The sequence below is a fragment of the Galeopterus variegatus genome, unplaced genomic scaffold (genome assembly GCF_000696425.1).
Source record: "Galeopterus variegatus unplaced genomic scaffold, G_variegatus-3.0.2 Scaffold10197, whole genome shotgun sequence".
Lineage (NCBI taxonomy): Eukaryota > Metazoa > Chordata > Mammalia > Dermoptera > Cynocephalidae > Galeopterus > Galeopterus variegatus.
Genome location: NW_007736308.1, coordinates 1 through 55,909, shown reverse-complemented (window position 1 = coordinate 55,909; position 55,909 = coordinate 1). Strand labels below are relative to the sequence as shown.

At 45.4% G+C, this 55,909-nt stretch overlaps 1 protein-coding gene across 2 annotated transcripts; it reads left to right on the top strand.

Annotated features, from left to right (window-relative positions):
* The first annotated feature begins 10,599 nt into the window (after positions 1 to 10,599).
* Positions 10,600 to 43,319, top strand: PMP22 (peripheral myelin protein 22). Of its 2 annotated transcripts, none has more exons than XM_008594127.1 (5): positions 10,600 to 10,804; positions 15,098 to 15,204; positions 16,641 to 16,740; positions 34,072 to 34,212; positions 42,033 to 43,319. In XM_008594127.1, exons 2-5 carry the CDS (start codon positions 15,127 to 15,129, stop codon positions 42,194 to 42,196), a joined length of 483 nt encoding a protein of 160 aa, XP_008592349.1. In that variant the 5' UTR covers positions 10,600 to 10,804; positions 15,098 to 15,126; the 3' UTR covers positions 42,197 to 43,319. The 2 variants fall into 2 exon arrangements, with proteins under 2 accessions (XP_008592349.1, XP_008592348.1); XM_008594126.1 differs by lacking the exon at positions 10,600 to 10,804 and adding an exon at positions 13,277 to 13,418.
* The last annotated feature ends 12,590 nt before the right edge of the window (positions 43,320 to 55,909 follow it).

Here is a 55,909-nt window from a genome sequence, read left to right as displayed (position 1 = left end):
GGGGGGGGGGGGGACTATTTCTAAATTGCATCATTAGTGAGTGAAAAAGTGTGATTTTGTTGATTTTGGTGGAATGCATGTAGTGGTAATTGCAGTTTTTTATAAGCACTTGTGAGCTTTGTGACTTTGGGCATCTCATTGAACGGCTCCTAGCCTCAGTTAACCTGGGACGACAAGGCTACTGTGAGGAGTATAAAAATAGTGTGTTATGCACTTAGGGCCTGGCACAGTTTGGTGCTCACTAAACGTCCTTAGCACCTTCCTTCTGCACGCTCCTGGGACCTTTATTTGAGCACCAGCTGCCTCCTGCTCTCCCCTCATGAGCCAGAATGCCTGGCAGTAGCCTGCCCTGTTCCAGGCAATGCTCCTTCCAACCTGCTCCCTCCACGTCTTTCCTACCCAAATCCCTGTGGTTCTCTTCTACGGAGCTGCCCTCACCTGGAAACTTCCAATAAAACCGAAGCATGCCTGTTTTAACATTCCTAATTTAAAAGAGTGACTCTCTAGCAATGACAATAGAGAAATGTTAAACATTTAGATGCTCTGGTTGGGCATTTTGGGTGTAACAAATAGAGACAGAGGAAGAGAAAAAAGGTTTGTTGTAAAAACATGTGAACTTGAACTGGAATCAGGAGGTTGACCTGGGGACCCAAGGTCCCTCCATCTCACTCACTTCCAGTCCTCTATGTCCAGCTATGACAGAGGTCGCAGCCAGCCTGTGGTGCCTCCACCCCATCTTAGTAACAACTTCCTCCCTGTGAAGAACAGCCTGGCACAAGCTCCCGTGAACACAGTCCCTGTCATGTTGGGCGACAGGATTGTGATGTTTGCAGTCTCGTGGGATGAGAATACGTGCAACAGAACTTCGGTTAAGGACTCAAGCCTGTGATACCCTGCTCAGAACTATAAGGTTAAAATGTACTTCTATTATTTTACAACCATTTATGAAGCACCTGCTATGAGTCAGAAGTGGTGCTTTTGCCCAATTTAGAGACCTGTGCAGAAGACAGACAAGTAAAAAGACAGCTCAGATCCACTGGGCTGTGCTATTTGCGGGGATGCACGGGGTGCTGTAGGAACACAGGAGATGGATTTACTAACCAGTCCTTTCAGGGAGTTTGGAAACTTTCCAAAAAATAATGCACTGAGACCTGGAGGACAAATGAAGGTCAGGGAGGAAAAGAGCACATGGAAGCCACAAGAGAACTCCAGGCAGGTGGAAGAGCCAGGGAAGAGGTCTGAAGGGTAGAACACGTATATTAGAGAAGCCACAAGGAGTAACTCACCCGTTACCTAGAAAAGAAAATGTATCGGATAATAGCTCAAAGAACCATCATGCTACATTTTGGGTTACAGGAGGAAATAATTTTAATTGGCTAATAAACAAGTTTTTATTTTGTTCTGTTTTGTTGTTTTTTTATTGAATTTTTTTTTATTCTAGTCCTTCAAAATTCTTTTATACGTCAAGAAATCCCCCAATGGGCTTCTTTCTCCCGAAAAATATTTAGGGCTTTCCATGGAGCCCTCAGTGGGTGACGCTGTGCTGGTCAAAGCTCTCAGCCACAGCACAGAGGACAAGGTGGGGTGGGAGCCCAGCCATTGTTGGAGTGCTGTGCCTGTGGCTCCCGGAGCAGGACTCAACCAGCAGGACCTGCACCAGCTCTCAGGGAAGGACTGTACTCCAGGCAACATCGCCATCAAAACTGTGGCTCACAGATGCTTGTAGAACAGGGCTTCCTCCACCAATTGCTTTTTCTAGCCAATGAGGTTCAAAATATTGAAAATTATTACTATTCAGTGCCCTTCCTGAGTAAGGGTTCTGTTCTTTATGAAAATGTTCCTGTTATTTGATTTTTCCATAGGCCTTGCCCTGGGGATTGAAGAAATGCCATTTGGTTCAGTGCTCAAGGAAAAATGTCAGTAGTCAAGCTCATGCCATAGATGAGAGTTCATGGTTCTAGGCCTGGGGCTGTATCCTTGCAGCTCCCTTACAGCAAAGCTACACAAAGTATGATCCATGCAAGAGACCGGTGTCGGTTCACAAGCTGGTACAGGACTGCTGTGAGATAAGTACAGGCATCGAGAGTAACAGTTTAGAAATGTATTGCAATCTGATGTTGCCATGGCACCCAAGTGCATGACCAGTGGTCACGTCTGTCTCACATGTCCTCTGGATCATGTAACTGATTGTGATGAATTAGAAATAAAGAACAAACACAGTGCTTGATCACACTTAGTTTGAGAAGTCCTGCTCTACATTGCACCTCAGAGCACTTGCAAATCCATAGGACTCTTTATAGATGCATAGGATTCTCCACAAAACCACAGGACTCTCAGAAAATGCCAGAAAGTCTCCATAGAGTCAAATGATTCCCACAGAACCTCAGGAATCTTCTCAGTCTCCCTGGCCTTACCACTTTCCTCCTCCAGAGATGCAGCTGGATCAACTATTTAAGTCAAATTTCCAGATGCCAGAGAACCAGGAGTGAGTGGAAGTTGATGTGCTCCTGCAGGGGACCACCTCTACTCCACTGGCGACTCGAGGTTGTTAATGTATCAGTTAGCTTTTGCTGTGTAACAAACAACCCCAAAACATAGTGTCTTAAAACAACAGATTATTGGTTTCACAATTCTGGGAGGTGGCTGAGCTGTTTTGGCAGCCCTTCTGGTCTAGGCCAGGCTCGCTCTTCTCTCCTGGGGTGGCTCCCATGTCTAGGACCTTAGCTGCAATGGCTGGGCCAATTAGGATCTCTCAGTGTTGCCTGTCGATATGCAGCCTCCTGTCTGGACTTGTTCAGATGATGGTGGGGGGCTCCCAGGAGCAGGAGGGCAAGCTCCATGAGCAAGTACTTTCAAAGCCTCTGCTCCTTTCACCCTGTTCCTGTCACATAAGCAAAGCAGGTTAGATAACCAGGTCCAGATTCAAAGAGTAGAAGAATAGATCCCACCTCTTGATGCAACAGAAAAGCCACTCTGCAAGGTAGCATGCATATAGGGTTTGGAAACATTTGTGGCTGTTTTTGCAGTCTAATAAAGGTTGAAGAGATTGAGTGATGTTGTTTGCTCCTGGCCCGTAGCTGCCACTCAACAAATAGTTATGGAATGAACATCGTCTTAAGAGGCCTTCAGTTTTCCTTCTCTTCACACAGTTGAGGTTAAGATGTTCAAAATGCACTTCTCTCAGAGTTTGGTTCTGACTGCTGACAGCTTTGGATGCCAAAAACACTGAGTCATCTTCTGTTTACGCTCTCACCATGGAAGGAGTCAGCCAAGTCCAGTGTGTTAAACCGTTTCTGTTGCTTATAACAAAATACCTGGAACTGGGTGATTTATAAGAAAATGAAATTTATTGATTATCGTTTTGAAGGTTGGGAAGTCCAAAGTCCAGGGAACACAACTGGTGAAGGTCTTGGTGGTGGTGACAGTGATTCAGGGGTCTCACATGGCAGAAAATGGTGGCGCAGAGAGAGGCTAATCTCTCATGTCCTCTTTTCTGAAAGCCCGCAGAACCACGCCCCTGACCATCACTGTTAATCCATTCACTACTGCATGGTCCTGCAACCTAATCACCTCTTCAAGGATTTCTCACCCTCAACAGTTACAGTGGGGATTAAGCTTCTAATATATGAACTTTGGGGGACACAATTTAATCAATCCACAGCATCCAGTGATCTCAGGAAGAGGAACTATATGGCTTTTGTTTCCTTTATAGAAGAAACCACTGGGGCAGACAGGGAACTGATACTTCAGTGTGCAGTTGTCAAGATGAGACCAGGCAGTTTTGACTCTACCCAGGAAGTCACACATAACATTGTGAAGGAGGACTAAAGGTTGATAATCAGATGCTGAAATTGCTAGATGAAAAATGGCCTTCTCAATCCCCATGGTGTGCTGTCTGAGTGTAGGTTTTTGGGGGCTGCCGCCAGGCTATGCACAGATTACGTATCAGGCTTTTATTTGCCATAGTTCCATAGCTGAGTAGCCCAAGCAGGTCTTCTCCCTCAGCTTGATGGTGTGAAGGCTCTTTTTCAGAAGGCCTTCCAGCTGGGGGCCTATCACTGGCAATTCATGCCAGTCACTTTCACCCTGGGTTCTTTGGAGAAACTCTTCAGCTGGGTTGTTTGAGCAAGCTGGGATGGCCTGCATGACCAGTATGTTTCTGTTTCTCTGGGGGATTTCCTGCCCCTCTCTGCATGCATCAATCCTAGGGGCATCGCTGCATTTCTGTACCCCAGCTCTGGTATTCCTCTGTGTCCCACCTCTCTCTGTCCATGTGAGGAGGTTCACTCAAGGGACTTTGGAGGCTGATTAAGGAAAAAGATATGACAACAAGAGGCAGTAAAACACAGCAAGTTTTACTGGTGATGCTTGAGGGGTTGAGAGAGCTCTGAAGGGCCATAGTAGCTTGGGGTCTTATAACTCCAGGGCTCTATCTTATCCATGGCCAGAAGATGTGAGGTGAGGTTTCATGGGGTATGCAAAGCAGGGAGGATCTAAATGGTTAAAAATCTGCTTGTTTGAGCTATGTTTTAAATAACTAGATGTGCAATTTTGATTTTGATGCCAGTGAGCTTTTGAGCTAACAGGTCTTAGCCGGCAGTGATGAGATAAATGACCTAGGGGCCATCTTTGGCTCATTTCTATAACACCGTAACTGGGTTCTGAGGAGTTCTTCCAAAGACCATGATAAGGCCACCCCTTGACTTGAGACACCGCGTTTGTATGTATCATATAAACATACGACATTGGAGAGCCCTAGCAACTATTGGGAACAATGTGGCTCTATCTTGGAGCACCGATGACCTCAGACTATGTCCACCCAGTTCCCTACTTCACAGCAACACATCTCTTTGGGATTTCTCCTCAGTGTTGGCCTCTGTGATGTTTTCTGTTCCTTGTCTGGGGAAAGTTAGCTGGCCTGGAGTCCTTAGCCTATGCCTCCTGCCTCCAAATCTTTCTTTTCACTTCCCGAAATTACTATAGTCAGTTGGCCTTTACTGAGAGAGACTGGAATGTTAGAGCTGGAGAAGTTTCCTGTAGCCCATTGTTTCCAATGTTGAGGTCTATGGAATAAAAGTCTTAGAGATAATCTGGGAACAAAAGTTCCAGGATCCAATAAATTTAGCCAATGCTTTGCAGTCTAGTCCCCTCCTAGAAATCCACAAGACACAGTTGCATATTCCATGAGCCAAGATCCAAGGTTCTATAGGAGTGAAGAAGGGGACCATGTCATGTAAATGGTCCCCTGGGGAAGATTGGTGACAATACCTTGCGGGGATGGAACATTCGAAAAGTCCTGAGGTCTCACAATACTTAAGGAGCTCACAAAGTAAGGAATTCAGATATTAATGTAATTTTGATATTATTATGGTTACACACTATGAACCTGTGATGTGTGTGCACATGTGCATAAAAGAAAAAGAAAGCAAGGGGGAGAGAGAAATATATATTATGAGAAAGAAGACAATGTGGTAGGTGACAGACCATTGACAACCACGCAGGGCTTTTCCCCTTGGTCAAAATGACCATAATTTTCAGAACACTTTTACTCTCCTAAGTCACGTGTCCAACCACGCTTTTGCTCTAGGTTGTAGGAATTCTCGTATTCAAAGTCACAAACCTAAACCAGTGAACTGCTGGCTCATTCAGGGTCAAGATCAAGAAAGGTTCAGGACATTTCCTGTTTTTTTTTTTTTTTTTTTTCCAGTCTCCTGATGTAATTAAATAAGTACAAGGTAAGGTTAAAGGTTCAGGACATTTCCTTTTTTTTTTTTTTTCCAGTCTCCTGATGTAATTAAATAAGTACAAGGTAAGGTTATCACACTCATGGTCTATATAAATGCTTACATTTTACCACCCACATTGTAAGATGCAAACAACCTATTTCAACACTGTCATACTACCTCTGCGCATAGCTGTGATCCTCTATTTGGAGACCATGCAAAAGATGAAGCCAGATGTGGCCCAGTGTGCATTTCCACCGCTTCAGCCAGAAAGTCACAGATTAATCATGATGGAGGCATGAGGCTGAGCTGTGGGATTATTCATCACAATTAGCCCTGGTATGTGTTCAGATCCATGCAAAGTTATTTTTCTCGTTTTATGTTAGGACTTGGAAGCACAGTGTTAAAGAATTCTATTGCAGCTCATTCTCAAAGCTTTGCAGCCTTTCAGGCTTTTCTTTCCTTTTTGTCACAGTGGAACGCTAAGACTATGCATTTTCCGTTCTTGGCTTCAGATGGTCAAAGTTTACACTTTGGCTCCACCATTTGCCAGCTGGGCAGGTGCCTCATGGGTCACAGAAGATCTCCCCTTGTGGGATTGTTGTAGTATTAAATGAGAGGTTTGGAACATTAAGTAAGTGCTCAATAAATTATAGGTAGAGTATTTTGTTTACATCATGAATGTCTCTTCTCTTCATTAAATATTCTTCCTAGACATAATTTTTAATATTTACGCAATATTTCATTTATGGCTGTACCAAAATTTACCTAAGCATTCTTCTATTGTTTGCAATTTAGAATGCTCATATTTTTCTTCCTTATAAAAAGTGTCATGATAAATACCATTATAGCCAAATTTTTGTACATCTATGGCTACTTTAAGATAAATTTTGAGAGTTTTTAATTTCTGAGGCCAAATTTTAAAATAATTGGCACGTAAGTCCCAGACTTACCATTGAAGTCCTCTGGATCACATATTTCCTAGTATTTAGCAATGAAGAGTAAACATTCTTGAAGCTTTGCCCAGTTTTCCCTTGAACTTCTCAAAAGGATTTGACCTACATGAACTTCTCAAAAGGATTTGACCTTCATGAACTTCCCTGGTTTAGCTGAGGTTTCACACTTGATAAGCGGTTCAGGAACTCAGAGATGAAGAAAACATCTGCCTTCAAGTTCATTGTAAGTGCAATGGCTCTTCCTCAAGCTCAGAGGCACATGCAAAGTAACGTATCGTGGGGACAGTGATGTATTGTGGGGATCCAGGTTCCCATCCAGAACCGTCTGTGTTCACCTTGTTCTTGATGTAGATTAAGGCCCCATTTCTTGGCGTGAGCTCCTTCAACTGAATCAAGCACTTTCTTAAGTTACAGTGCCTTTCCTGTCCGCCTCCCTCCATGAGGACAACTTCTCCCATCAACCGTGCCCGTCTTTCTCAGCACTGCTGTGCCTGGTCTGCAGGAGCCTAGAACATCCATTCATTCCTCTCCTGTCCCATCCACTCCTATGTGGCAAGATCACTAGGCTTCCCCACCTCAGTGAGCCTATGCAGAAAAGCATGCCACTCAGGAGTGAGATTCTTAGAAAAGTTTCAGAGTTTGCAATCCCTAGTACAAACCCGTTTCTGACCCTCTCTTGCTTAAGTTGCTCTGAATCCTTTCTCTGCTAGCTCATGAGATGTCAGAGAAAAGACTGCTTTCTCCCCCTCCACTTGCATCTATGGAATCTGGCTTTCCTAAGCAACAACACATTTGGGAACAGAGCGTCCTTTGTACTTTGTATTGTCCCACTGCCACAATGTAATTATTCTGTGCTTTCTCTCTCCCACAGGTGAAGGAGCTAAGATGCAATTTATCCCAAGATAAATCTGTGAATTTTAAGGATATCATTTAGGGAACTGCCTTGTGCCAACTTGAATTTTTTGTGTGTTTTTAGGCTGCATTCTGCCTGTGTGTGTGTTGTTCATAGAGAAAATCTTCTAGGGACTTAAACATGACATAATTTCAAATTTGTCTATTTATAGTGGGGTCTGTCATGGAAGTCAACAGCCATCCTTCCTTCCTTCCTTTCTTCCCTCCCTCCCTTCTCTTCCCTTCTGCCTTCTTTCCCCTGTCTGCTTGCTCTTTTAGTAAGCTGCTCTCACCCAAGGTCAGAACAGTCTAGATGAGTCTAGATGAGGCAGTAACTGACTTTTGAGGACACTTCCCGACCAGCTGTGTCCAGGCCTGGCCAAGAACTCCCACACAGGCTGCTGGCTGCAATGAAACAGGAAAGGCTTCATGTGCAGTGTAAACACTGTCCAGAAACTGACTGAGCTCCTGCTGAGATAGACACTCCAACAGCAACTTCATCACCTGGACAAATGACGAATTCAGCCTCGCCCCTGGTCTTCTACTTGGGAAGTCTGCATAATGGAAAAATCACAGGTTTGGAAATCAGAGAAAATGGTTTCAAGTCCCAGCCCTGGAATTCACTGGCTGGTTCTTGGAAGAAACATTGTTAACTCTCTAAGTGCCTCAGTTTCCTCACATAGAAAGTGGTGATGATTCCCCATTGAATAAGATACTGTATGTAACAGGATTTTATTAGCTATAAAGTGCAGAAAGGGCTTCTTTCCTCTTCCAGAGTCTGCTTAGATTCTACTCCCCACGGGCAACAGCGGTGGCCTTATGAAAACAAGTTGTCGACTATGGGCAGGTTTCTGAATTTTCACTTTTCCTATCTATAAAAGAGGAGAAATAATAAATAATAATGAAAAATGCGACTTGGTGACTATTCTATGTGAGGTGTTCTCTGGCAGACATTGGTCAACACAGAGGCCTGGGAGAGGGGTCCCATCTGGCTGAGGAGAGGGCTAGGAGAAGGGGGAGAGAGAGGCCCAGGAAGCCATTTTCCTCAGTTGCTCTGCAGGGAGGCAGAAAGCCTGGCCCAGATGGGTGGAGACAAGTGCATTGGAACCTGGTGGATGGGGCTGGTGGAATGCAGCAGGGACCAGCCCTGGTGTCAGCAGCCAGCAGGTCCTCCAGGGCTCAGTTCCTGGAGATGTGGGGGAGGTGGGGAAGAGACATGAGGCCAGGACAGCAGGTCCCAGAACGTGGAGTTCATGGAGGGAGGGAGGGTTGGCTGATCCGACAGTCCTATCCAGCCAGAGCCAAAATTCATGCCCCCCACCTGCACCCCATCCCCCTTCCTCTGAATTCTTAGCTCTTGGATCAGAAATAATCTTCTAAATGTCTCCAGGGTTAGTCCCCACCTCAGGGGCAGCAGCCTCTGTCGTGCAACCTTCAGAGTCTGGTCATGGGAGTACCAGGAAGGGAGGTTGTCTGGAGAGGTTGGAAAAACCGTGCTCACTGGTTCCCAGCCCTGCCCACCCCCACCAAAGACCATTAGACCATGTTAGAGAAGGATTGAGAGAGGCTTCTGCACCTCTCTCTCTCTCTCTCTCTCTCTCTCTCTCTCTCTCACACACACACACACACACACACACACACCCCACACCCACGCCCACACCCACACCCACATCTGTTCTGCCTGGCAAGACTGAACCATGCTTGTATAATACTGCAGCCATACTGAGCCTTTTCTCAATGTGATTTCCACAACATGAGGGAGCTGGAAGGAAATCCAGATGACATCCTGGCTGGACAATGAAACATCCAGAAGGGGAACATGAAAAAGTTCCCGTACCTGAGCCCCACCCCAGACCAACTGAGTCAGCTTCTCTGGGCGTGGCCCCAAGCTGGTCATCTGGAAAGCTCTCAGGTGGTTCTAACGAGCAGTCAGCGCTGAGAACCACTGCTGAAAAAATAAAAATGACTCAAGCAAATGGAGAAAAGTGAAATTGTTTCATTTGGACTGGAAAGGTGCTGGCTGGGAGCAGGATGGGGGAGAGGGCCACCAAGACCCCCTCCTGACTTGGAAGTCCGAGAAACATAAAGTTTCTATGCCAGAGAGGGACGTCTCCAAACTCTATGAGTTACTCTGGGTTGGGGACTCCTAACTTAAGAGGTGGGGAAAATTCCAGAATTTTAGGAAACTCATTCTATGAAAACAGGTCCACTCATCTTGGAGTTTTCACTACGAGCAGGTGCTAGAGATGGAGGATTCTTTTTGAGACCATGAAGGGTGGGTGCAAGCTGCAAAGAGCCTGAAGAACACCTTGCCTTCATTTTCCTCCCTGTCCGACACTTTCTAATTGCTCTCACAGCCTATCCTGCCTGACGGGTTAGAGCGTTTTCAATAGAGGTCTGTTTATTTGGATTAAATTATCTCATGAAGGTCAACATTTAATAATGTCTTGATTAAGGGCACATTAAAGACAGAGCCAGAAGAACCCATTTCTCCAGGTTTCATTCTAATACATTATCACTGTGGTAAGGTGAGGTGGGGTCTATGCAGACAGGGCAGGTAGAGACCCTTCCCAACTGGGGGTTAGAACAAAGTGGATCTAGTTTGTTGACTTTGAGACTTTTGGTGCCCTGGCGTGATGCTGAGATTACCTGTGCAATGTTTGAGTTCCTAAAAATGATGTGTTATTTAAAATGAAACCTATCTGCATGCATATATCACTAGACACACAGACCTTTGACACAGTGCATTTCATCTCTGCAGAATTCCCTGGAAGGTGAGGGGAGGGCACTAAGAACCAGAGGGACCTCTTTCCTATTACACAGGCTGGCACTTCGAGGGAGAACATCACAGGTTTCGGGCATACCCAAAGCTCTTTTCCATGCTCATTCCTGGTTCTCCATGCCCTGCAGGCCTCTTGAGATCACTCTCTTGTGGAAGGAACACAAAACTGGACACTGTCTCTTTAAATAGTAGAGGCTGAGAACCTCTCAGGCCACCATGACATATCCCAGCATTGGACCAGCCCCTGAATAAACTGGAAAGACGCCTGGTCTGGCTTCAGTTCCAGGGAGCACCACCAGGGAACCTCTCAGGGAGCCTGGTCGGAAACAGCAGGGTTGAGGGTCTGTCAGCTGAGGTCTCTGGCTGCCCCGTGGGGAGGGCATTGCCTTGGCGCCCTAGCATTTGACTGCAAAGAAATCGGCGTGGAGGAAGGGGTTACGCTCTTTGGTCTGGTGAGTTTTATTGGCAAACTGTGCCCCTGGATGGTGTGTGCTTATGCTTTACAGAGATTTGTCCAATTTCCCAGCCCCTGCAAACTGCAAGTGGACTGCAGCTGAGGCAGCACATTTGTGTTGGAAGTGACTGGAAAGTTAGAGGATTTTTAAAATCCTTGGTTAAGAGCTGGAGAGGTGAGAGGGCTGTCTGAGAGCATCTAGAGAACCCCTAACACATCCAAATTGGAAGGAAAAAGGACTCCAGATGCCTTTTCCCTGTTGGGAAACAGCTTTGTGCACACAGCTGGCGGGTGTTCTTGGTAAGCAGGTTAGGGAGAAGCTTGTGGTAGAGCTTTGGCTGGGATGGCACTGGGTGTGGCCCATCCCAGGCGACACTGAACTGGTAGCATTTCCTCCTCTACCACTGGGAGCCAGGCAGGAAGCGAGAGGCAGTGAGGGATGGATGGTTTCACCTGTCTGGCAGCTTAGGGCGTGGCATGACCTAGGGGGTTCCTGATTAAAATACTGGGTTCAAAAGAAAGGAAGAAGCCAGCTGTGCCTTACAATGTGTGCACTTTTCTAGATGTGTACTATAATTCATTGAAAAGTTTACTTGAAAAACAAAAAGGAAGGGAAAGAAAATCCTGAGTTAAATATGCTAATATTTGTAAAGTGCTTACAACAGTACTGGGTACATAGTGACCACATAAATGTTGGTTAAATAAATAACAGTCTGAATGGCATAAAACAAGGCAATAATTTCTAGGGCAAATCTAAACCTCTAAAATGACCCATGTAGGGGAGAAAACACTTTAGTCATTGTACTTGCATATGTGCTTTCATATAACTATATACAGTATTTACTCATATACATATATGGGTATATATATATATATGACTGTATACAAGTATATATAAAACTCCGGGAGTTATTTCAGTGCAGAGGTGGTCAGGTCTTCCTTGAAGGGTTGATATGAGGTTACATGTGATATAATAACAGTGGCAATAATTTACTGGGTGCTGGCGCTCATTACGTTCCAGACACTAAGCTAACTATTTTGCACATATTGTCTCCTTTAATCATCATCATAACCCTGAAAAGCAGGCATTATTAATCGCTTTTTCAGATGAGAAAACCGAAATTCACTGTACTTAAGAAACTGCTCAAATTCACAAGAGTAAGCAGGGTGATCTGGTTTGTCTGAGTCCAGAGCTAGAGTTCCTAACCATTGTACCATACTGCCCCTCACAGACTGCCTATGTAATAAAGTCCGGGTCAAGTGCCTGGTATATAACGGGCACTGAATATAGTTTTTACAAGTATTCTTTTAAATCTGATAATGTAAGAAGAGTTTTAAAAAAGGCTATGGTTTGAAGGATTTTTCAAATATTTTTACTTGAAGAGGAAGAACATACAAATAGCAGCTACTTTCAAACAGTAAAATAATGTGGAATTACTTGAATCATTTCGAATGGTGAGGTTTTAGGACACAGTGGCAGGTGGGGGGTGGGGCGGGTGCGTGTGACAACTGCGTTAGTAGACAGACGTTGAACATTCACGTTCCCTGGTCTCTGCAGGAGCCTCTTAGTTGGGAGAACTTGCGCCAAGCCCAGAAGGGCTAGCCCCTCTCCCTGCACCTCGGGGCTGGGCGCAGGCGGCTATGAATCAGCTGATTTCCTTGGCTGCTCTTCCACCTCCAATGGCCACCTCCTCCTCCCCGTGGCCAGGTTGCCTGCCAAGGCTGGGAGCCAATCCAGACTGCTTGCTGCAGGCAAACTTCGCCAGGAGCATACTCGGTTGTGGTCTCCTTGTGCCAGGCTGGGAGGAGCTGGATCCCAGGGTTGGGCACGCTGTCCTGTAGTCTGTCAGACTCTCCCTTCTCCCCACAATTCTCACCCAAGCAGAGCCCACTAGATTGGTCCCCTTGATTCCCAGGAAGCCGGTACACTTTCTAGGTGCAGACATGGACAGCCAGGGCGGGGGTGGCGCAGGTGTGCCCAGTTAAGACGCCAGGGCAGGCCAGGTGCGCTGGGACCCAAGAGAAGAGGACGTCTTCAAGAGCTTAGCTCCCGCCCTGCCCTCTCCTACCCGTAGGAGAGGAATCCAGCCTGAGCGCCCGCGTGGGCGCAGGCGACGTCGGTGCGGCCCGAAGCCCAGCGCTGGGCACCCTTGGGGACATCTGGCGGGCTTTTTCCACGTGGGCCGAGGGGGCGGAGGGGCCAGTTCACCAGTCAACACTGAGTGTCCGTGAGCTCGGCGGAGCCAGGGGAGGTGGAAGGTGAGACAGCTCAGGGGACTGTAGTTTCGAATAAAAGTCGCCGCGGTTTTGCAGAGATCGCCCTTTTCCTAAGGCGCATTAAGGCCAAGTAACTGTCTCCTGCCCTCCCTCCTCTGGCCCCCTCTCCTCCCTGAGTCCCGCCCTCCCGCACACGCTGACCCGGGGACACACCCTACTGCAGCGACGCAAACAGGGCGTTGTTCCCGTTAAAGGGGAACGCCGCAGCCTCCCACTGCCCCCTCGCTTCGCCGCGCGCGCGCAGCCCCGAGCGCAGCCGTCTTTGGGGACGCCAGCAGCCCCGCGTTTGTGCCGGAAGCCACTCTGAGGATTGGGGACAGCTATCCCTTCGGGCTGTAAGTGATCTGGTGGGGAAGGTGGAGGAGATGGAAGAGAAAAGCGGGCATCTTTCATCGATGGTGCCAGAGAGCGCAGAGCAGGCGCGGGCTCTGGCCAGCTCCTGAGGCTTCTCTCAGGGACGCAGGGAACCCTGTCTGTCTCGTCTCGGTCCTACGGGGCGTGGAGGGCCATGGCGAGGCGTGCCTTTACTGTCTGTAGACCCTACAGGGCCGGCGTGGTGGTGGTCGTGTCTGGAGAGAGGATAAGGGCGACCCAGATTTTGCCTTCTGGGGAGGCGTCGACTCGGGGACGCACTGGCAAAGCAGTCCCTGCGAAAGACATCACGGGGGTAGTGGACCCCTGTGGTCCCCCAATTCCTAGCCCCCTGCCCGAGCGTCCTCCCCTTGCCACTCCCGGAAACTAAGAGCCATGGGATTTAATGAAACCCCCCCGGAGTCTTCAGAAGACCTCGCTCATTTCTTCCAGTGCGTTCCAGGGTTTCTTTGAATGTGTTACTCGTAGAGACGAACGGAGGAGCCTGGGATTGGGTGCTTTTTAAACTGAGTTATTGGAAACGTTGTCGCCCTGGCCCAAGACTCCGTCCTGCAATGGTCCCCAAAGACGCAGCTGTTCTTTTACAGCCAGACATATCCCCTAAAAGGTTACCCCACCCATCGGTCCCCCAAAGTCTGTAAGATGAGGGGCTAGGACCGCACGACCTGGCAGAGATGTCCTGCTGGCTCAGACCGCGAGTTCTCGGCGGACTCAACCCTGTCCTCCAGGTCTCTCCTTCCTGCCGGACATCGGCTCCCCTAGCTGCAGGCTCCCGGGCTGTGTCCCGCCGCGCCCAGACCGGAGCTCGGGCGTGACCGGGTGGGCCTGGGGCGCAGGCTGGACGGCCGGGCGAACGCGCGTGGGGCCCGGCCGGGAGTGGGATGCCGCCGGCCCCCAGGGGCTGCCCGGGAAAGCGCACGGTCGGCGGGAAGCCCAGGGTCCGGGCCAGCCTCCCGGGCGACTCTTTCCCTTCCACACTCCCCCGGCTCTGCACAGTCGCTCCGGAGCCGCCAGTGGCTACGCCAGGCTGAGCTGGGGCCAGGACGCCCCCTGCGCTGGCAGAAGCGCGTGGACACTTGCAGACTAACGGAATGCGGGGTGCTCCGGGGTCTGGGACCCCAAAGGCCGCTGGTGTCCTCTGGCAGAAACCTGGGCGCCCACCCCTCACCCCGACCTGCGCACCCCAGGGGCGTTCGCCATCTGAACCGGGGTCTGGGATCACGTGGCCTCTCCCCCTTCCCCGCGTTGCGCTGTCCCTGGGAACGCGCCCAGGGCGCGCGGGGGCGTGCTGTGGCCTCTCCTTGGCATTCTGGAGACCCTCTCCTCCTGGGGTGACTTAGACGTGCTCACCGCTTGTTTTGTTCCAAAAGCAAAAGCTATTCCGTGGCAGGCGGGCGCAGCTAGGCGCCGGGCGGGGATCCCACGGTCGCCTGCTGCCCCCTGTCGGCCACCGCGCGGCGCTAGGGCTCCGTCGCCCACGTGGGCGGGCTGCGGGCGCGGCGCCAGGACCCGCATTCCGCGAGCGCAGGGACCCTCCCTCTGCGCGCTCCTCCCCGCCTCGCCCGCCCGCTCGGCCCGCGCAGCTCTCGGGCCAGTGCGTGTGGCCTCACGTCCCCCTCCGGCTCTCTCTCCCCGCCCGCAGAAACTCCGCTGAGCAGACCTGTTGCCAGAATGCTCCTCCTGTTGCTGGGTATCATCGTCCTCCACGTCGCAGTGCTCGTGCTGCTGTTCGTCTCCACGATCGTCAGCGTGAGTGCCCGGCGGGGCGGGGAGGCTCCCCGGCCCCTGCTCCCTCCGGTTCAGGACTGCGTTGTTATGGGCAGATAACGTGCAGTCTCAGATGTCCCGGGGCGGTTTTTTTTTGCAGTTTCTGGCAATCTGCCCCTTTTCAGTTGTTTTGAGAAAACCAGAGCAGATTCTGGGGTTGGAAGGAAGCAAGCGTTGGACTGGGTTAGCTACGCAGGCCTCTGTTTAAGCCAAATAACTAAATAACTTGAGTGCAGATCTAGTGTCCCCAGACCTTCATTTCGTAAGATTGTTTAGCATTTTTTGTTGTTGTTGTTGATGCAGCCTCTTTAAGGAAATAAGTGGAATACTTATGAGAATTTGCTTTGCTCCAAACCATAGGTCAGATGGGTGGCTTAATTTATAGAACATCCTTATAGGACTTGAAATTTAAAAGTTAAAATGGGCTTTTCTGGAAAAAGAATTCACGAGTCCCAGGTCCGCTTTATGATGTGACCACAGCACCTTGTTAGTAAAACCTCCACTGATATGAACAGGTCATCAGGATAACTTTTATTACAAAACTGTCAAGCACATTCAATTTTAAACTTATTTTCTTGGCTATGAAGATGAGCCCAGATTCAGGCGTTTATGTGCCTGTGGCTTTAACTTCTTAACGTAAAGTATATTGTAAGTATGATTTCCTAAGCTATTTGAGAAATAATGTTGGGGATTCGCGAGTGGGTTTATCATTTACAAGTATCTTTCCAACATTTTAATTGTGCCTGGTGATTATCTTGTCAGACTGATAGAAATTATGAGTAAGGAAATAGGCTCAGAGAGGTGGCGGCTTGGGGAAAGATGCCCAGGAGATCAGGGGAGGAGAGAAGGCTTGAATGCAGGTGTCCTTAGTTGAGTCTATGGGTCCTTCTACTATAGGACACATCTCTGCACACAATAGCGTGTGTGTGTGTGTGCATGTGTGTGTGTGTGGAGGGGTACTTTTCCATTTAGAAAGTGCTTTTAACTCACAAAATGTTGGCTTTCACCCCAACGTGATGTCTGTACAGACTGCCACCTGTCTTATTTCTGGGACATGGCTGTGATCTTGACCAAGGAGTGGCCTAGGCAGGACAGGGATGGGCCAGGTAGCCAGACAGATGGAGCTGCTCCAGGTAGCCAGGTGGAGGGCTGCTCCAGGTAGCCAGGTGGTGAGGGCTGCTCCAGGTAGCCAGGTGGAGGGCTGCTCCAGGTAGCCAGGTGGTGAGGGCTGCTCTAGGTAGCCAGGTGGAGGGCTGCTCCAGGTAGCCAGGTGGAGGGCTGCTCCAGGTAGCCAGGTGGAGGGCTGCTCCAGGTAGCCGGGTGGATGGGTCTGCTCTTGGTCTTCCCTTGGACTTCTCCCTTCCCCCTCCTTCACTCATTAGTACCTCCTCTGATTCAGTATGTCTGGTTCTTTCCAGCAATGGCTCGTGGGCAATGGACACGCCACTGATCTCTGGCAGAACTGCAGCGCCTCTTCCTCAGGAAACATCCAACACTGTTTTTCATCATCGGCAAATGGTGAGACTGGCTTTTTGCTCCGTAAGTTTGTCCTTAGATGTGTGTAATGTGTGTTTCTCAGTCCAGACCTGGAAACACTTCTTGGAAGACACAGGCTAGAAAATCGTTCCTGGGGTGTGGTGGAATGTGACAGGGAGCCATTAATCCAAGATGAAAGGGGAAGGGCGGGCTTCTCACTGGGTAAGATAAGATCCCAGGGATCACTGTGATTCTCTCTACCTAGAGAAATGCCCTTTTGCTCCCTCCTGATCACTTTGTGTAGTGCTTTTCGTGAGTATAGAAATGTGGACACATGTAAGTAGTAATGATGGCATGATACCTAAGCCTCAGGCAGACCCCAGTGGGACATTTGATCTGATGGGCATCTTTGGTTTGGTGGCTGTCTCTATCCAGAAATATCCTGCCTCTTCCTGCTGCAGTGACAGTGGGGCTGTTTCAAGGATAGTTGGACCAGCGTTGGGTACCCCAGTTATAAGACTGCCTTTTCAGGTGTTGGACATCAGTGGTGCCACTTAGCATCAAAACCTTTGAGTGGCTCCTTGTTTCAAGATGAGGATTTGGAAAACCCTAAGGTGAGCCTGGGGGTCCTTAATCCAGGAGATTTTATTTCTTTTCTGTCATCAGCATCTTTGCTTATGAGGTATTAGAAGCTTCATTAGGGTCAAGTTAGGGGGATAACTGGAAGCAGAAGCATCCACTAGATACTTTGAGCACCCAGAAGGGAAAGGAGTGCTCAGCAGGTACCCCATGTCTGTGGATGCAAAGAGTCAAAGATAAACAGGATGTGCTGTTTTGGTGGCTGAGTATGTCACACGATTGGTGTTGAGATCCCAGTAGGCCTGGCTCCACATGGTCTCGTGTTCCAAGGATGTCCATGGTCTTGTATTCCCAGGATGTCCTCAGCCTGGAAAGGGAAGTAGCTATAGAAATAGCTAATTGCTTTCCTGACACACTGGGTTTAAAAGACCAGTCAAGTACAGCTTTCAGTGTTGCTGCAGCTATGTGTAGATCCAATATTTATGTGAAAGATGCTACACCCAGTGGGAGAAACCAGTTTAGATGTAGCTCAGTAAAGCAGGCAGCGAAGCGGCCCTTGGCTCTGGCTTCGCACCAGCCACTTTCTCTGCTGGCCTTTCCCTCCTATGGGCTCTGCCCCCAGTAGTACCCAAGTGAGTTGCTGAAGACCCAATCAAATACCTTGAACCTCAGCATAAATAGAAACTGCTAAAGTGCTTGTTTGGTAATTTATATGGGGAGGATAGGCAAGGAGTAGAAAACTCTCATGTTTTCACCTTTTGGGGGTGGGGGGAAGACTCTAGTCCTCTAGAAGTGAGTGGTGCTTCTTTTCTCTGAGTGTGTGCAAGGCATTGAATTAAAACCGTCCTAGAGGTTGCATGATGAGTTTGCATGGTGAGTTGGCAACCAAGTAAATGAGTGCCTGAATATGTGAGGGTAGCACTGCTTGTTCCCAAAGCCACAGCTTCCGGTTTCTCCCCCTTCAGGGTCTGGCAGGGTCCCTGAAGACTCAGGATGGGAGTCTCCCGACTCGCTACTGACACCTGGTGGTCACAAGTGGTGACTTGGCCCGAAAGGATAGGCTCTCTCTGACGCCCTGGTCTCAGTGTCCACAGGCGCCATCCCCAAGTGGCATCTGGCCACGTGGGGTTGGCACGGAATCCTGCACTCTTAGACCCAGAAGGCGGGAGTTTTGGCAGGCGTGTTAAAACCCGGCTGAGTTTCAGCAGAAACCAGGCAGCAGAGGAATTGTTAAGTTGTGTACAAAACGGTCTGCAGGATAGAAAGCAATCTTGCCTCGTAGTCTGTGACTGACCTGCATTCTGTGTCTTCTGTGGTTGGGAATAGCTGTCACGTGGCATCAGAAGCAGATCTCAATGAGGCTCTAGTGTTATTTTAATCAGAAAACTGGTTATCTTTCAACTTGCTCCTTGTGTGCCAAGCTCATCTTGGGTTCATTTACAATGACTTCAGGGTCTTTAGTGTGGCTTCCAAATCCACCTGGTTGGGGACCTGAGAGTGTCCCTTCTCCACATCTGCCTTCTCAGTTCTCACAATGTGGACATTTTGAGGAAATCTTGACACGCTCTTAAACAAGCTGAGTTTCCACTCAGGCTTCTTCTAAATGAGAAGTTTTCATGTCCACTTCCCCAGTCATGGTTATCTCTGCTGATACTTTCCTGAAGTGTCGGCACGTTACAGCCTCAGCTCTGAGTGGTGAATCCTTGGGGGCCTCCTCTGCCTTTTTTTGATTAGGTCTGACAATCGCTCTGGTATATAATTTTTAAAACATTAGACTGCCTTTACAAATGAACTATCTTAGTTGCAAACAACTCACTTTGTCTGTATTTGCTCCGAATGTTTGAAACATACTTTTTAAGTATTCAAAAGTAATTCACTGTTGATATGGATTTGTGAAGACCGTGTTGCAAGAGTGGTATGTGCAAAGAGGTTGATTCACATGACTTGCTGATTTTTTCTGAAGGGACTCGTTTTTCTGTGTGCGGGGTGGTGGCACTGCCCCTCCCTTCGGAACGCACCATACTTGTGATTTTCCATATGCATGGTGCCTCCTGGTGGTGTATGGTGAGCCAGCCTAATATCGAGGTTACATAGTCAGAGGGAAACTTAGCAGGTCGTCCCCCCAGGCTGCCTCTCAATATTGAAAGTAGTTTTAGCTTTCTTACTAACTTTCCTCAACTCTGCCTGCCTTCTTGTTTTTCTAAATTTATCTTCATGCATCCTGGCCCTCTCCCGATCCTGGCTGTAGGCAGAGGTAAGAGAAGCTCCTTTGGGGCATTTTCATTATGACCGTATGTGGAATACCTCACTGGCCCAGGGAGTCCAAGGGCCTGGAAATCATGGGCCTTGGCCCTGATGATCCGAGCATCACTGAGCAGTCAGGAGGTAAGTGTGGAGGGGTGAGTCACTCACTGTGAAGGCCAGGAAGGCCAGATGCCAAGGAGTGGGGGCAGGCCCACAGTGCCAGCGTTCAGGGGAGGAAGTAGAAGGGAAATCTCTGGTGGGAGGTGGAATTTGATCCATCCTCCAAAGGATGGGCAGGATTTAAGTAAATACAGGCAAGGGGGAGGATGCTCCCTGTCGGGGCAATGATGTGACCTAAGGCAGGGAGGAAGAGATGCATGGGACGTGGTAGACCATCTGGCTGGTGTTCTGGTTAGGATTAAGGTCAACCGAATATAGCTGGACATCTTCAAATGGGGGTGGCTTAAATAGGATAGTTTATTTCTCTCTCTTTTTAAGTAAGTCTGAAAGAAGGGAGCCTGAGAAAGGTATGGCAGTTCCATGAGATTGTCAGAGATCCAGGTACTTTCTAGCTCTTTAAAAAAAAAAAAATATATATATATATATATATTTTGCATCATCTCTTGGGTTTGGCTTTCATCCTCAAGGACCAAAAGACTGCTAGAGCTCCAGCCATCTCATCTGTGCTTCAAGTAATAAGGTGGAGAACAGAGGAGGGGAAGAATGCATACCTTTCCCTTTTAATGAAATGTCCCCAGATGGTGCAACAAACTTTGGTTTCTATCTTTTACTGGAACTCAGTCACACAGCCACACCTATGCCTGTTTACAAGGGAGGCTGAGAAAAGCAATCATTTGGCCTCATGGGAAACATGACTTCTCAATTCACAGAAATTTAATAGCAAGCACCTTCCTGTAAAACTGGCATGAAGTGCTTCTCTCTGAGGCTTTGACCGCCACCCCCATACCCAATCATGCTCTTTTACAATAGCTCAGCGGGGCCCTGTGCAGTTTCAGAGCAGGGCTCAATTCTTGTAGCATTCTTCAGCTATTCCATCTGTGCTGTATCCTGGGCTGGGTCAGCAGCACCACCATTCTTGCACTGATCTACATCAGAGGCTGGAGAATCCTCTTAGCCTTCTCTTTACCTATTTCTCTCCTGCCTCCCCAGATATTAATAAAGTCTTATTATTGTTTAATGGTGCCTCTTGAATCTTTGTTTTCTTGCAGTGTAGCTCTCCCTTCTGAACTCCAGACCTGTATACCCAGCTGCCTACTAGACAGTTCCACTGGGATGTCTAAGAGGCACCCCAAGCTAGTGTGTCCAAAGTCAGTCTCTGTCCGCCTTGGCCAAATCTTCCCCTTTTCTGCTTGCTGGTATTTTAGTTAATGCTGCTCCACCAACCAGCAAGCCAGACGTCTAGAGTCTGCCTTGACGTGTTTCCTTCCCTCTCCCTTCTCAGAATCATCAGAACCATCACGGTCCCACAGGCCATCCCATCATTCCAATGTCTGCTGCCACGGTTGCAGTCACGCCGCCGCCTCGTTTGTCAGAGCCACCGAGGCAGGCCCCCAGCTAGTTGGCCCGCACCCTTTCTTGCTCCCTGGTGAATCATTTTTTGTATTGAATCCAACGTGATATCTTTAAAAATACAAACCTAATCATATCACTCCTCATTTAAAAAACTTTCAGAGGCCCCTCTCTTAATCTTCAGGTGAAAATCCTTAGCAAGGCCCATAGGAATCTCCTTAAATGATCTGCCCCTGCTTCCCATTGAATCTCACCTCCCTGCTCTCTTCCCCTCCAATTTGGGGTTTCAGCTTCTCTTAGCACCTTAAACATGAATTTCCCACTTCGGGATTCTCTCCTTTTCTCTCTTTTCCCTCCCTCCCTCCCTGCTTTCCTTTTTCCTGTTCTTTCGTTCAGAGCTATTCGTTGGACATCTGCCATGCACCCAATACTGTTGAGGACACAAGAGTGAACTAGAGCTCCCACTTCACGGGGCAGGTGGTCAATAACCACGGGTAACCTGGGGCAGTGACGGGAACTACAGAGTAGGATGGGGTCATGTGATAACGAGGGACTGCGGTGCAAAGGGGAGGCCTCTTTGAGGAGCGACCCCTTGAGGATGACCGGGGGCCAGTCACATGGACATGGGGGAGGTCCCATGCAGAGGGACCGTCGAGTGCAAGAGTGCCAGGAGGGAAGGAGCGAGGCGGAGCTGTGGAACAGCAGGGGCAGGGTGGGACAGCAGGCCGTCCCGAAGGTCCTTCTAGATGCTAGTAAGGAGTTTGGTGCTTATGGATACATTTCTAATTCTTACAATTTCATTTGGACCTGCTGTGTCTTATGTGTTTCTCATCAGTCTGTTTTATCCCGAGTTGGAATAACAGTCCGGAAGCATTCATAAGGCAGAATATGTCAGAAATCTTACGAAGTAAAAACACACCAATATATTTTCAGGGATTATCCTGGGTAGTGGGATTCTCATGACTTTGGTTGTTTTCTTTTTCTTTGCTGCCTCGCATGGTTGCCTCATTGAGATCTGTTTGTTTCACAATCAGAAAACAGCTACTAACATGATTTTATGCTAGAAAATTGACATTGAGTGACAAAGAAGTTCTCTCTGCCTCGATTAAGTGGAGCCACAGGCTGTGGTGGACAGGGCCTGTGGGCTGCATCTGCTCCAGCAAACTGGGGCCGAGACGAAGAGGCCAGTTCCTGGAGCTTTGGTTTACAAATTGATAAGGTCTCGGAAGCTCTGGTATAGGGCAGGGATGTGACAAGCCTCCTCTCCAAGTCCCCGTGGACGAGTTTAAAATCTACTGATGCAGAGGGTTCAGGCAAAACAATTGCCTTGCTATTGAGTGAACTAATACTAATTGTTTTAAATTCCCCAAATTATCCAGATATTAAGTCCAAGTACACATAAATGTTCTCCCAGGCTTTATTTCATCTGTGCGGACCTGGTGTGTGGCAGAATGGGTCAGATTCCTGGAAAAGAGTGCTTGAAAGCCTGGCAGCTGGAGGGGCACAGCCCTGGCCTTGCTCTGCCACTTGGCCTGGTCTTCACCAGCTTCAGAGAATCAAACTGAGGCAGGACCCAGGCAGGGCTTGTCATCGGTAAAACCTGTCTCCCATGAAAATCCTCTCTCAGAAGAAAAGGGGGTTGATAAATAAACCTTTTCATGCTGAGACGTTAGTTAGGCACATAAAATGTGTGCATTCTAGAATCATGTTCATTACTAAAGAGAACTCCCGTGCACAACAACAAAGCATGAAGGGAACAATTGAACCCTCTGCTAATTTGTCCCCAAAGCAGCCTTCGCCACCTCCAGTGTCTAAGGGCAGCCCCCTCGTTTCCCAGTGATGGCAGGCGGGGGCTGCTCTGCCAGAGTGTGGGCTGGGCCACGACCAGGAGCTGAGAAGATGACACTCCTTGCCTTTCTAGTCCATTCGAAACCACAGCAACCGCAGCAGCAGCAACAAGCTACACCAATCAACAGATCAATGCTTTAGATTGAAAATTAGAAAAAATAAAGCTTGCTGGTCTCGGCAGTCCCCAGCATGAGCCCTTGGTGGTCTCCTGTTGTCTCTTCTTCAAAATAATTATCTTGTTTATCTCTTTGGTGGCGTTGTCATTTTGTCAAGGACACCAGATGATTTCCTTGTCTGTGGCTCAGTTTTTGGTCAGATTTTAGAAAACACAGGAGGCCCTCAGCATTTATGGGTTTCTGTTTTGCCATTTAAAATCTTTGTGGCTCCTTGGGCCAACCCATAATCTCTACCCAAGTAACAGCTCTTGATTTGACAGGCCCTTGTGGGATGCCAAGGCCCTGGCAAGGCGAGGTAGGTACAGGGGTGTTGTGTCACAACGCTGATATTTCAACCTGTAGCATCATCAGATGCCAGTATCCAGGAGTTAATACAGAATATTTATTCTAACCTGTGTCGGAACCATTTGACCCTGGAAGCTCATAGTTTTTGCTTTTAACGAACTTAAATTGCATCCCTGTGATTTCATCAGTGCCAAGAAAACATCCCTGTATTTCAGAAGCAGGAATTGACCCTGTTGCAGCCCGGGGTTGTGGATTTTTGGTGCCAGGGACAAGGATGTCTGGGATGAAGCCTTCTGAGTGTGTGTCATTGACAGGGACCTGGAATCATTTAGTCTGTCTTCCTCGCCTCCATCTAGCTGCAGACGGCTCTGTGATGTGCCTTCTGTATGTTTTTTTCACCAGCGATAGGAACTCACTATGTTTCAAGAGACCCTCTTTCATTTTTTGAAGAGATAACGAGACCCATTCATTATTCTTTGAATCGACAGAGCACATCCTGTGCTCCAGGCACTGTTCCAAAAGCTGGGCATGGCAGAGATGAACAAGACCACGCCCTGCCCTTGTGCAGCTCACAGTTAGTGGGAGAAACAGCCAAGACTCAGTAAACAAATAATCATGGACAGTGGAAATGCCCTGCAGGAAACAAAGAGGGTGAGGAGCTAGGTAGTCGTCACTGGGGAGGAGGAGCCGGTCGTGGAAAGCCTCTTCCTTCCACAGTGGTGTGGAGTGGAACTTAAAAGACAGGGAGGGGGCCGGCCTGGTGGCGCACTGGAGAGTGCGCTGCTTGGGAGCGTGGTGGCGCTCCCGCCGAGGGTTCGGATTCCATGTGGAGACCGGTTCCCGCTCACTGGCTGAGCGCAGTGGCGCGGTGCGGACGCAACACCAAGGGTTGCGACCCCGTTGCCGGACACAGAGGGTTGCGATCCCGTTACCGGTCAGTAAAAAAGACAAAAAGGAAAAAAAAAAAAAAAGACAGGGAGGGACCAGTCATTTGAAGACCCACAGGAAGAAAATTCTAGGTCACGCAGGGAAGAGCCAAGACCCTGAGGCAGGAGAGAGTGTGGTGTGGCTGAGCCTGCTGCTGGAGGAAAGGGGAGGGGTGCGGGAGGGGGATGGGGCCGGTCCCCGGGGCCTCGCAGATCGTGCTACTGAGATGGCCCGTTGGGACACCCTTGAAAGGTTTGTTTTCTGGCTTTTGTTTTGTTTTGCTGGCCAGTGCAGGAATGATTTGTGTTTTGAGAGCTCATCCTGGCTGTTATGTTGAGAATGAATTTTGGGGAGAGGCAAGAGTAAGAATTAGGGAATGGGGTTATGGTAACAGTGCAGACTGGGCATGCTGATGACAATGCGTGGCGGTGAGGACGAGAGTACAGACGCTCGTGCAGGCGCCAGGCTTCCTCCAAGAGCACTGCGTTCACTCCGCACGGGAACCGTCGGTGGAGTGGAGGAGGCAGGGCCGGTGATGGGGTTTGCTGATGGGTAGGATGTCGTGGGGTAGGGAAAGGATGGTTGGAGATGACGGCTAGGTTTTGGGCTCAGGCCACTGGGAGTGTAATGGGGTCTAGGACTGAGCTAGGGAAGACTGCAGGAGGAACAGAGTGTTTGGGGGGAGGGGTAGAAATCAAGAGATGTCAGCAAAGCACTTGGATTTGGAAATCTGCAGCTCAGCGGAGTGGACTTGGCTGGAAATTGAAGTTGGGGAGTCATTAGTCTATATGGAAGGGTATGCACAGTCATGGTGCTAAATAAAATTGCTTGGGGAGCAGAGGGGGAGAGAGGGCAGAAAGAAGGGAGCGGGGTCCAGAGCTGAGTTCTGGGCATGCCAGTGGTTACTGGGGCTAGGGAAGGAGAGGAGACCGGGAAGGAGCAGCCAGCGACGGGGGAGGAGTGCCCCGAGATAATGTCATTTGAGAAATTACTTAACATCTGCCCCCTCTTTTGTCCAGTTACTTCTGTTGCCTGATGTGCTAGACTTGTTTTTTACCAAGTTGCATGGCTTGTCACCAAGGAGCTTAGACCTCTGTAGTGTCCCTGGACGAGCCCAGGGGGACTGCAGTCTCTCCTCCATGGGACGACCCTTCAAATATCTGAAGACTACAGTTTTATCTCCCGTCTCCTGGCGATGCCTCCTTCCTTCTTGGTGGCTTCTCTGGTGCTGGCGAGATTCCGCTGGAGTCCCAGCTGCGTGAAGTGTGGCCAGCAGGGACCTCCCCTCGCCCCTCGGCAGCTGGGGCAGTGGTTTGGCTTGGCAGGCAGAGCATAAGGCGACGCTCTCCCCCTTTGCCACACCTTTCCCCTCCTCCCTTTCTGCCTTTTGTGAATTCTAAATCTAAAGGATGGTGGTCGGATCACTTGGTTCATTAGATTTCAAACACATTATTGACTTTCTCAGCATCCCCAGTGTGTTGTGGAAAAACCAGTACGCTGGGCCTCAGGGGTCCTTCTTGCTCTGCACGGGGCCTGCCTCTAACAACCTGGGTAACCGGGGGCAGGAACCCTGGTCTCCAAACAGCAGGGTCAGTGCTCACATGTTACATGGGTCCTGGGGCCTCCATTCATATCCAGGATATAATTGTGACACAGAGGAGTCCTGAAAAGAGGTGGCCTTTGAGCTGGCCTTGGAAACTGGGTGGAATTTCAGTGTGCTTAGGGACCAAAGAAGGGCTGTGTTCTTGGAGAAGGGCGGGTGGTTCACTGTGACTGGTGAGGGCTGGGGCTGTGTTGTTTCCAGCTCTTAATTTCCACGATGCTTGGCCTTTTTGCATACTGCGGACAAAAGAAGGGAGACTCTGATTACTCTTATGTGGAGAATTCTTCTTAAACCCAAAGGTCCTGAAGGTAACCTCATTATCCCCTTTCCTTTTCCACTTGAGTGGCTCAGGATTGTGCAGGGGCCTCTCTCCTCTTCCGTCATCTTCTGTGTCCACAGGCAGCATTTTCAAGTGGGCTGGTCCTAAAAAAAAATGATTCCCTGATAAATCAGTTTGAAAAACACTAAATTTTAAAAATTAAGAAGACTTTTTATTTAAATGAAAAGACTTCTCTTAACTCTTAATCATTCATTGTATGTTGTGAATGTCCAAAGAGGGAGGTTAATATCCTTGATTGTGCGACCCACACCCCCTCCCCCTTTTTTGGTATCAACGGGCAGAGTAAATCTTCCAAGAACAATTCTTTGAGAAATCCTGATCCTCCTGTTTCTAGAGTTTTCCATCAAGGGTATAAAAGAAGCCTTAAACAGCTTACTATTTTCAGTTAACTTCAGATACCTCGATGGCTGCATGATATTCCCTTTTCAAGTCCAAAACTAGTTAGCAGAATAAAAATAAGGATGTCAAACCACAAAGCTAAACTCTGAAGAACTAATTTCTGTGCCTGGTTTATCAGGTTTAGCTGGAACACCTTGACATCAAGGTTCTTTCCACCTACTGAGCAGTTTGTGTTCACTAGTCGCCAGTCACAGGTTTTGCACTAGTTAAAATGTCCCCCTTCTTTAAGGAACCTCCCATGTGGCTGTCATCGTCTTTATGAGCTCCAGCCCCACAGGTAGATTTTCCATCTGACTTGCTCTCTGCAAAGTTAGCCTGAGACCTGAGCCCCATTTCACAGCTACCAGCTTGTTTCTATGGGGAAGAAGTTGAAACCCTGGGGCGGAACCCACGCTGGATGTTCCAGCTGGTGGGTGAAGCACAGGGCCAAAGACTACATTGTTCAGGATGGGGCCTCTTGGAAATTCAGCTATTTCTGGAATGACCTTTATACTGAGAAACAAGGAAAATGGCAATTTGTGTGATGGCAGTGGGTTGGAAGGTTTGGGGGTGGTGGTCCTGGTCTTGAGAGTCATGTGTTTTTGAAATCAGCCCAGCACTATGCAAATAGGAGGTATTAACTCTTTCCCTTGAGATTCACCCCCTCTGATAGCCTGCTTCCTTATGGCTTTTTCTCTCTTAGCCTCCCTGATTTATCTCCTGACTTGCAACTCTCCTTCCTTTCACTTTCAACAAAACCTGTTCTCTTGGATCCGAAAAATTTTCTTTCTTTTTTCCTTTTTTTTTCCGTTTAATTGCAGCTGGCCAGTATGGGGATCTGAACCTGTGGCCTTGGGGTTATAAGGCTGTGCTCGAACCAACTGAATTAACCAGCCAGCCCGTGTCAGAAAGCTTTTATGAATTGCCCAGACTGAGCCTCAAGGTGGGGTGGGGATAGAGAGGGGCCGGCTGGCTTCATGCTGGTAATGAAGGATGCAGACAAACTGTTGCATTTAAAAGTGCGTCTTTCTTTCTGATCCCTTAACTCACTAGGTTGTAGGCCCTGGGCTAAGAATACAGCTGAGGGGGCAGATGTATTTCCTTCACTGCTCAGCTGCCCCTGCAGCAGGAATCTGACCTTGAAGTGAGCTTTGATCACTGTGTGACTCAAGCTTCCCGTTATCTGCCAGGGCAGCTGGGTGCCATGCAGCCGTGGCCCGTGTCAGAAAGCTGTCAGCAGCCTTGTACCTGCCACTGATTAAAACAGCAGGTCTGCGAAGAGCTTTAGGTTTTTTCATTCTGGTGCTCAGCGCCAAGGTTGGAGATTGTCTGAAAATGCTGCCACTGGGAATTCCACAAATATTTACCAGGCATTCACTTTGTGCCAGGCACTGAGTGAGGCCTGGAGAGTAACGCTAGGTACTTGACACGGGCTCTGCTAATTATTGTGGACGTGCAATTTGTGGGGGAAAGAGTACCCTGCACTAGGACTCGTGTAGAAGTCCACAGGTTTGCCACTGGAATGCTGGCCTCATATCAAGTTCGAAATATATAAAACAGGTTTGTAATTGACAGCCTTTTCCTTTGCGTCCTATTTCTCTCAACTCTAATAATAATTTTCTGGACATCTGACTTGTTTTGCTGCAGTAGTGGTCAGCAAACACTAGCCTGCAGGCCAAATCTGCTCTACCACCTGATTTTGTAAATAAGGTTTTATTGGATAAATGGCCATTGGATGAATAGGCCACACTCACTCATTTACATACTGACTGTGGCTGTGGCTGATTTTGTGCTATGGTGGCAGAATTGAGTAGTTGCTGCAAAGACCACATGATCTGATAAGCCTAAAATATTTGCTGTCTGTACTCTTTACAGCAACCTTGTGCTGGACAGCAGATATGAATTGATATCAAAGTTGTATCACTTTTTGGAGTTCCTCTTGGTGCGTTAATAATCTGGTTTATGTGAACACTGTGGTCCCCATTACAACACTGCTTGTTGTGACCCAGATGGAGATGCCCCAGAAATGCACCCTTGTATCAGGGTGTAAATGCTTGTTTATCTGGCCCTCAAGAGCAGGCTTCTAAATGGGTTTATTTGTCCTGTCCTTACCAGAGCTTTTATAGCAGCTCTTTCTTTTGAACATTACAACCACCCTGTGGGACAGGTTAGTACCTCCAGTTAGAGAAGAGGCATTCAAGGCCAGAAAAAGGTAACTGAGAAGTAAAGCAGGAGGTCAGCAGAATGAGGCAACAGAGCCATCCCCTGGGCTGTTCTAACCGGAGCACAGGACTGCTGGGTAGAGTCGGGCTCAGCACGCCCTCATATGGGAGCCCATCCTCATACGGGATCAAACCGCTGTCATTTCCAGAGTGTGATATCTGCTGTTTGTTATTGCCCTGGTCATCCATCTGTTCCAGTTCTGATGAATGATTCAGGCTGGAGAGCAATGTCATATGAGCTCAGGATCTCCTCAGGGCACCGCGGGCTTCCCTTTGAACGGTGGCACTGAGGGCTCTAGAATCTTCAGCCAGCATTTCGGGGCTGGAACAGGGGGCTGCTTCCTGCAGGGCTGCTCTGTCTCCCCTTGCTGCCTACAGGCAGCTTCTGATGGATGGCATTTGAGGGAAGGAATTTCCCTTTTCTCTTTGCATGTGGAAGCCTGGTCCTGCCCAGGGTTTCAGCAGTTCTTTGAGTTTTGGATCCTAACTTTTAACTTATTGACTGCTCTGTCTTCTTTACCTTGCATTCCTTTAAATTGGTTTTAATTATTCAAGTAAATAAATCAAAGGACAAGATCAAGTGAAAGGTCTTCTTGACTGAACTCTTCTCCCTTCCAACTCTAGTTCCTGGGGGTACCCACTGATAACAGTTTGATGCGTCTTTGGCTTTTTTTTCACTGAACACGTGCATGCATGTGGCTGTATGTATTCAATGTATGTAGGTTTTTGGTGTGTGTTTACCTAATAGCATCAGGTTGTGTGTGTATTCCTTACTGTTTTCATGGTCTTAGAGATATTCCAAAGGCTGTTCGTTTCCTATGAATTTTAATCCTGCAAAATATTCTATTATAGGAATGTACCCTTTAATTGTTTCTCTTTCAATATATGTTCAAGTATTAACCCAGGGTACAGTGATTAAATTGTGGAGTCATTATATGGTAGGCATTTAAAAATTGAAATATATTCTCCAAATTGATGGTCACAAGAGGATTATTATATTATTTTTATTCCTGTGAACAGTGTATATGGTTATCAGATGTCACACTTTTACTCTCCTGATATTATCAATCATTTTGATTTTCCAGTTTGGTGGATGAAAATTGATATCACATTCCTCATGGATTTTATTTGCATTTCCCTGGTTACTAGTGAGGTTGAGTACCTTTTAATATGTTTATTGGCATATTTGTATTTCTCTTTTGTGAATCAAATGTCTATGTGGCATTTTTTTCTTTTCTTTTTTTTTTTAAAAATTTTTCCTGACTGGTAAGGGGATCACAACCCTCAGCACGGTGTTGTCAGCACCACGCTCAGCCAGTGAGCGCACCGGCCATCCCTATATAGGATTCGAACCCGCAGCCTCGGCGCTACCAGCGCCGCACTCTCCCGAGTGAGCCACGGGGCCGGCCCCTATGTGGCTTTTAAATTTTACAGTTAGCTCTCTGATCCATCTGGAATTTTGGGAAGATGTGAGCTAGGGATCTAATTTTACTTTTTACTGAATGGATAGCCAACACCACCTATTATCTGTCGTATTCTTTCCTTGTTGATTTATATGATGTGTTTACTGTATAATAAATGTACATGTCTACTACCAAAGTCTTAATTCTGTCCTAGTCTTTTATTTTTCTTTCATAATACCACATTGTTTGAATTGCTAAATCTTTATAATATAAATATAAGCTTTGTATATCTATATGTTTGATATCTGGTAGGTGAAATCAGTGGTTTTGTTTGTTTTTCTGTCTTTCCTTGTTTGTTTTTTATTGCCATTGTTGCACTTGGTTCATAATTTTTCTTGGCTATTTTTACTCTTTGCCTTTTAGATGAATTTTTGAATCATTTTGTCTATTTGGGTTATTGATTAGGATAGCATTGGATTTTTAGATTATTTTAGATAAAATTGGCATCTTTACAACTTTGGGCGTTTCTATCCAGAAGCACAGTGTGTTTCTGTTTCTTTGCCACTTTTATACACTTAATGAAATCTGTCTACCTTGTTGATGTTCCTGGCGCCCCCCCCAAAAAACCCAAATTTTTTTTTAATTGTTTTTTTTCCTTTTTTTTTTTTTTTCCCCTTTTTTACACCTAAATAAAATTGTCTCCCCTTGTTTAGTTTCCCCCCCCCCCCCACAAAGAACCAGATATTTTTATTAAATGTATTTTGTCATATTTTTTCTATTTTGTTAATCTCTGCTTTTCTCCATATTGTCAATTAATTTTGGATTTATTTTATTCTTTTTTTCACCAGCTTCCTGAGCTGACAGTTCAGTTCATTAGTCTTCAGCATTTCTGTAGTCATGTAAGGGCATGTTTTCCTCTGAGAACTGTTGAGGCCACAACTTACAGGTTTGACATGTGGCACCCTTAATATCTTTCCTTGTTGAAGGAATGTTTACTTCTCATCTTGATTTCTTTATCCAAGGGATTATCTGGAACACTGTTTTTGAATTTTCAAATTTATTTTGGCTCGTTTGTTTTTAATTTCTAATTTCTGTTTGCCTTTAGTTGTATATTATGCCAACATCATTTCTGTGTTCTCTGAGATTATTGAGATTTTCTTTGTTGCCTAATACACAGACATTTTGTAAGACAGTCCCATGTGTGTTTGAAAATAATTTCTAGTCTTTGTCCTTTGGACACAAATTTTCTATATATTTATTAAATTAAATTTGTTAATCCGGCCATATATATAATCTATATCCTTTCATATTTTTGGTCCACCTGATATATTTATTCTGATGGAGGAAACATACGTCTTCCTTTATGATTGTGGCTTTATCAATTTCTTCTTATTTTTAATTATTTTTTGCTTTATTTTTCCAGGCCATGTTATTAGGTGCATAAAGGTTTATGACTGTTGCTTTTTCAGTCATAGATCAAGTAAACTGGATCTTTCCTCTGGGAAACATCCTTCATTGGCCATTTTCATCCTTTCTATTTAAATTCTTTTTTGTCTTTACCTGCTTTCTTTTTGCTAATATCTGTCTGGAGAGTCTTTTAAACATCTTTTTGTTTTTGACTGTTGTTTGTTTTAGGTTTATCTCTTGTATCTTGTATAGCTAGAATGATTTAATCCAAGATTAAATTTCACATCATATGAGTGACTTGAACCCATTTTATGTACATTGTGATTGATGATATATTTTGACTTACTATCTTAATGTATGGGTTTAATTTATTGTGCTTATGGTTGAAAACTGCCTTTTTCATCGTTGTGTCCCCAGAGCCAACCAGAGGGCTTGGCTCAAAACAGCAGGTGCAACAAATGCTCACTGAATGAAAAACTTTCTTAATCCCCTAATTCTGATTTGATTTGAGAAACAAGTGATGGCAAAACAACTCAGTCGTAATGGGGTTGGGGCTAAAGTCCAAACTACTAGTAAAAGAAGTTTCAAGGAAAGTTTAGTTACATTAGTAAATCTAGGGGACTTCTCCTATTCCTGTAGGTTTGACATATAAAGATTTCAAGTTTTCTCTGTATATGAGGTCTGGTAGTAGTTCCTGCTGGTAATGACAAAAGTAAAGGTGTCAGAATTGGAGGAGAGTCAGGACGTCATCTCCATCAGCCACACTCTCATGAGAGTGACACTGAAGGACATTTCCCAGCCAACATGAATCATTGTTTGTTTTAGTTCTAGATTTGGATCTTAGATTTCTTTGATTCCAGCTGAATCTATCAGAGTGCTAGATAATTGACTTATTTTTAAAATAATATGATTGGCAACATTATCTTTATTGCAGAGTGCTCTTTCAGAAGAACCACTGTGCTGGGTAAAGACCGACAGATTTAATTAAGGTTATATAAAAATCAAATCAGGATAGCTCACAACCCATTAGATGTCATTTCTTTACCTTCATTGACAAAGAAATTTAAAAAATAAAAGAAGCATATCTGTGTTATAGGGGAAAGTTCCAGACTAGAATCAAGTGCCTCCAGGATTTGGCTGTGTCTCTTGTGCTCATCAGAATGTCTCCGGAAATCTCTTTCAGTGTAAAGGAGCTGGATTAGTTGATCTCTCAGGTTTCTTCCAACTCTGAAGTGCACACAGTCTGTGTCTGGAAGGATCTTACATAAAACTTCAGTAACAATTTACCTAATCAGCACTCTTGAAATTGTGCCACGAGCTACCTGCAACTCAAAACAGGTTTATCTTATTCAGTTATTAATTCTACACCGTCCAGATTGCATAGCACTGAGTACTGTGTTAAGCACTGATGTGTGCTTTCATAAACCATGCACATCGGCCGTTACTGAGCTGAGAGGACAAAACCTGGTAGCTCCTCTTCTAGCTGCTCATCCTCATGGAGAGCAGACCTCCTGGGGCAAGACCAAATGCAGCTCTTCTAGTGGACCCCATGGGCGGCCTGGATCATGCTGAACCCAGGTTCTTTTCTCTTTTCCCTTCCTTCCTGAAATGATGTTCCTTTGCAGCAGATGGTGAATTGGAGGGGCCAGGGCGGGTTCTCTCTTCCTTGCCTGAACTTCAGCTGGAAGCTTGGAGGTTTGATTGAAGGTCAGGGGTTCAGCAAAGATGAGGAAATGCAGTCCATGATGCCATCTGGTGATTTGACTGAGCACAGCCTGCTCTGTGCTTGAGCTAAGGGCGGTGATCAAGACTGACAAGAAAAAGACACAGCTTGGCCGAGCAAATGGCTTTCCTGCCTACGTAAAGCATACTCTTGTCCATCAGCATTTCTTCCAATTTCCTACAAAATTAGCTTTGGCTCCAACAGCCATCCTCATGATCTCTACGTCTCCTTGACGGATGCCGATCTTTTGAACATTGGTTTTAAACAGCTGTTCTTGGAATACAGGAGTTCCAATAAGCCCCTCAGAGACCCCGGAGGCAAGGAAGGCAGTGGGCGGGGCTCAGGCCCTCTTTAACACGCATGTGTAACACATTCGGCACAAACACTGGAAGGAAATTAAGTATATTTTAACTTGAGTTTGACTCCTAGTGGTGGGACTGTAGGTATTTTCTTATATCTCTTTCCTAAAATGTCCACAGTTAAATGTGTAATATATGTATATTATTTTTTTTCCTCGAAAAGAAACGATGAAATAAAAAAATGCCTTTTTAGAGTGCAAAAGTGAGTTGTCTGCTAAGGAAAGGGGGCTTCTGCTCCCTGTGATGACTGGGGCTTTCAAGAGTCAGGGCCCATCAGGCCCCAGGCACCTCCTGGCAGAGCCTTCCCTGGCCACAGCTGGCTTTCCTAACCAATTGTCTCTCCCCCCAGAATGGCTGCAGTCTGTCCAGGCCACCATGATCCTGTCTGTCATCTTCAGCGTTCTGTCCCTGTTCCTATTCTTCTGCCAGCTCTTCACTCTCACCAAGGGAGGCCGGTTTTACATCACTGGAATCTTCCAAATCCTTGCTGGTAAGTTGTGGCTGGTAAAGTCCACGTGGAAGCTGGGCCTGTCCAAGGCTGCAGAATGATGGGTATAGTAGAAGGATGTGGCCCTGGAATGACCGATGTTTGTGCATCTGCCCCTTGGATGATTGGCATAAAGTACAGGGATGCGTGTGTGTGTGTGTGTGTGCACGTGCATGAATCTTAGAACTTGGGAACTCTCCACTTTTCCGTGGGATACGGTGCACATGAAAGAGGACTTAGAGGTTCTGGAAGGAAGGTCCCCTCCCAACTCCCCCACGCCGGTCTTAGCACCGGGAATGAAGCTACAATCTGGACACATAATCAGAGGTAAATACTGAGGATACTGTACAGCAAAGGCCAGTCTGGAGGGCTGTTTCCTGTAGAAGATGTTATGCCCCAGGAAACCTTCACAGCTTCAGTGTAGGAGGAGGTGCTGACGTGCAAGAGCTGGCAAGGCTGTTCTCAGGCGTGTCTTCTGCCTGTAGGTAGTGATGAAGTCACACAGACAAGTTTTTACCCTGCTTTACTCCAGTTCCTGGATTCCACTGTGCTTTGACTTACTGTTGTCATCCTCTGATGTCTTCATTTTAGCACCCTGTGTAACATGCCATCATTTCCAAACGTGGGACATAAAATACATGAGTGGTCTCCTTCATCTCCTCCCTAAACTGTCCTTAAGTTCCCTCATTAGATAGATTATTCGTATGCACAGTGTGCAGAGTCCTAGAAGCTTCTATCACAGAGGGTGATGTCCTTCGACTCGCTTCATTGACTCTTACCCTTCTGTCTGTTGACTGCCAGGGGACCAAGTCAGCAGGGCACTGGAGAGAAGTAAGAGGCAGATATAGCACTGGATCCTATAGTCCAAATTCATAAATCACAAACTCCATGTGTACCAGGGTACGCATGGGTTCTGTGAGATGTTCTCCATTCTGGCCCTCTAAGTAGGCAATGGACATAGCATTTCTTGTTTTGATTGGTTGTCAGAATGCCCATAGTGTCGTATCATGACCCTGTGCTCAGGAGCAGTCACTGAAGGGTTGAAAACACCCCGCATGTCTTTGATGGATGGATGTGCAGATATAATGGCTTATACAGGGTGGTTGGGAAGATGCAGCCTGAGATTAAATGTAGATGACTCTTTCTAGAAGCCAGAGAGTTACTCTGTCCCGGAAAAAGGAAGTAAACTGAAGAGCCACTTGTCACTGAACAGTTACATAGAACATTTCAGCATTCATGGGTTTGGGATTTTAAAACCAAACAGTGCTTGGCTACGCACATGGGTTTTAGGACACCAAGCCAGGCTTCTAGATTGCTGCCAGCTTTGTTAAGTGACTAATTATGCAATGAGATATCATTTCCAGGTTCATTGAGGGGAAGAATTATTATCATTCACTCCTTTTCTGAATGTAATAAAGAAAACTGTAATGTATTCTGAGGTTTCTTTTCTCACTCACTGGGCATAGTTTGATATCACATCAAATGGTTTGATATCTACTGTATCAGTGGATATATCCCCGAGATAAATTAATATGGTCTTAGGAACCAGAAGTTTCATAAAATATTTATATTTAATCTGTACAAGCTTGTTATTTTACTGCTGAATAAACTGAGCCCAGGAGAGCGTGAATGAATGCCCAGGGTCACCTGGCTCATGGCGGAGACCATGGAGACTGAATGTAGTTGGGCACCTTTCCTGATATTTAGAGACACAGAATTCACCAAAAATTCTAGGGAACACAAAATCCTGGGCAGAAACTCTGCTTTTTATATTATTTCTTATTGACTCAGATTTACAGTGGAAGGTAAATGCAAATTTGCACTGTTTATCATCAAAGTTTCTGTCCTTGGTGAACAGGAGCCTGCACCTCAAGAACTAGTCAAACTGAAAACACTGGACTGAGAAGAGCTCGGTTACTGCTGCAGAGGCTGCTCGGTGCAGGCAGCTCCTGCTATTCATTTTTTCCCACTGAGATTCTTCAGCTTTAAATTCTGTAGCAATGTCTTTTTAGCAACAGCATTTTAGGTCAAAACTCAAAGTCCGGAGATCAGAACCATTCAGTCACACATGTGGCTGCCCTGTGTGGTAAATATTTCAGTTCAGCCATACGCTCTTAGGTATTGAGATTTTCTGGTCTTCCAAAGTCTGTTACTAATGCATTCTTGTTTCTCTGTTTTGATTCTCCTCTGAACTCATTACAGCGTTTCAGAACTCTGCTATAAATACCTCTAAATTTAAAAGCACATGCTCATTCCTCCTTTATCCCCTTCAAATCTAGCTGCTTATCTCTCACGAGGCTTAATTTTCAGTTATCAGTTCGTCAGTTTAGTAATAGGAAGTTATCTTGAGTCAGAAATGTTGAGTTAAAATAGTTGTAACTTACAACAGTACTTAAAATGTTCATGGAAAGAGTCATATTATCTGTTTTTTTGCGTGCCTGGCTGGTATGGGTATCCAGGTATTATTTTAAAATTCTATTTCTCCACAAACTTTTGAAGTACTCTCATAAAAGTCCTAAGAATGTTCTGGTTTTAGTTGTTAACTCCAGTCGAGATGACCTGAAAGTTGGTCTCCTAGGAATTTCAGATCTCTAGAATGTTGCATTTGAAATTGCTATAGGGTCTTTCTGTGAAAGCTGAGAAAGAACTAAGAGTTAGAAACTCAATTTAGGGATGTCCTGACTCCTTCAGTGTGTGACAGTTCTAAATCAACTCTGTCATGTCGTTTCCTAGCTCATGGCCTATTAAGAAGCTGAAAACTAGAGAGAGGATTAGGGTGAAGTTGTCAGAGATCAGAACTCCACCAGCCTGGGCGACAATCAATGAAAACCTGGGAAGTGACACCTTCACATCAAAAAAGAAGTCAGAACAGCTAAAACAACTAGCAAACAGAAAGAGAGAGAGAGAGAGAGAGAGAGAGAGAGGAAGAAAGGAGCCCCACGATCATGGGATGTAAAGTCTAATAGCGTGCCTGCCACAGCAGCTAGGTTCCTTGCAGGACAGGTGCCTCTTAAAGCATGGAAGCATTTAAAATGGAAACCACCAGAATTTCTCCTGCCTCCCAGGGTCTGTTTCAGGCCTCTTCTGCATGGCTTCCCTTTGGAGGGCCCAGATGTGGTCTTTATAGAAGACATGCATGAACTTGCAGGAAAGGCAGGTGAAAGGCGTGTAGGGCTCTTGGCTGACTGTAGAGATAGGAGTTGTCTTCGCCCTGTTGTGGAGTGCAGCCTGTGTGTGGCTAGAGGTCTCCCCGGTGTGCCACGTCATCCCTTCTCCAGTTCATCATAAGCCACAAGTCTCACGGTTGAGAACTATCTTTCCTTCATCATCTACTTCAGGAAGTTGGCTGCTTCCTGCAGGCCTATTAAAAGGCATCTTCCTCTAGTTCAGCGATTTTCAACCTTTGGGGCACATCAGAATCATCTGGGGTGCATTTTCAAAAATGCCAGTGCTTAACCTCATCTCTGGAGAGTTGTGTCTAATAGCGCTAGGGTGGAGCCACTGCCTAGGTGGCTCTGATGTGCATGCAGGGCTGGGAACCGCTGAGCAGCCATTACACTGCCCCCAATCCTACTGTAAGATCTTCTAGGATGTTTCCCCACAGACAGCTAATCCCGTTCATGAACTGTAGATTCTTCTAAACCACCTTCTTGGAGAAAAACGTCCTGATCCTGTGTCTTGATTTTGGAGTCATTTTCAGAACCTTCAGCCATCTGTTCCTAGAAAGCAGTTATCCTTGGCTTAGCTCCGTTGGGTTATGCTAGATGGGAAAACATCAAGAAATTCATGTAGACACAGACCTGGAAGAAAAGATTTGCATGTTTTGATTACTTTGCTACTCACACCTAGCAACTAGCTCCATGCAGGACACATGGAAGGCCCTGAATAATGATTTGTTGGATGATGAGATAACTGTGTTCTCTCAGCAGAATCAAACTCAGGTCAAATGTGTAGTTACTGTGATTGAGAACAGATAGGATATCAGAGACTCCTGAGTGAGTTTCACTTTTTCTGTTTGTTTTCCCTTGTTTTAGACAGATTGATATAGACATAGGCATTTGGAATAAAATAGTGGGGGGGGAATAATAAAAACACAGTGCCCCCCTGTTTGGAGTGAGTCAAGGACAACTTACTTCAGATACCACATTTAGAAACCCCGTTAGGAGTGAATCATTCCAGATGCTTCACTGGCCATGCCCAGATCGGAGTCTAGTGTTGCTTAGGGTGGCTTTCTAGGCGTCAGTGGTCACTTGGATGCACAGAACAGAAACTGGGCCAGAAGCACAGAGAAGGCTCCGTGTAGGTCAGACATAGAGCCCAACACTTTCAGTGTAGCAGGCCCTGCAGCTCCTCCTGCCCCACCTTGTTGCTGAGGATGAGGTGGGAGTGAGACAAGGCTCTCACTCATCAAACCAACACCACGGCCATGCCTCCCAAGTCCATCCTGCTGGTCTTGCTGGACGCTCCCTTTCTAGCCAGCTTGTCTCTGGCTTCCTCCCCCACCTCTCAAATGAACATCTTTTGCAAGGGTCACCAAGGTATGCTTTTAAGTCTTTAATTTGCTGGATCACTGCCCTCCTTTCAATACTGTTGACTTCTCACTCATTGAAACTTGATTCTCTCGGCTTCCAGGACATCGCTGTGATCCCAGATGCCTAAGTCAGCACTGCAGGCAGTCACGCTAGGCTCTCCTCTCTCCCTCGCTCCAGACCCAGCCCACTACCGTGAGCTGCGCTGTGTAGCCTCCTCTAGGAATGCTGCCCATTTCTTTTGTCTTTACTCTCTAACACCGTTACAGCCATGCAGGAGCCTCCTCATGCACCTTCTGGCCCCCTGCCTTGTTCTGCCCCTAAACCCGTTTTCTGCACTGCTGCCGAGTGTTCTTTCCAAAACATGCATCCAATCTCGTTTCTCCTCTGCCTCAGGCCCCTCGGAGGCTTGCCGTCACAACTTCCTAAACGTGCCAGTTAAGGGCCTCTCCTTCCTGCCTGTCATGTGAGGCTTCGTTATCATGATCTGCTCCTGCTTTCCACCCAGCGCCTCACTCCTGTCCTTCCTCCTACATGGAATCCCCATCCCAACTCTCTTTCCCCTGCCTGCTTCTTACACATCCTATAGACCCCACTCAAGCACCGTCTCCCTGTAAGGCTTCTCCAGTCCCCCAGTTTGGATATCCGGGTCCACAGGGCATCTGGAGCATTTCTCTCTCTCTCTCTTAAATCATCCTCTGTTGAAGACATCTATGGATATGTCTGTTTCTAGACAGTCACCTGTTGAAGCTGTAGCCACATCTCATTTGTCTTGATGTTCTCAGCATCTGTATACTGTAGGCACTCATTACATGTTTACTGAACCAAAGGGAATGGACGTGATAAGTATTGAGATTTCCCTCACTTGCTTCCTTTGCCTTTGGCCCCTCGGTTGCTCCTTTCCAAAGGTTCTGGCTCTAGTTGCTCACTAGATTATTGCTATCAAAGGGGCTTGTGATCGTGTCTTCAGGAAGGCTTTAGGGAGAACTTCCAGGGAGTTCTTGCAGACCCGGCCATCCTGAGACAGGAAGAAACTCTCGTGACTTGCATGCCCAGCACTTTCTGTTGTCTGGACAGGGTCAGTGTCCTTCCACTTACAGCTGATCTATGCTCCCACACCCAGGCCCCTCCCAGGGCCCTGGTCACTGCTGAAGAGCAGGTTGCTCATTTTGGGCAAGGCAGAATGCCTGCCTGTGTGTCAGGGCCTCCCTTACCTTCACCATGGGGAACTTGATGACGCATTTGCATCTACAGGTTGCCGAGAAAGTAAGTCACAGTCCACTTATTGGCAGGAATGTTTGCCTTTTGGGCATGAGTACTGTATGACATTAACTGCCCTGGGTTACAGACAGAGGGTGCCCAGCCAAAGAGTTATTCTTCTGTATATTTCAGGATGCAGCTATTGCTTTATAGACACCTAAACAGGTGGCCTTGTGATAATAAATTCCCTAACACACCACTGTCCCGACAACAGTAACTACAAAGCGCATGTGCTCTCTTTGGCTTTGTAGGTGTCTAAGCTTCCGTGCTCATCACAGTCAAGCGTAGAGTCAGTCACTCATTTCTGAGATTCTGCTAGGATGGAGGTTGTACAAATGGAGCCATCCAGTTAGTCACCACACCTGTGTGTCCTGCCTCTGTCTGTTCCTCTTGTCAAGGACAGAACTTCAGTTTGCTCTTTGCCAGTGAAATCAGGGCATAGCTGGTCTACTTGGCTACCAAGGCATTTTCCATGCCACTGCTGGTTAGACACCCCACTTGGAAGCCCTGCCCTTCAGCACTCTGCTCACACCTTGCTCTCATCTATGGCACACCGCCCTTTTGCAGCCTGCCTTCACTGGATAGATCAGACACAGCTCAAGAGCAACTTCCATATTTCTTAAAGACAAGGATGAACACTTTAGAGAGGTGAGCCATGGAGCGACAGGGCAAGATAATTGAGGGTCCCAAACCTCAAGGTGAATAAAGTGTGTCCCCAGTAGATGAGACCTGCTGCTTTCCTCCATCACCCATTGACCAGCTATAGTTTCCCATCCAACACGAACGTCTTTGCCGTCTCCCGAACTTTCTGTAGGTAGTAGGTCCTGGATCCCATCCTGCTGTAGCTCCAAGACTATTGTGTGGCTTTCTCAACAGGGGCCAGTTGAGTGGGAGTTTTCTCCTCTGAGTTGCCCAAGGACAATCTTATCAGGGTGGTTAATGTGACACATTCCCACTTCCCCATTTTGTTCGAACAAAGTTGTAGTGTCCGGTAAAATAGCAGCCCAAATAGCAGTGAGGTTAGATGTAGGTGGTCCGGGGCACTGGGAGCTTTGCAACCACATGAATCCCACACGGCATGCTGGATTTATAATAGAGTCACTCAGAGCTTCTCAAAGCCCTGTTTTCAGGAGGAGACAGACCAGGCTTTGTGCAGCTCTGGGCTGGGGTGCTGACATCACTGGGCCCCTGCTTGTGCTGACCATCATGTGGGCCTGGGCCATCGGGCTTGAGCTTGGCTGCCCCACAGGACCTGAGGTAGATGCCTGTCTTCTTCCTGCACCAAAGGGCTGCATTGGCGGCCTGACCTACCTGTGTGTCTGATTCCTTTTATCCCCTTGGGCTTCACGCCCAGCCTTGGAGAACCAAGTGAAATGGAGCTTGCCCTTGACAGTGTTCACCACATGCAGGCTTGCTTCCACTTGAACTGTCTCCTTTGCATTTCCTCCTCACCTGCCTTTGCCTCTCTGAGTGTTCCTTGTCGCTCAGCGGTGCTCAGAGGCACTGTGTGCTTGTTCTCTCATGTGGCAGCCCTGTTGCAGGCCCCTGTGGTGTGCATGGAGCCTCATGCTTTGCCCACGGCATGACTGATAATTGCACAATGTCATTTCATTTCCATTGGTTTCAGTCCATGCCACCACCCATTTGTAGAGTAGTTTCCAGGTTTCTGGAAGCTTCCATGCTCAGCCACCCTTGGAAAGAGATAGGCAGGTTTATTTTGCAACCTGAACACTCACTGGCCACCTTATGTGGCCTGGGAATTGGTGACAGTTTAAGAAAGAGAAATGGGGCAGAAAATGTGATGAGGACCCTCAAAGAGTATGGCCCAGATGGCCAAGATATTGGAAGTGCAGAGCAAGCCAGTTTTAGTTCCATATTTTCCAGCTGCCTCCTCTCAATTCTGGACCTGGAAGCAGACTCCTTCTGTAGTAAGAAACATCCCTCCTGCATAGCATCATCAGCATTGGGGGTAGGGGGAGTGCCCCACACGGAATCCCCCCTTATCCTCACCGGCCTGTCCCTCTCTTCTCCCAGGTCTGTGCGTGATGAGTGCAGCAGCCATCTACACGGTGAGGCACACGGAGTGGCATCTCAACTCGGACTACTCCTACGGCTTCGCCTACATCCTGGCCTGGGTGGCCTTCCCCCTGGCCCTTCTCAGCGGTGTCGTCTATGTGATCTTGCGGAAACGCGAATGAGGCGCCCAGACGGTCTGTCTGAGGCTCTGAGCGTCCCCAGGGAAGGGAGGAAGGAAACCAGAAAACAAAAAAAGAGCTAGCCAGAAAACCCAAACTCAAACCAAACCAAACAGAGAGCAGTCGGAGGGGGGGTTGGTGTTGACTGAAGATGTATATAATATCTACGGTTTATAAAACCTATTTATAACACTTTTTACATATATGTACATAGTATTGTTTGCTTTTTATGTTGACCATCAGCCTCGTGTTGAACCTTAAAGAAGTAGCTAAGGAACTTTACATCCTAACAGTATAATCAGTATTTTTGTTTTGTTTTTTTTTTTGTTTTGTTTTGCCCAGAAACAGAATAACTCCATCTCACCCCTTCCCTTTCATCTGAAAGGAGATACCTCCCTCCCACTCCACCTCATTTAGAAAACCAAAGTGTGGCTATAAACCCCGAATGGCCCAAAGCCCTTTTACTGTGGGCGACCTGGTGCATTCAACAGAAACAGCCAGTGCCTAAACCTCTGTGCGAAGCCTTACGCGTGCACGGACAGACGCCCAAACTGGAGCCCTCGGCAAAAACACGGTTGTGGCTTTGGAATACTTGCCCTTGCAGGTGGAGTGTCTCAGTCACGCGTCTAAATCAGAAATCGGTGACAACAAATCTGTGAAATGGTGCTATGGATTTACCATTCCTTATTATCACTAATCATCTAAACAACTCACTGGAAATTCAATTAACAATTTTACGACATAAAGTAGAACGGAGACCTGAATAATTCTGTGTAATGTAAATGGTTATAACTGCGTTTGTATCTAGCTAGGCTGCTATTATTACTAGAATGAGTAAATCGTAAAGCCTTCATTGCTCCCACATTTTTCTTACGGTCGGAGCATCAGAACAAGCGTCTAGACCCCGTGGGACTGCGAGTGCCCAGGGCATGGCTGGATTTAGACTGTTCTGTGCCTCCAAGGACTGTCTGGCAATGACTTGTATTGGCCACCAACTGTAGATGTATATACGGTGCCCTTCTGATGCTAAGACTCCAGACCTTCTTTTTTTTTTGCTTTGCTTTTTCTGATTTTATACCAACTGTGTGGACTAAGATGCATTAAAATAAACATCAGAGTAACTCACTGATCTCTCTTGGGTTTTTGTGGGGATGTGGATGGGGGTATAAGGTGCATGTCAGGGTGGGCTGAAGAGCTACAGTGGAAAGCAAGGTTGAGCTGGTGATCTGGGTTGCAGGATGGTGCTAAGGGAACAAATTAGCTTTTTTACAGGCTTCGGGGAGCACATGATGCCTTCAGACGTCTGTGCAAATGCCTGCTATTTGGAGAGAGCTGGGAATTGTAGCTGAAATGGAAGCTGTAAGTGGATTGCAAAGGGCATGAGTGTTCATTTAGCTCAACCCTCTTTCTCATGCTCTGTTCCCTGGTGACCAGTGTGGGAAGCACGGAGGCACGTCGTGAGCTGCCTTGACACACAGGGAATGAGTGGTGTGGATCTTTAACCTTGAGGTATGACATGGTAAAAGGTCTGAATGATGGTGGCTTGGGGCCAGAATGTTCAGATAAAACATTAATTTTATCTGAAAACTCCTAACACTGTCTTGAGGAGGGAAAGGGCCGACCATGTCATCTGACTCTAGGTTTCTGGGCTGTGTCTCATGCATACATATTTTTATCCATTGACCTTTTATCTGTAGCATATCAAGCTAATGATAGATTTCTTAGTATTTATTGAGGCCCTGTTTTGAACTGGGAACCAGAGATCAGAAATGACAATTCTTAACATCAAAAGGTCACATTTTAATGAGAGAGAGAAGTAAACAAACGACTATACAGATGATCTCCAGTTTATAATCGTTTGGCTTAATGGTTTTTTGACTTTACAGTGATGCAAAAGCAATATACATGAAGCAGAAACCACACTTTGGGTACCTGTATAACCGTTCTGTTTTTCACTTTCAGTGCTGTTTTCAATAAGTCACATGAGGTGCTCAACACTTTATCATAAAATAGGCTTTGTGATACATGGTTTTGCCCAACTGTAGGCTAAGGTAAGTGTTCTGAGCACATCTAAGGTAGCTGAGGCTAAGCTATGAAGTTCAGTAGGTTAGATGTGTTAAATGCATTTTTGACTTAGGATATTTTCAACTTACGATGGGCTTATCAGGACATAACCCCATTGTAAGTGGAGGAGCATCTGTGTTACAACAGAGTTAAGAGCGTGGGAGTTAGGCAGCCTGGGTTTGAGCCTGCCCTCTGCCACTAACCAGCTGCAGATGGCTGGAAAGCATTCTTAAACTCTAAGATTCATTTTCCTCATCTGTAAGATGGGGATGCCAATACCCAGGTTATGGGGTTGTGGAGATTAAAAGTAGGTGGTGTGGATAAAGTGCTGAGCATAGTGACCTAGAAAGCACTCTATGAATTAGAGTGGTTATCAAATGTAGTGATAGAGATGTATTTGAAGAAGCCCGGGAGAAGGAGACGTTGATTGTTATGGGAGATTCTTGATACTGGGTAATTGATACCTCAATAAATACAATGGAATCTCCCGAGCAGCGGCCCACCCCAGAGATGTGGATTGTGTGTGTCCATGATGGAATCCACCCTGTGCTGATAAGTATGAAGAATTACAGCATGCAACTGGGGATGGAGGCTCTGAGCAAGCTCAGGGGTTCTCAGAATTTAACGAGCTAACAACTCATCTGGAAATCCTGTAGAATGTAGATTCTGATTCAGTAGGTCTGGGTGGGGCCTGAGAGTCTACATTTCCAGTGAGTGCCTGGCTGCTGCTACTGCTGGTCCATGGGCCACACTTTGAGTAGCAAGGCCTAGAATCAAGCTGCCTTCAGCCACCTCATGCTCTTCTGTCTTTGAATGTCTGTGACAGAAGGGCTGTTCTTACTGAGGTTTGCAGTAGTGACCTCAGATGAATTGGTTAAGGTGACACAGAGTCCATGAGATGCATGTGAGACTAGGTGATCGAGAAAACTAGGAATTCCACTTCAGAGGCTCGTACTTTGGAAAAACACACTTTCATTTAACAAACATTCTTTTATAACATTTCATTAAAAGTTAAAACAGAGAAGAAAGAATAAAGTAAAAAATGGCCCTTGAATCTCCCACCCAGATAATACTGTTGGCATTTTAGAAAAGGATGATGTTTCAGAAAAGGATACCCAGGATTATAATATCCTGTCTCTAGAGGGGAAAATAAAACATGAAATCCTTTTTTCCTCCTACCCGTAGTTTCTTGCCATAAGACATAGTTTCTTATGATTTCTTCCAGGAAAAAAAAAAGCACACATATTTATTTGGCATCACATATATATTTATGTATTTTTAAAATGTATACAGAAGTGATCATATTACACTGTTCAGCACCTTCTTTTTCTTTTCACTTAATGATCAAAATAGGAGATCATTCTATATCAGCATATACCTCATTGTTTTAAATGAGCTTTGTTTCATTTTGTCAAAATTTTGCATGGTATTTTACCAACCTTTATTTACCAGCCAGCCATTGAGAGGAAATTTGGTCATGTCTGTCTTTATTATTACCCAAAATGTTTTAGTAAGTATCCTTATTCTTTTTTTTTTTTTTTTTTTTTTTTTTTTTTTTTTTTTCCCCAAAATTTTTTTTAAAGATCCCTTTTTTTTTTTTTTTGAGACCAGCTGCACCGCGCTCAGCCAGTGAGCGGGAACTGGTCTGTATGCGGGATCCGAACCCTCGGGCCGGAGCGCCGCCGCGCTTCCCAAGTGGCGCACTATCCAGTGCGCCACCGGGCCGGCCTGTAAGTATCCTTATTTGTTTTTTTTTTTTCCCCAAAATTTTTTTTAAAGATCCCTTTTTTTTTTTTTTTGAGACCAGCTGCACCGCGCTCAGCCAGTGAGCGGGAACTGGTCTGTATGCGGGATCCGAACCCTCGGGCCGGAGCGCCGCCGCGCTTCCCAAGTGGCGCACTATCCAGTGCGCCACCGGGCCGGCCTGTAAGTATCCTTATTTGTTTTTTTTTTTTCCCCAAAATTTTTTTTAAAGATCCCTTTTTTTTTTTTTTTGAGACCAGCTGCACCGCGCTCAGCCAGTGAGCGGGAACTGGTCTGTATGCGGGATCCGAACCCTCGGGCCGGAGCGCCGCCGCGCTTCCCAAGTGGCGCACTATCCAGTGCGCCACCGGGCCGGCCTGTAAGTATCCTTATTCTAAAGTATGTCCAAGTGTTAAATTTTTGGTGCGAATATTGCCAAGACAGAGGGCATGTATATTTTTAAAAATTTAATAGGTATTGACAGCTTACTCTCCAGAAAAATTGCACCAATTCCAGTTGTCAATTGAGCCCTACTTTCTACATGTAACTCATGAGGTACCAAGAACAGAGACGTGTTAAAATAAAATACATGAGTAGAAGCAGCTTATCTGCAACTGTTCCTTCAGACATGATTGTTACCGATCTCTCATCTATGATCCACTTTCAGTGCCTTGGGATTCTGTCTGCTCTGGGGACCAGCAATGATAGAGGGGACAATAAATTGACCCTATAGAAATAATAATTAATAAAAAATGAATTATAAAGGAATACGATGAACAATTGTATGCCAACAAATTAGATGCCTTAGAAAGACACAATTTCTTAAACTGACTCAAGGAGAAATAGACAATCTGAATATGTCCAAAACAAGTGAACATGTCCAAGTAGTAATAAAAAAAAATTACCACGAGGAAAAACTTAGGGCCACATGGCTTCACTGCTGAGAAGAATTAATGCTAACATCTTCAAAAACTCCTCCAAAAATAGAAAAGGAAGAAACACTTTCTAACTCTCTGTAAGGCCAGTGTTACCCCAACACCAATGTCAAACCAAAACATCACAGGAAATAAAAACTATAGACCAACATCTCTTATGAATATGGACTCAAAAACTCTCAACAAAACACTAGTAAACCAATTCCAGCTACATATAAAAAACAGGATACACCACAAACAAGTGGGATTTATCCTAGGAACACAAGGTTGGTTAAACATCTGAAAATTAATTAATGTAAAACATTATATCAACAGAGTAAAAAGCCAAAATCACATGATCATCTCAACAGACTCAGAAAAGCATTTGGTAAAATCCAACATCTTTTCGTGATAAAAACACTGAACAAACTAGTGATAAAAGGGAATTTAATCTGATAAAGGGCAGCTATGAAAAATCCACACCTGACATCATACCTGTTAAATGTTAGCTGCTTCCTCTCTAAGATCAGGAGCAAGACAAGCATGACTGTTCTCACCACCTCTATTTAACATTGTAGGGGAGGTTAGGAAAGAAAAAGAAATACAAGGCATCCAGATTGAAAAAGAACATTAAAACTCTTCATTCAGGGCTGGCCCAGTGGCGCACTGGAGAGTGCGCCACTTGGGAGCGCGGCGGCGCTCCCGCCGAGGGTTCGGATCCCATGTGGAGACCAGTTCCCGCTCACTGGCTGAGCGTGGTGCGGGCGCAACACCAAGGGTTGCGATCCCGTTACCGGTTAGTAAAAAAGACAAAAAGGAAAAAAAAAAAACTCTTCATTCACAGATGAGATGATCTCGTATATAGAAAATCCTAAGAAATCCACTAAAAAACTATCAGAACTAACAAACTTAGCAAGGTAATAATATACAATATTAATACACAAAAATCAGTTGTCAGTTGTGTTTCTACACTTGCAATAAAAAATTCAAAAATAAAATTTAAAAAATTCCACTTACAATAGTGTCAAAAGGATAAAATACTTAGGAATAAATTTAACTAAAGAAGTGCAAAACTTACACTGTGAAAATTGCAAAATATTGTTGGAAGACATTAAAGAAAATTTAAATAATTAGAAAAGCATCCGATTGTTAATAGGGCAATGCTCCCAAATTATTCTTGAGATTCAAAGCAATCCTCATCCCAGAAATTAAGGAACTGTAGCAAATAAGCTGTTTCTACTCAAGTGTTTTATTTGAACGCTTCTCTGTTCTTGGTACCTACATGTCTATGGCCAACTGGTTTTTGACAAGGGTGCCAAGACCATCCAATGGGAAATGAATAGTCTTTTTAACAAATGGTGCTGGGACAACTGAATATCCATTTGCAAAAGAATGAAGTTGGACCCTTATCTAACATCATATACAAAAATTTACTCAAATAGATCAAAGACCTACATGTAAGAACTAAAACTATAAAACTCTTAGAAGGAAACTCAGGAGCAAATCTTCATCACACTGTATTTGGAAAAAGTTTCTTATGTGTTATACCAAAATCATGAGCGACAAAAGAAAAAGTTGATAAATTGGGTTTCATCAAAATTAAGAATTGTTTTGCTTCAAGGATGCCATCAAGAAAGTGAAAAGACAACCCACTGACTAGGATATTTGCAAGTCATATACCTGATAAGGGCCTTGTGTTCAGAATGTATAATGATCTCTTAAAACTCAAAAAGACAAAAAAACACAATTAAAAAGTGAGCAAAGAACTTGAACATATATTCGTCCAAGGAAAATATACAAATGACCATTAAGCACATGCAGATGGTTGACGTCATTAGTCATCAGAGAAATGCAAATCAAAACCACGGGACAGCACTTCACAACCCTAGGTTAGCTGGAATCAAAACATCTGATAATACATGCTGTGAGAAAGTGGAGGAATTGGAACTCTCAATCACCACTGGTGGGAATGCAAATGGTGTAGCTGCTTTGGAAAGCATTCTGGCAGTTCCTCAAAGAATTAAACATAGAGTTACCATATGACCCTCTCCTAGGTATAATACCAAAGAGAAATGAACACTTATGTCCACACAGAAACTCTTACACAAATGTTCATAGCAGCATTACTCAAAATTGCTAATAGGTAAAAACAACCCAAATGCTCATCAGCTGATGAAAGGATAAACAAAATGTGGCATATCTACACACTAGAACATTATTTAATGCTAGGAATGATATTACATCATTATTTGTCCATAAAAAGGAGTGAAGTGCTGATACATGCTACAGTACAGATGGACTTGAAACCATTATGCAAAGTGAAAAAAGCCAGTCACAAAAGAACACATACCATATGATTCCATTTATATGAAATTCCCAGAACATGGAAATCTACAGAGACAGAAATAGATGAATGGTTGTTTAAAGGGGCTGGGAACGGAGGGCTGTTATAGCTAAATGGTACGATGTTCCCTTTTGAGATGAAAATGTCCTAAAATTGACTGTGATGGTGGTTGCACATTTTTTCACAAATGTGAATGTGCTAAACACAAATGAATTGTATATTTTAAATAGGTCAATGGTGTGGAATAAGAATTATATCTCAATAAAGCTGTTTAAAAAGAAAGGAGACAGCTGTCTGCTCCAGCTGTTCCTAATTCTCTCATTAAGTTTGTTATTTCTGTTTAAAAAGTAATACATCTTTTATTTTTGTTGTTTTGGCTATTTTTTTTAAAGGGACATGATTTTTATTCCTTCTGAGCAGTGCAGAGCAAGACAGGATGTTGAAGACGGACAGTTAACACATTTCTTCACTAACAGAATCTTGGGTTTTCCCAGGAGATTGTTCCGATGACATTTATTTTCCGTCCTTGAGCCCTTCTGAGAACTATTTCAGTCTTAGGAATTTACAGGAATGGAGCTGTCATTAGAAACTCCCCTCTTGGCGGCTGCTTTCTGCTCTGCTTTCAGACTCTGGAGTGTATTGTTCACAAAACGACAAGCATATCCAAGAAAAGAGCTGCTGGTGTCGGGCTGGCTTGTGTTCCTCTTCTTTTGGGGTCACGTACCCTTCATGTCCTACTTGCCCCCAACTCCAGTTTTGCCTCCCTAACTCTGTTAGGTTCTGAAAATTCTGCTTAGCTTTTCTGTTCTTAGTATCTTCTTTCTGGACAGCTTTTCAAGCTTGTGGTCTGTTGTTTCTTAATTGGCAGAGTCCTTAAGGGGAAACACAGGAACGAGTGTTGGGCTCACGTCCGTGGGTTTCCTTTTCTCTGATCTGCTGGCTCCTCAAGCCCTGGTATCTCTCCATGATTTCAGACAGAGTTTTTTGTATTTTATCTGCCAGAATTTACCTGCTATGAGCTATTGTACAAGAAGTCCCTTTCGTTTTGAAAACAGAAATTCAGATTTTATTTCAAAAGAGTTATGTTAAACTTATAAATTAATTAGGGGGAAATTGATAACTTCCCAAGCAAGGAAGTCGTATGAATAAGTGTTCAGCTGTGCATTTACACTTTGGTAAAGTCTTTTGTTTTCCTTATAAAGATGAATATTAATGGATTTCATTAATAAATATGATATTGATATATATTAACTTTATTTCTAGGCATTTATGTGTTTTATGGCTTTTGTGAATTGATTTTATTCCACTGTATTTCACCGTTGGTGATTGTGGACTCGTTTGAAAACAACTGATTTTTCTAAACTAGTTTTATACTTGTTTCCCTTACTGAATTGTCTTTTTTTTTTTTTTTTCAATATTTCTCCTATTGATTATTTTGGCTTTTCATGTAGATAACCATAACATGGCTAAGAACAAAGAAAAACCAATAATGTGACTCTTCCTCTTTTCCCAAATTTATAGTTCTTAATTTTTTTATTTCTTTATTGATTACCTAGAACTTCCAGAACATTGCAAATAATAACTGTGATAGTAGAAATCATTTTCTTTTTTTCCCTAAATTTAATTGGAATTCTAGTGCTTATAATTGTTATTTAAAAATAATTGATTTCAATAATTACAACACATATTTCTTGATTCTCAATGGTAATTTTAACCAATAATTTATATTAAATGTTATCAAATTTTTTCAGTCTTTATTAAGAAGACTTTTTCCCCTACCTTTAACCCACTACTATGGTGAATAGTGTCAATACTTTTATTAATATCAAATCATCCATTTGTTAACAGAATAAAGACAAGTTCTTATGGTGAATCATTCTTTTGACATATAGTTAGAATTTATTTGCTAGCATTTTTTAATGATTTTTTTGATTGCTATATTCATAAATGACATTGATTTTTGTTTTTTTTGTGTGTGTTCTGTTCTTAATAGGTTTAATCTTAAGGTTATATTAGGGCTGTCACGTGAATGAAAACTATTTGATCTTTAATGTGTGCACTTAAGGGGCTTATGTAATACTGGTGTTATTGGTTTTCTTGAAGATTTGATAGTCTCAGTAGTGAAAACTCCTTGGTTATTGAATAGTTATCCTATCAACTGAAGGGACAGTACTCTGACACCTTTCTCAAATTTTTGTGCCATGATTTGTGTCCTATTTAAGTACTTGAATTCTTAATTTATTTTGATAATTTAAATATTTTCTAGGAATCCCTACATTTTATTCAGATTTTCAAATTTATTTTCATAAAGTTATACAGGCTTTTCTAATAGTTATTCTAAATTCCCTGTATCAATTTTCTTTTTTACAATTTTGCATATTTTTGTTTTTCTCTTTTTAAAAAATTAGTCTTGGGTAGTGGTTTATCTTTCTTATCTTTCATTTTATTAGAAAGCATTATAATATTTACCAATTTCACATTTTTTTTTTTTTTTTTTTTGATGGCTGGCCTGTACAGGAATCCAAACCCTTGACCTTGGTGGTGTCAGCTCTACCAAGTGAACTAACGGCCGGCCCAAATTCCCCTTTTTTTTTCTTTGGTTTTTTTTTTTTTTTTTTTTTGATGGCTGGCCTGTACAGGAATCCAAACCCTTGACCTTGGTGGTGTCAGCTCTACCAAGTGAACTAACTGGCAGCCACAATTTCACATATCTTTTCCTTGGTTTTTTTTTTTCTTTTTCTTTTTTTTTTTACATAGAAGCATAATTAATTATACATATTTGTGGGGTACAAAGTTGAGTATCGCTAGTTTTGTACAATATGCTATAGTCAAATCAGGACAGTTAGCTTATTCATCATTACAATATGTAATCATTCTTTGTGTCAGTTAACCAATTTCTCTTTAATTTCTCGTAAATCTTCTCCCTGTCCCCCTCCCCTCTTCCCACCTCTAGTACCCACAGTTCTGTTCTCTCCTTCTGAAAGTTCAATGTATCATAGTGATTGTTCTCTCTCTCTCTCTCTCTTTATTGCTTATTTGTTTATTAATTCAACTCCCACTTATGAGTGAGGACATGTGGTATTTCTTTTTCTCTACATGGGTTGTTTCACTTAACATAAGTTCTCCAGGCTCATCCATGTTGCTGCAAATGGCAGAATTTCATTCTTTTTTATGGCAGAGTAGTATTCCATTGTGTATATATACCACATTTTCCTTATCCAGTCATCCATCAATGGACATTTAGCCTGGCTATTGTAAAGAGAGCTGTGATAAACATGGGAGTGCAGGTATTCCTTTGACATGATGATTTCCATTCCTTTGGGTATATACCCAGAAGTGGGATTGCTGGATCATATGGAAGATCTATCTGTAGTTGTTTAAGGAACCTCCATACTATTCTCCACAATAGCTGTACTAATTTACAGTTCCACCAACAGTGCAGAAGGGTACCCTTTCTCTGCATCCTCACCAGCCTGTTATTCTCTGTATTTTTTAAAATAGCTGGTCTAATTGGGGTGAGATGATATCTCAAAGTGGTTTTGATTTGCATTTCCCTGATGATTAGTGATGTTGAACTTTATTTCATATACCCGTTGGTCATTTGCATCCTTTGAGAGATGTCTATTCATCTCCTTTGACCATTTTTTAATTGGATTATTTGTTTTTTGCTATAAAGTTGTTGGAGTTCCTTGTATATTCTGGACATTAATCCCTTGTAGGATGTATAGTTTGCAAATATTTTTTCCCATTCTGTAGTTTGTCTTTTCACTCTGTTGATTGTTTCCTTTGCTGTAAAGAAGCTTTTTAATTTAATATAATCTTGTTTGTTTGTTGTTTTCTTTTGTTGTCTGTGCTTTTGGGGTCTTATTTGTAAAGTCTTTGCCCAGTCCTACATTCTGGAGTGTTTCCCCTGTGTTTTCTTCAAGGAGTTTTAAAGTTTTGGGTCTTATATTTAAGTCTTTCATCTATTTTGAGTTGATTTTGGTATACAGTGAAAGGTATGGATCTAGTTTCATTCTTCTATATATGGATATCCAGTTTTCCCAATACCATTTATTGAAGAGGCTCTCCTAATCAAGTTTGAGCATCACTGCTGAACATTATACCACCCACCATGACATTCCAAGTCACGACCAAGGTGGCAACGGGTCTGGAGCAGGAGCGCCAGAAGACAGCGCGAGCCTGAGAAGTGTGCACTGTGCTGCTAGAGTGCCATTTGCATTTCCAAGAGCAACAAAAAATGAATAAGTCGTTGATCAACTAATCTACAATGATAAAAAAGCAACTGCAGATTTGAGGTTTAGGGCCGACACAAAAGAAGATTCCTGAGAGCACCTGACCCACGCCGCGGGACCGAGTGAGCAGCCCGAGGTGATGGCAATGACGCGGAAAGGGAGAGGAAGCAGCCCGGCCAGCCCAGCTCTGTGAGTGACCCCCAGCCCGGCCCTGCTTGTGGGGCAGATGCCCGCCTGGCTTCCGCCGGCCACACCAGGCCAGTCACCGGCACAAGGGCTGCTTCCATTTTCTTGGGTGGGGGTGGAGCTGGCCGACTCGGCCAGGCCTGCCCTCCTCGCTCAGCACAGCTCCTCACTGAGCCTTGCCACTTGCTTGCCCCAGCGCAGGGCCTTCTGAGGCCTGCGGACCGGCCTCCCATCCCACTCCCACCATGGATCTCTGGTGGGGCTTGTGGCATGGGGAGCCTCTGGCCAGTGTCGGGAGGGCAGGAAAGAGGAGGCTGGCCCGATTGTCACTCCACTGCACCCTGGGCTCTGACCTCAGGTAAACTTCCTGTTTCTGGGAGGCAGATACCATCTCTGTGGCCATAAGTTTGGAAGAACCCCTAACCAATTTCTGGTTGGGAGAGTTGTGGCCGGAGTACTCCTGAGCTCGCTTGATCTTGCCAGAGAGCTGACTGCCAGTGGGTGCCGGAGTCGGTCCGCGCTGGGGGAATTCAAAGAGGAACTGTGTGCTGTAGGTCCCTCCCCTGAGGAGCTCACGCCCTGGTGTGTGAGACAAGGCAACTACACAAATAACCGCAATACCAGGAGGAAGGTGAGAAGTCCAGAGAAAGCCCTACTCAGTGCTACAAAGGCACCCAGAGCGACCGGCAGTCTGCACCTAGTAGAAACCTGAAAGTCTTCCTGGGTGGGGCGGTGCCGAGCAGAAGCTTGAAGTCCCGGCTGATAGACGAGGGTTGCAGAAAACATGCCCCAGCCCAGTACTGGGCACACAGAGTGGGGAGGTGTCTGCCTAAGGAGGTGGAGACTCGGCAGAAAACACACACCCTGTGGGGCCACCACTGCGTAATCCAGCACCCAGGGCCAGAGTGCACAGAACAGAGAGAAGTTCTACACGGGAAGTGGAAGCTCAAAAGAGATCACACACCCTGTGGAACTGTCCTGAGATCCAGTAGCCCAGTAGAGTCCAAGCTGACCAGAGAGGAGGCTCCCCAGAGAGGCCCAAGACCCGAGGCAAACACACACAAAAGACACTAGAGGCCAACCAAAGGAGGAGGAGTCTCGGAAAAAAAGACGCACCCTCTGGGAGGCCCCATCGTGTGCACACAGAGAGGGGAAATGCCTGGATAGCGAGGTGGAGACTTACAGATCTCACACACCCTGTCAGGCTGGCAGGACAGGATCTAGCTGCCAGGGCCAGAACTCAAGGATCAGGGAGAACTTTCAGAGCTGACCAGAGAGGAAACTTCTCGGTAAGGCCCAAGTCTCGAGGCAAACACACATATAGAACACTAAGGGCCATCTGAGCAGTCACCGAGTAGGCAAACCAAATTGACAAACACAGCCATACCTTAGTTAGCCAGAGGGTCAAACCTGTGCACAGTGAAACTCCCTGCCAAAATGAGTAAACATCTAAAAAAAGATACCAGAAATGCAAAAAACCAAGAAAGTACACCACCAAAAGTTAATAAAGCTCAAACTCTAGATCCTATAGAACAAGAAGCCCTTGAAATGAATGACAAGGAATTTCGAGTGATAATCCTAGAGAAACTGAATGAGATACAAGAAAACTCAGCTAGACAGCATGAAGAAATAAAGAAAAATATACAAAACCTGAGAGAGGAAGTGTACAAGGAAATCAATGTCCTAAAAAAAAATGTAGCAGAACTTACAGAACTGAAGAAGTTATTCAGTGAAATAAAAAACACAATGGAGAGTTTAACCAGCAGGATAGCGGAAGTTGAAGAGAGAACCTGTGAACTTGAAGACGGACTGATTGAAATAACACAAGCAGACAAGAAAAAAGAACAAAGAATCAAAGACATTAAAGAAAATCTGAGAGAGACATTAGACAAACTTAAGCGCTCAAATATCCAAGTCATGGGTATTCCAGAAGGGGAGGAAAAAGGAGAATGTATTGAAAACATATTCAACAAAATAGTGGCAGAAAACTTCCCAGGCATAGGAAAAATCACAGATCTTCAGATCCAGGAAGCTCAACAATCTCCAAACGTATTCAACCCAAAAAGGTCTTCTCCAAGACAAGTTATACTCAAATTGGCAAAACTCAAGGACAAAGAGAGAATCTTAAAAGCTGCAAGAGAGAAGCGTCAAATAACCTATAAGGGAGCCCCAATCAGGCTAACAGCAGACTTTTCATCGCAAACTCTACAAGCTAGAAAGGAATGGAATG

Bases quoted from the DNA above. Each gene is read 5' to 3' on its own strand.
- PMP22 (XM_008594127.1), top strand. From the start codon at position 15,127: ATGCTCCTCCTGTTGCTGGGTATCATCGTCCTCCACGTCGCAGTGCTC. The intron at 16,741-34,071 runs GTGAGACTGGCT...CTCTCCCCCCAG, and splicing joins TTTTTCATCATCGGCAAATG to AATGGCTGCAGTCTGTCCAG. The intron at 34,213-42,032 runs GTAAGTTGTGGC...CTCTTCTCCCAG, and splicing joins AATCTTCCAAATCCTTGCTG to GTCTGTGCGTGATGAGTGCA.